Source organism: Cebidichthys violaceus, unplaced genomic scaffold (assembly GCF_023349555.1).
Source record: "Cebidichthys violaceus isolate CVI_PGR_0920_01 unplaced genomic scaffold, fCebVio1.0.p SCAF_54, whole genome shotgun sequence".
Classification (NCBI taxonomy): domain Eukaryota; kingdom Metazoa; phylum Chordata; class Actinopteri; order Perciformes; family Stichaeidae; genus Cebidichthys; species Cebidichthys violaceus.
In genome coordinates, this window is record NW_027176750.1 from 1,294,481 (window position 1) to 1,366,569 (window position 72,089).

At 41.3% G+C, this 72,089-nt stretch overlaps 4 protein-coding genes and 1 pseudogene across 5 annotated transcripts in view; 3 read left to right on the top strand and 2 right to left on the bottom strand.

Annotated features, from left to right (window-relative positions):
• pcgf5b (polycomb group ring finger 5b) overlaps nucleotides 1-6,144 on the bottom strand; it is a 16,680-nt gene extending 10,536 nt beyond the window's left edge. For both annotated transcript variants that reach the window (XM_068731860.1, XM_068731859.1), the window contains exons 1-4: nucleotides 5,940-6,144; nucleotides 1,684-2,480; nucleotides 1,193-1,289; nucleotides 505-560 (exon numbers count right to left, since the gene is read on the bottom strand). In XM_068731860.1, coding sequence (XP_068587961.1) covers nucleotides 505-560; nucleotides 1,193-1,289; nucleotides 1,684-1,798 — 268 coding nt within the window. In that variant the 5' untranslated portion in view covers nucleotides 1,799-2,480; nucleotides 5,940-6,144. The remainder of the gene's footprint in view (nucleotides 1-504; nucleotides 561-1,192; nucleotides 1,290-1,683; nucleotides 2,481-5,939) is intronic.
• A 17,957-nt stretch (nucleotides 6,145-24,101) lies between these two features.
• Nucleotides 24,102-30,482, top strand: ankrd1a (ankyrin repeat domain 1a (cardiac muscle)). Its single transcript, XM_068731858.1, has 9 exons — nucleotides 24,102-24,397; nucleotides 25,759-25,941; nucleotides 26,530-26,658; nucleotides 27,196-27,303; nucleotides 27,556-27,654; nucleotides 27,781-27,879; nucleotides 28,111-28,209; nucleotides 28,302-28,400; nucleotides 28,789-30,482. Exons 1-9 carry the CDS (start codon nucleotides 24,371-24,373, stop codon nucleotides 28,879-28,881), a joined length of 936 nt encoding a protein of 311 aa, XP_068587959.1. The 5' UTR covers nucleotides 24,102-24,370; the 3' UTR covers nucleotides 28,882-30,482.
• Nucleotides 30,483-37,008: 6,526 nt separating this feature from the next.
• LOC137888446 (high-affinity choline transporter 1-like) lies at nucleotides 37,009-38,803 on the top strand (annotated as a pseudogene).
• A 1,645-nt stretch (nucleotides 38,804-40,448) lies between these two features.
• Nucleotides 40,449-48,735, top strand: LOC137888460 (high-affinity choline transporter 1-like). Its single transcript, XM_068731864.1, has 8 exons — nucleotides 40,449-40,632; nucleotides 40,964-41,080; nucleotides 42,080-42,235; nucleotides 44,110-44,258; nucleotides 44,708-44,851; nucleotides 45,590-45,743; nucleotides 47,679-47,896; nucleotides 48,175-48,735. The coding sequence occupies exons 1-8, from the start codon at nucleotides 40,449-40,451 to the stop codon at nucleotides 48,733-48,735; spliced, it is 1,683 nt and encodes a 560-aa protein (XP_068587965.1).
• A 13,905-nt stretch (nucleotides 48,736-62,640) lies between these two features.
• On the bottom strand, nucleotides 62,641-71,053 carry LOC137888461 (high-affinity choline transporter 1-like). Its single transcript, XM_068731865.1, has 10 exons — nucleotides 71,031-71,053; nucleotides 69,612-69,728; nucleotides 69,208-69,390; nucleotides 68,765-68,881; nucleotides 67,463-67,618; nucleotides 66,522-66,670; nucleotides 65,870-66,013; nucleotides 65,173-65,326; nucleotides 64,071-64,288; nucleotides 62,641-63,790 (listed from the first exon to the last, which is right to left on the bottom strand). Exons 3-10 carry the CDS (start codon nucleotides 69,374-69,376, stop codon nucleotides 63,767-63,769), a joined length of 1,131 nt encoding a protein of 376 aa, XP_068587966.1. The 5' UTR covers nucleotides 69,377-69,390; nucleotides 69,612-69,728; nucleotides 71,031-71,053; the 3' UTR covers nucleotides 62,641-63,766.
• Between the last annotated feature and the right edge of the window lie 1,036 nt (nucleotides 71,054-72,089).

Here is a 72,089-nt window from a genome sequence, read left to right on the forward strand (position 1 = left end):
ACAGAATTCATATGATGCAGATATTTACACCACTTGGCCCCACTAAAATACAATACGTTTGCTCCATCAGTCGGCTGCCAGAGCGCTCCGTCACCGGAGGTGAAGTTATGGAGTGATAAAATTATAGCACCATCACAGCTTTAGTTAGATATTTTGACTTGGCTTCTTGGATCAAAACTGCAGAGCAGTGCCCAGGAGCTTGTAGGGATTCTGTTTTGCTCAAAAGCACTTCAACAGGGTGTGTGCTTTTCGGCCATGCAGGATTGAACCCAGTACCATTTGAGGCCATTGCGTCTGATTAATTACTAAGATGTTCTGGTGATTACTAGGTGGTTGCAACAGTGTATTTTGGATGCCTTGTAAAAAACGATGTGATCGAAGAGCTGTTGTTTACTAAAAAAAAGGTCCACCCCCCCCCCCCCCCCCCCCCCATGAATAGTCATATAATTAAACACGGACTGAAAACTGAGAAGACAGATTGATGAAGCCATCTGGCAAGCTCACTTTCTCTGAGTCCAGGCACCAGCTTGAAAATGATCTCCTCCAGGGTGTTGTCCAACCTGAGAATATGGAGAGGGAAGAGTGTGAGAAGGAGGTGGAGGGAGAGAACGATGACGAGGAGGTGAAGAGGAAGTTGCGTGATGATTTAAAGTGACAGGAGTTTAAGAGGGGGAGCAGTAGTGGAGGTAGAGGAGAGAGGGATCAGGTGGGCGAAAAGCAAAGAGAAGAAGTCAAGAAGGAATAAAAGATTAGAGGAAAAAGGAAGACATAGTAGAGAGGAGAATGAGTTGGTGCAACAGATGAGCAGTTTTGGTATAAGACAAATCAGAATGAAACATGAATGCAAAATAGGTAGTAAACACGATAAAGGGACAAACAGAAGGATAAGAAGACTGAGATATGTTAATAAGGGAAGGATGAGATGATCAAAAAGTAGAAAGACCAGAACATAGCAGGTGGCCCAAGGGGGCCACTAATCAAATGGAGATGAATGGAATACAATTTGTGGTACTTTAAGCGTTGAAAAACCCATTTTTAAAACTTAGCCACTGAATCTCTTTTAAGACGAAGAGAAAGAGCCTTAAGCATGAAGAAAGCGAAGGGTGACAAACTACCAATGGAAAAAAAGAAGAAATAAGCTCATTCAAATAAAAGACAGAATGAGGTAAGAAGAAGAAAAAGTACATCTTACCTGAGCATCTCCAGTGGGTTGGTCTCATGGACCTGAATGCCACATTTAGGACAGTCATTACTGTCCTCAAAGTGCTGCACAATACAGCTCTTACAGACTGCAGAAGAGACAACATAAACACGATTTATTGAGGTTAAATTAGTCTATCTAACAGCTACTCTTTGTCAAGACAGTTTGACGTCATTTTGTTTCAGGATTACAAAGAAATGAAAGAAAGAAACCTGCCTTTAGCACTCGACAGCCACATGCTAGTTAGCTTAATATCTCGCTCATTAGCAGGTTAGCTAACTTATAGTTTGCTCACTCACAAGCTTGTTTGCAGGTAGGTTAGCTTGCTAGGCAACAAGCTAATAATGTGTTCACACAATGCACTGTGGGACAATTCCAAACAAACCTTCATGATGTCAAACTGTCTTGATCTTCTGCCATTGATTTCCACTCATTGAAATGTGTAGTGTCACAAAGAAAAAGTGTCTGTTTGTTTCACTCACAGGTGTGCAGGCACTCGGTGACCGTGGTCGGTTTTATCAGGTAACCTCGACACAGGTAACAGGTGATGAAATGGTTAAAATCCCTCACCAAGTGCTTCCTTCCTGTGGCAGCCATGTTTGGAGTCTTTTTTTTAGCAAAGCTACGGCGAGATACTAACGAGGAGTCAGAGTTACAGTTTAAAGCTGAAGGGCAGCTTTAGAAGAGTCAGACGTCCATTCACAACAATAAGGAACGGAAAAGATTACAGTTACAGGTGAATATTGGGTGTCAAGGTTTGGTATCTTCACCAACACTGGCTAATGTTAGTCCAGGCTACTGCATACAAATGTTCGCTATCCACAATTTATGAGAGAAATGAGAGAGCCTACTGTGTAAAATCCTGCTCCATCCTTGACCCAATTTCTATTTTGTGATCAGTTTTTCTTGAGCAACATCTCCCACACAGAACTTATTCCATCTTCACTGAAACATGTTACTCCCATTGAAATAAAAAAATAAGACACCAGGTTTGTCCGGTCCGTGCAATCCTGTTTCAAACAACCACGTTTGTTAAAGTCCCAGAATTCCTGGAGAGTAAGACGTCGCGCTTCCCTCCCCGTCTCAGCCAAAGGGCCATTTTTAATCCATGAGGGGTCAGAGGTCTGCTGACGACAGTGAGGCCAAAGACCTCTGCGTAGTCGGCCTCATCCCAGTCAGTTCATTCATCATTATGGTGCCGCTGCTGTTGACGTCCTTCTAGTGGCACATGGTGACATGGGACTGTCTGATGACCCATTAACCCTCAAACTCAAGTTACCTAAAGACGATAAAAAACAAGCATAAGGGTGTGTGCTATGAGCAGAGTACAGATAAAACAAACTGGAATTGAAAAATTTAAGATATTCACCGACATATGGTGTAATGGAAGAATTTGGGAAGGTTCATCCTAATTATTGATGCATACAAGCTCCTTTGCATACAGTTCTAAATTAAGAGACCCCATTATAAAGACTAACGCAAGCTTGTAAAATAGCCTACAGTATGGATTCTCTCCAGACGATAGGCTGCCTTGCCAAAAGTGATTTATCGACAGTGGAATGTTGTCGTCTTATATGAGCTACCTTCACTCATTTGACAATTCAAAATATAAAGCACTGTCTGGGTAGCCGGAAGCGTATGGCTAATATCTTTTTTTATAACAGACCCATTTACAACTATAGTGCAACCTAGACAACCATTTGTGTTGTTGTTTCTGTCTCCTGTGGTATTTTTGTGAATACAATTAGTTTTATTTCACTCCCTGTATGAAGTATGTTCTAGCACAACTTTGCACAACTTAAGACACAATAAAAAAACATTCAAAGGGAACATTTAGAAATGTCTATAGAGTCCCTTATAACTGAACAACAAAAACAAAATTAAATATATCTTTACAGTGATTTTTGAGGAATGACTGTTTGCTCTCATAAATAGTTAAATCTAGACACTTTAAAGTCACCTTACTGACTTTCTGAGTCGTGAGGATTGGATCTCTTTGATAGATTTAATAACTCCTGGCTCACCCCTCACCACAAGAAGTTACATGTCGGTCAAACATAAACACAGGTTTTTTAAGTATTTGAACAAATGACCAATGTTGCAGTCTTTCTGGTCAGTCTCTTATAGTTCTCTATTATTATGACCCTTTAGTGCTGTGGTTTATAGACTATAATTTGTAGGTTTTTCAGACTATGTATCTCTATCTCTATATTTCTCTACACAATCATCATTTTACTATGATGCTTGTGCATCTTCATTCTTTCCCCTCACTTTTTGGTTTGTTCTCTCCTACCTGTTTTGTTGTGTAATTAATGTATTTATCATTAACCAACAATGTAAAGAACATTCACAGGATTGTTGCAGTTCTGACCTACATGCATCCGTCTCTGGATTACCATTACTATGAATAGCTAAAGTCTCCAACTTGGATCAACTCCATCCCCATTTTGATGGATTTGAATGAATTTTGGTTTGCCCTACTTCAAAATATATTAATATATAATATTAAGCTTCATAGCGGTGGCGGCAATTTCGTTCAGAAATGTCCTCTCTACTGTGCAAAGCCTTTTATTCAGATGGTATGGTGTCAGCGTTGCTATTACGGTAAATTAAGTGAGCAAGCCGGTAAATGTTTCTGGATGTGGGATTAGTCACTGTTCTCAGGTCTGATTCATTTTCTTTCGAAACACACAGCAGTCTATCCATTACCTGGTAATATCAAATACTAATCATCGTGCAGATTACTATAATAACAGTTACAGAATAAACAGTGTGGCAGGCAGGTTGTATTTATTGACTTTATCCAACACCAGCTTGGCTCTTCTTACTTGATTTTTACTATGAATGCAACCAATATGCTGAATGAGTTTTGGTGGGTTTACCTCTTTTTTTTATCAACGGTAGGGGGAACAACTCACCACTGCTCATCACTGACAAACTATACGTTACTGTTGGAACACCATCAAAATAAAGTGTGTGAATACTGTATGTATAGGGCTCAAATAGCTGATCTAAATACCATAGAACATTACGGTAACATAAACAATATATCTGCCAATGTCTGCTGTCTGCTTATTTGACAACTTTCTTTAGATATGTGTACACCATGAAGAGACCAAGCAATGAAGTCAATAAGTCACATGTTATGTTACTGTTATATTTCAAAATGAAATAACATACTTAACTCCAAACTAGAGAATTTCTTAACGTGAATTAAGTCACATGTTCAAGATACTTTTTCAATTGTATGTCTAATTGCGTAATTATTAAGTCTAGGATACAAAGTAGTATTTTGACTATATATGCAATGAGACTGTTTTATAATGTCAATTTATATGTATGGGAAATATGCACTCGAAATTGAAACATTGTGCCAACCTTTGAACAAAAAATGTCCATTAAGCTCAATTCTGGTAACTGCTTAAACTCTACCAAGACTTTAAATACTCAGAGTGATAGACAATTATGGGATACATGTGCCAAACTTAAACTGAAGAAATATTTGTAAAGTTCCGGCAACCCCAACAAAAACCACCACACCTGTCCCTGAATCCATGGTAAAACTTTATAAGAAACTAAAATAAATCAAAATCTGTCAAAACAAACAATGATTTCCATGTAGCCACAGCATGGCTACATAATTGACTTACTTATCATTATCATATATATAACTAAGTCATAATAAGGACTCACTGTCAGATTTATGATGTGTTGATGTTTTTACTCTTTAAACTTATTTTAATTTGACTAATCATCTTAAATGAATAAAAGTAAATGTTGAAGTAGGTGTTAATGTGTGGCATTAGTTTGTTGTTGTAAATTGTAGCTCACTTTATATCCACCTGATGTATGCTGCAAACATAATAGGTCCCAACAGTAACATTACCAGAACTAGCTACTTTAATTTGGGGTCTACTTTATTCTCATGTGCATACTTCCATCATTTAGAAACGACGTCACACAAAAGGTCAGGTGTGTAAACAGTGTTGAACACATGCACAGCAGCTTACTCACTGAAGAAACAAACTACAGACAGAGGAAATGTTGCGTACTCGACTCCAGACGCCTGCGTCTTTTTTTTAGCGTGTGTCGCTTTTTGCTAGAAAAATCTTCAAGTGCGCAGCTCTGAAATCCCCCCCCCCCCCCCCCCCCCCAGTATCCGTCAATGAGGCACAGTGGCGCGCGCACAGGCGTGCTATTTATTCACACGCAGCGGATCTGCTTATCTCATCGTTGAGGCGCGTCACGGTCTACGTCACCTGTGTCAAAACAACATCAATGGACGACACACGCACATTACAGTGACATACGCCGATACATACTAGCCAACGCGTTCAAACGCGCGCAAGCATACGCGCGTGTCGCAGCTCTGCCCATCTATCTACACACTAGAGCACACACGTAGACACGCGCGCACGCAGGCACGTATCGACAGTAAAAGTTGCAAAGCTTCGTTCCACGGCCTTATAACGCCACCAACGGGAAGCGCACTGTACGCGGGTTATTCGCCGTTTGCGTGAACATACCGTAATCCCGCATGTGAGTGTGCACGGCGACGCACTTTGCGTTTCAGGAGAGGGAGAGAAAGCGAGAGGGGGAGGGAGGGGTAGAGAGAGAGAGAGAGAGAGGAGGTCCAGCCAGCAGCGTCAAAGTTTGGCTGTAACGTATCGCGACCGACGTCGACTGATGAATTCGTCATCCGCGCAGAAATAATAAGAAATAATAACACATTCCTCACCTCCGTCCACACTTTCCCTCTGCCCCCGGAGTTATGGATGCCGCGGCTGGGCAGGAATGTCCACCATGACACTGCCCGGTTCTCCTGTTCACTCCGGTCCGTGCACTGGGTGAGGAGAGAACGCGGAACTGGTCGGCTCGGATCTGCCCCAGTCCGCCCAGCAGCAAGGCAGTCGGGTAGGCAGGCAAGCAAGCAGGCAGCAGAGAGCAGCGGTGGGCGGGGAGCCACTAGGCAGGCAGGCAGGGCTCGGAAACTGAAAGCGGTTGTGTAACTGAGTGACTATTGGCCTACAACACGCACACACACACACACACTCTCTCTCATGTGTGTAGTGATGAACAGGGATGGAGTGAAGGCAGCTCAAACAAGTTTGGTTTGGTTTCATTTTCATGCGATATACAAAGTACAAATACAATAGCAGAGCAAGTCAAGAAACAACATTTTAAATGTACTACAATACAGTGGAGGTACCATACAATACACATCACTCACATACATAAAATGCATATACAAGTGTCATTTCTGCCACTTGTCCTCATGTGTTATAACACATCAGCAGATCAATCATATTTACGCCATATAGCATGAGCAGTTTATGAGAAAAGTATTAATGCTCCCCAAAAAAAATGTATTAAGTACAGTTAAGACATTTCAACACAATTTCATAGCAAGATACTGAGCATGAGAAAGTATCAAATACAGACCTTAAAATGGTTTTCCATCATATAAAACCGCATTCACCCGCCTCGATCAACTAAGATTACTGTCATCCAAAATGCAAAAATACCGGCATCTGAGGCGATTAAGACTGAGAGAGATTAAGTGCATTGTTGTAATTGTTTTGTCATATTGTCATGTTTACTATTTATTTTGTCATATAGCTTTTGCAGATTTCAGTGTAGTCTTTTTGTAATCTTTGTGGTTCTTCCATTGGATTACTTTTTCTGTCTTTTAAAAGACTTAAGACTTAAAAATATTGATCACACATTTCCTTGTTCTCATGTTGCATACTCTCTGCTATAGTCTGATGTAACTTGGTAAAGTCCTCTCTTTGCTTCAGCTGACATACGGTGGAGAAAGATCCGATGGAAAATAAAAAAAAAGAAAGAAGGACGTTGATGTGGCAGGAAAGTGAGACACAGGCTAAGAGATGCAGAATCTAGTTTGATTTACAGGTTTAATTAGAAAGACAGAGGCAGTGAATGATTCGACTGTCGTCCCACTCTGTGATCCCACTGTGGGACCCTTAAGTGTTCCACATGTTAATGCAGGCACATATACGTTATATATATATGTTCCACAGGATTCATCAGGACGGGGGACAATTATTACTACCAAGCACACCTCTCAACAGGTGGACAACGCCTCAGCAGACAAAAAGTGATGTTTTGTCTCTCAAAATCCACCAAAACGAAGTTCATTTGAAAACTTTATAATAACACCAGTAAACACAATGATTGCATTGGTGTAATACACCATGTATACTGAATGTCCGATACCTTTTAAATCTAAACACAAGGTATTTGTCAGTGCACGTACTCTTGCTGTGTGTGTGTTCAGAATGCAACATTTTCATTGCCGGGTACTTTACGAAGGAATGAGTTAGCCTCTTGGAGCGCTTTAGAAAAATATGACTTTCTCTTCGGCATGAAAGCTAACCGTTAGCGTACTGACAGGTTCTGTCACAAAGAGCTTCAAGCGTCATAGCAAAAGCCTTGAAAACGACACATTGACTGACTGACAGACAAAAGACCTAACCCTGTTGTCACCTAACAGGGAACATGATAAACATTTAAGTAAGCGCTGACAACAAGCATATTATTAATATTATTATCTCTATTCGTATTTCTATTATTATAATGGAATTGGGATGCCCAGCTTAAAAACCAGGACAAGACATAGAGTCTGCTGCCATATCGGCTCTGTGAGGCTGTGCTTACACTCAGCAGTGCTTTAAGCTAAATGCCAATGTCAGCATAACATACTCACAATGACAATGCTAGCAAGCTGATACTAAGCAGGTTTATTGTTGATGTTAGCATGTAGCTCAAAGCACTGCTGGTCACAGAGCTGGTGTGTGGCTGTAGATTATTATTTTGCATCTGAGGAGTCTCGTCCAGCTTTGTGTCAATCTGCAGGCCTTTCCTCTGTACGTCAGGACCGTTAGCCATGGCTACATGTACCTGATGCCACTTCTTGTTGGCCTGGAATCAAGAGCGCAAACCTCTACTCCTCCTTCTTGTGTGCGTTTGAATCAAAAGAATTTTAGAAATGCCTGAAGTTTTTTAGCAGAGTTGTTGGAGCAGCACTGACACACATACAGTGAGGGGCCACTGGAGGGATAACAAAGTCTTCAGTGACATCACCCTGTGGGACATGACCTCTTGTTTTGGGAAGCGGAATGTATCACCACGGCAACACAGTTCCCAGTCACACAGTTGGGCAGTTCTTTAGATTGCAAATTCCAAAATGACGTTTTTGCCCTGCAACATCTTCAGTGAAGAAATGTGTCTTTTTCTCTTGAGGGGCAACGATCCGTATTGTTTAATGAATCCGTTCCCACCGTCTCCTGAGGTGCTGATAGTTCTCATTAAATTTGGCCCAGACGTCATGCATTATTTCCTACCTGCCAGATGAGTTGACAAAATGGCTGTTTTCAGCAAAAAGAGGGACTCACAAGTCGTCCCCATATGAATGATGCTGAATGATAGTTTGGTCATGAATATGAGACTGGGAGTGTGACAGTTTTGTGGGTTTTAAAGTTTTAAATGTTAATTGCAGTGCTTCCACTTGTTACGGACTCAGGTCGGACCCAAACGTAGGACACGGACAGTGGTGGTGGTAAGAGGAGAGTTTTTATTTTTTGCGGATGATGGAGACCGGTCTGCATGGTGAGCAGGGGTAGCTTAGAAGCTTGGTGGTTACTGGCAGGCAAGCAGGGAGTCAGTCAGGTATATATGTATATATAGTGATACAGACCTTTTTCCAAATTGACAACATAAACATTCTAAATGGGCCCCCATTTGTATTTCCTGTTTGCAGTAGCTGACAGGAAGTAAACTTGGACCAAAGCTGTTGTTGCCCTCACAACAACATGGCAATGAAAAGGTCCTCAAATGCAGGTTGAAGAACTGATGAGGGACAGGTGAGGATATGATGAGCAGAGGCGGGAGCAAGGAGCACAAGACCACGGAGAGAGAGAGAGAGAGAGAGAGAGAGAGAGACAGGGAAAATGAAACACAAGGATACATAAGGGATCTTCAGGGGACTCAGCCAGAGCTGTAACACCACTGGCACACAATAGCAACACATTGTTTTGGGGGTCTTTCTGCAAGGTAAAATAGCAATGTAAAAATGGTGGCATAAAAGCTATCTTGTGTAAACAGATGCACAACAGAAGGTTAAAAAAAATACAATGATACAAAACAAATGTTAATTTAGGGCAATGGGTTTCACTAGGAAGTGTATGTAAATGTCAAAATTGTATTTACATGTGTGTTCCTGTTTGCAGTGTGACCACAGTACAATAAAAAACAGAATAATAATAGCAAAACTAGTTGTAGTAATAATAATTTAATAAATTAGCTTAATGCATAATTTATTGTTTAGTAATGTTGGTGCTCTCATTAGACCAATTAGTGCCAACTGCAAGGATTGGTGTAGCGAGGCTCATGTCCGTCCGCATTAGGAGTAAATATAGAAGACAGCGAGAAAATAGAGAGACAAGAGGTTACAACTGAAAGAGCAAGACAGGAGGGACTTCACAGGTCAATTAGGAGTGGGAAAAGACACATAGCGAAACATACAGCTATAGATGAATCGAAGAGACAAAGCAGGGAATGAGAGAGGTGGAAAGGGAACAGAGAGACAGTGAAAGTGAAAGAGACAGGAGAGAAATGTTATGCTGTATATTCAAGATAACGAGACAGAGGAGGAGGAATATGGTGAAAGAATCAAGGGCAGAACCGAGATGAAGAGGGAAAAATACGACGAGGTAGAGGGACAAATAGAGAGAGAGCTAAAGAAAGACAGACAGTGACAGGACACAGATACAGTAGGTGGATATCACAGGAGAACAGAAGACAGCTGCAAAGAAAGAGAAGATTCAGAAAGACCGACAGAGAAGAGGAGAGAGAATGTGTGTGTGTGTGTGTGTGTGTGTGTGTGTGTGTGTGTGTGTGTGTGTGTGTGTGTGTGTGTGTGTGTGCGAGAGAGAGAGAGCCTCAGCTGACTACTTAGGATGCTTCATAACATGGCAACAGTTTCACCAGTTTGTTATTTTTATCGGTTTATTTAAATCACACAGCGTCATACTTTATTGTGCAATGTGCACGCTAGTCTACATAGATACAGAAGCTAAATACGCGTTGTTGTTTTTTATAGCGGCGTGAGAGTATTTTCTATATTCAGTTCTACTAATGAAGAGGTATCAAGTACGAATCTGCAGCCACGCTAATGGCTCTGTGAGGTTTTCCTTTGGCACAACGTTGTCAGCCTGCTAACATGCTCACAATGACAACACTAAGGCTAATTGTGTTCACAAAATGCTAACAAACATTTGCGAAGTCGCGGTCAACACAAAGTACTATTTCAATTTACAATTTGGACCCGGGTATGGCGCTTCAGTAACATTTAGGGCATCAACAAAGTAATCAAAACCCTCTGGGCAACATCAATATGTCTTTCAACCAATGCAATAGTTGACGAGAAATTTTACCTAGCCACGGTGAAATTTTACGTGAAATTTTTTAAGTGGAGAGCAGGGCCGCCTTTCAATCAGAGGGTCGGCGGTTCGATCCCCGGCTCCTGCTCTACTAGTCTCATGTCACTGTGTCCTTGAGCAAGACACTTAACCCCAAAATGGCTCCCGTAGCTGCGTCTACGGTGTGTAGATAGATACTGAATTGTAAGTCGCTTTGGATAAAAGTGTCTGCTAAATGACTGTAATATAATATAATAATACCATAAATGTCAACCTCACGGTGGCGCTAGAGCAAAAGTCTGGGATCACCAACGACTGTGGGATTCATTGTACGGGGATCATAAATATTTGTATATAATTTATTGACAATCCATCTCATAACTGTTGAGATATTTCAGTCTGAACGAAATGAGTGGGCCGAGCTTCCAACAGACCCACATTGCCATCTTTAGAGACACGTCACTGACACGACGAAAATAATAACGCAGTTTGACTTTTCATTGTTTAATTTAGTTTAATTTGTGAGGATGAGTGAGGATAAAAGAAGGCTGATTACTGATAGATTTAGGAAAAGATGGACATACTGTTGCATACCAGTGTTCCTTAGAGCAAATGTAAACGATAAGAAAAGGTTACTAAAGGGAGAAGCATCAGTCCTCCTCGTCTTGAACAGGATCTCAGGGTGTCTCTGGTGTGCCCTACATACACTGCTGGCAGCCATTGCTCTATATCCTCACTCTACAGGAATGTGGATCGACTTCTGAACCCCCCAATTACTGACCACTGCTTCGTGAATTCCCCTCTCCTTTCTTTCTTTTCCTCCATTCTGATGTGCCCTGTTCTCCTCATTTTTCTCTTTTTAGCCCATTCAGCCCTCAGCTCTTTATTTCTTCTCATTCTCTCTGCTATCTTTTCATCTCTCGTCTCTCAGTCCTAATGCTTCTTTTCCATTATTTCCCTCTTCATCTCAAATCTAAACCTCTAATTTGAAATAATTCCCCTCTGTTCTTTTCCTTGTCTTTAATCACTTCTCTTTATCCATCCTCCTCTCCGCTCAACTTTATTTTCTGTCTCTTGATCAGCAGGTTCCCGAATGACTGACTGGCTGACTGACTCATCATCATTACACTTTGAATGACTCATTCTTCTCTGTGCATGATTTACACCAGTCACACACAGAAACACTTCCAAATTTACAAGCAATGCGTTAAACACAAGCTAATTTCACAGCAGATTGCTGCAGAGCTGCAGTTACAATACGGGCATTGGTTCAGACTCAAAACCACATGTTCCATTGGAACTCATTTACTTCTATACCTCGTATAATTTGAGTTTAAAAGAATAATTCCAGTTGTTTTTGACTAAGTTCCTCTATAAGCTGCAGTATGACTTGGATGAATGGCATCCTTCAGATGTATTTCTCTTATTTATTCAATTGAATGTGATTGTCATCTGTGCATTTAACACAAATGTAGCTTTACAATATGTTCACCCTAGTCGAGAGTGAAGACTGGAAACAGCCACTTGAAGACAACACAATGAAGACATTGTATGCTGGGACGTATAGGATCAAACCAACGACTTTTACATCTTCAACCTAACTCTCTCCCAACTGATATATTTCATCATAAAGTAGTGCTAATGCACGATTAAACCCTGAACAGTTGAGAAAGTGGATGGATGAGTATTGACAGTACTGCTGTCAAGACCTGGACTTTTTAACGTACCTTGTAGGTTCTGATTAATGATATCGGCCTCATCAAACCAAACCATACAAACATTACATTCCTAGCTTTTTGCTCTTCTTCATGGTCCGCTGAGCAGCAGGTTTTCTGACAAACATTTGCCAGTGAATATTTGATTTACTTCGGGAAGCCCAAGGACACAGCTGGGACACATCAAAGTCTGTGGTTTCCCGCTGTGGCCGATAGCATCAAACTTGTGAGACATTTCTTTATTAGCTATTTGGCAGAATCCATGATTTGCCTAACTTTTCTCATAGTCATTTCAGTTCAGTCCAGCTGAGCTTTGGAGTTGACATACACCAGCACATTTCTGCTCTCAATACAGAAATATATGGAAGCCCATTTCCTCCATAAAAAAAAAGAATAATATTTTTATAATAATAAAAATAATATTTTTTTTTGTTTTGTATTTATTTATTTATTTTTCGCCAGCAAAAAAAAAAAAAGAACCAACGCTTTTGGTGCATCCATCTGTAACCATAACACTGATCAGATGTTTCCAGTACTCACAAAATTATGAGATACTTTGACACAACAGCCATAGAAGCAGCTCTTCACAGGTTTCTCTACATTTGACATACACTGCCTGGCCAAAAAAAAAGTCGCCACCTGGATCATCATGCCTAGTGCCTACTGTACAAGCCTGTGGGGGCAGTGATATGATCTGGGGTTGCTGCAGTTGGTCAGGTCTAGGTTTAGCAACAGTATGTGCTCAAAGAATGAGGTCAGCTGACTACCTGAATATACTGAATGACCAGGTTATTCCATCAATGGATTTTTTCTTCCCTGATGGCACGGGCATATTCCAAAATGACAATGCCAGGATTCATCGGGCTCAAATTGTCAAAGAGTGGTTCAGGGAGCATGAGACATCATTTTCACACATGGATTGGCCGCCACAGAGTCCAGACCTTAACCCCATTGAGAATCTTTGGGATGTGCTGGAGAAGGCTTTGCGCAGCGGTCAGACTCTACCGTCATCAATACAAGATCTTGGTGAGAAATTAATGCAACACTGGATGGAAATAAATCTTGTGACATTGCAGAAGCTTATCGAAACAATGCCACAGCGAATGCGTGCCGTAATCAAAGTTAAAGGCGGTCCAACGAAATATTACAGTGTGTGACCTTTTTTTTTGGTGGCGACTTTTTTTTTGGCCAGGCAGTGTATAAATGGATTGTGAGTACATTGAAGACTACTTTAAATGTGGCTTTAGAACAGATGACATACTTCATTTGCTTGCTGTTTCACATGGGATTGTACTGAGCAGACGCACTGAACAGAATTCATTTTAAGCAAGAAGCAGGTCTGGAGTAGAAAGAATAAAACCGATGTGGTTGAGGTGGCAACCTTCATTGAACAGCAACTGGAAACATCTGGTCAGTGTTACGGTTACAGGTGGATGCACCAAAAGTGTTGGTGCATATTTGTTTTGGGCAGAAAAAAGTATGCCCCCCCATATTTTTTTTTTATAGCGGAAACGGGCTTCCATAGATACAGGATTGAAAGGTCCTTAATAAAAAATAGTAACAGAGGTAAGCACAGAGAAGTTCTACATTTACTAACAACTTTTTAAGTCACTCCTGTTGCCCCACAAATTTATTGTGGTCAATTTGTTCCAAGCCCATTTAAATCAAACCCTGCTTTGTATCCAATATTGCCAAATATTCAGGTCGAGTGCCCAACCCTTTAAATGAAGCGAGCGGCAGCTGAACAGCAGCTGAGTCAGAAAATAAAAAAAACTGGGATTACCGTCAGGGTGTGATGGGCACCAGTGCATGGAGTTCCCTCAACACTGCAGCTCTGACCACAGATATGCTCCTGGGTTGAATACTCCCATCATCCTTGATGATTTCACTGTGTAACTTTTGTAAGAAGAAACAATTCAATCATGCGAATACAAATCGCACATTGAACTCCTTAATGATAAAACATACCTCTGTTCACTTGAATATAGAAAACTGTTTTTGCAGCTACATTCTTATATGATTTGGTATGACTGGTGGCTTATGATGACTAATGTTAGCAGACTTCAGAAGGATAACGGACATTACTGAGTCATTTTTCGGACTTTATGAACATCCTCTATTTTTTTACACTACTTTTTTGCATCACATATACACTGTTCAATAAAACCTTGCCTCACTCTCAGTCACGACGCATATTGCCTTCAGAGCAACTGCCTCAAGAGGATTTGGGGAAAATTGAAGGTCCTCTGCATGGAGTTTTCTCATAAACAAACAAAAGTTATGTTTACATGCAGTGTATTCTCACCGTGTGGATCCTTGAGGCCGAACAATATACTGAGTGCATTTTCTTCCTCATGAATTATTTGCTTAGCCGATATTTAGAAAAGTTTGAAAACTGAATTGTTCACAACTTCATTTTTTTCTGTTGAACAAATGAATACAGAACAATGTAAATAAACCAAAGTGTGAGTAGACCAGAATTATTCCTGACCTGGTATGGCACTAACCCCGCTGCAGAGGCGTGTCACATGACACTGTGGCAGTGTATTACATTATTAATCTGATCATTAGCTGTCCCCTCCCTCTCTCTTGTCTTTAACCTTGAACCTGGGGATCAGCGCTGATCCCTCTGAAGCTGCCGTTCGGTGGTGGCGAGCCTTTCTTCACCACACGGCCTCTGACGCCGCGTTACTGCGCCCGTTCCACCTGTTCATGGCGAGCAGTTGGCATTCTATGAAAACACACACACAATTTCATGCCACATGATTGTTGCCTCTTTGTCTGGTTTAGCATTGGCGTCTGTTCACAGCATGTAGAGCTGCAACTTCTGTGTTTGTGGACCAGCTGCTAAAAAATGATTACGTTTTTTTAAAGAGAGCTTCACATTCTATCATATATATCTTAATACAATCCTCACATGCCCAAATGTAGATTGAAATAGTCCACAGTCCTCATTGTGTGTAAAAAATACATACAAGCTTAACACAAAAATCTGATATGTAGCCATTACCTGTGTGGGTAAGGGGGCTACTGATCCTCTCAGTGCTAGCCTGATGTTTCTGGTACCTTCTTCTTTTATTAAATTCTCAATTTATACAGTGAATAAAAGATACTAGATTAGATTAAAACTAAGCAATTTCACATAATTTTTAACCATTTTTATTTCTATAGATAACGCCCTGAAAGCTTTAAGACAAAATTTGCTCAATACAAACCTCAGAGAATATCTATTGCCTCCACATGGCCCTTAATAACATGGCGACGGCTGAGCCGGCGGCTTGCAGCTAACGGTGCAAACAACGGCAGCAGTGCTGACAGAGCTAACTGTGTGAACCTAAGGGGGAACCTGAGTGTGGGTACTACACCTCTGCTGCGACGCCGTCGGTCTTAAAGCGTTATCTGCCCAAACCGCCGTATTAGAGCAGTGAAGAGCTTCGGCCGTAAACAAGCCAGTAGGGCACGCTCACGTGCACTAAAAGCATGCGGGGGCCGGCCCGGCTATGTCAACAAAGCACAGAGGGAGAGCGACCTCATTCTCTGCTCAGGTAGACATTACTCCACTATATCTTTACACAGCAAAGAGTTAATACTCTGAATATTGTAGGAACAACTTGAAGCAGTTTGGCCATAAATTAGTTAATTAGCAACCACAAAACACTATTGCAAACTGCTATTTCTGTCCACAGCTGGACTTCCCTTTGTTAATAATCTGCTCTGTGTTGTTGCAGAGTGGAACTTTGTTTGAGGAGTGAAGGAGATTAGAGGAGGATTATGGATTGTTTCTCATCAGAGGTGTCCAACAGAAATAACTTGTATAGAGTGTTGTGTAGCAGTGTGTGTGTGTGTGTGTGTGTGTGTGTGTGTGTGTGTGTGAATGTGTGTCTGGTTACAGCAGGTGCTGGGTCGCTGCACTTGACTTTTGCCCCCACTTTTATGAGGATGATCACATGTACACACGTGAAACCAAACACACACAAACACACACACACACACACACACACACACACACACACACACACACACACAGTTACCCTGTGACCTTGAGCAGTGAATCTCTCTGATAGCAAATTTCGTGAGTGTCCATATATGCTGATGTGTGCACGTGTACGTGTGTGTGTGTGTGTGTGTGTGTGTGTGTGTGTGTGTGTGTGTGTGTGTGTGTAGAGTAGGTATGATCTCAACACATCATTACTGCCATCAAGCTCCCTGTGTCTATTATTACACACCAATATGCTCCACTCTAAAGCTCTTTTTGTGTTTTGTTTTGTTTTGTTTTGGGGGGGGGGGGTATCACCCGTTTCGGACTTGTGTCACGACATCTAAGCTGACCTCATTCTCACACTCGTGAATTGTAGCATCAATACAGAGTCCCTGTCAGACACACAGTCTACCCAGGATACAGTACAGAGATGTTTCTACTGCCTAGTCTTAGTTTTTTTACTGCATTAATTAAATCTTTCAGATGAAGCCTGAACACAGATTGCCGCACATGTTCTCAATGATTCACAAATGGCAGAATAATATAGTGCCTTATGGAATGGCTAACACATAATGATACGGAGAAGAACACGGAGTAATGAAGCAGATGATGTTTACTATACCGCATCTGTTATTTTGTACGTCAGGGTGCCTCGCATTACAAGGGGAAAAATGGAAGCTGTGTTCAAGTTTTGATTAATTCCAAAGGGTGTTTGTCAGCAGAAAAGAAACCTTAACCATACCAAAGCATTCAAATGGGAAAACAGTTGCACACTTTCAATCGGTCTCTCCTCATTCATGATGTCGCGCTCGGCTGTGAACACTGAAAGTGACAGAAGTTGCTGTGTGAAGAGTGAAAAAGAGAAAGAGAAAGAGAGAGAGAGAGAGAGAGAGAGAGAGAGAGAGAGAGGGAAGTTAAAAAAGGTTCACACCTCTGCACAACTGGCCGGTCGCTGAGCAAAATAGGCGTAAATAACAGACCATTTTGTTGGACGCAGACCCTCTCGGTTCCACTGTCGCCAAAGACCATCATGCATGTGTAATACATTATTGTTTCACTCCAGTGATGTCTCTCCCGATTGAAACAGTCCGAGTAGCAACTTGAGATGCACAAATTGGATTTGAGAGACGACTTCTACAACCAGATTGTTTCACAAGTAGCCAGTTTACAAGCAAATGTAAAGCCAATTAAAAAGTGAATAAAAAGCCAAATCATAGTTAGCATTAGCCGATGGGTTTCGGCCAATGCATTCGTATTCAGAATCTGTTTTTGGACATTACCGTTTAAGTTGATATGGCAAACGTATTAGCAAACAGTTGTTTATTTAAACATCCAGCAGATACAGAGCAACTTTCATTTAAAATCAGATCTGCGGCCACCTGATGAATTTAAATCCAAGAATCTTTTTTAGCTCTGTGTCTTTTTCGCTCCACCAACTCCTGGGGGACGTTTCTTGATCTTTAGCTGCTAAATGCTCCTCTATGCAGTTCACCACAGTTATTTTTTTTTCTCCGTTTTTTTCTTAAAAGCCAGCTACCTGCTGCGGCCAAAAGCAACAGAAGTATAACATAAAGTAAAACATAAATTTTTTTCTACTCTCTGACGCTGCAGCTCTTCTGTGGCACAATGAACCCTCTGATGAATATGTTAATAAGCATGAGTCATCCAGGTCGAGAGAGAGAGGAGGAACAGTGTTGTGAGGTGTGTACAGGTGTGAATGTTTCAACAACGTTGATACATTATCAAATCATTCTTCGCATTGTGGTTACGAGTTTGTGACTATTTTCCTTTGCACCAATAAGCATTAATCACAGATTGAACCAGTTACAGAGTTTTAATCCCCCACACTAAAGACTTCAGTATTTCCCACATCACATCACACATCCAATGAGATAATGTTGCTTGGCAACAAATAAGTTATTTTCCAGTAAACCAAGTATTGTCCAGTGCTGCTTGGCAACAAACTTTGTTTCCTAGAGAGTATTGTCCTGAGGGAGCACCTGAACCAACAGGCCCTGCAGCATCATCACTGTTTGTAGTTTAAAGACAAATGCTGCTCTCTAAAGTGTTTGGCGGGGTTCGTTCAAGACAGCTAAAAACTGAAATATTAAATAGGGATATTTATTTAGACACATGGAGTGAACCACAGAACATACCAGAGCGTAGGGTTGTGTTCTAATGTCCGGGAGAGCAGTGCCTGACGGCTACCTCGCTGCTGAGGCTCGACCTCGTGTGGTCTCCACAAAGACAACGTTGCTGCTGTACTGCGCTGCTACTGCCTCCTATATGACGTATACTTTTAATAATGGCCATTTAATTATGAATGTAAGTCAAGAAGTCGACATGCAGCCGAGCCGTGCTGCTCACGCAGCTTGTTTGGTAAGACATTTCAAGTTACACGACTTGCAATAGACAGACGACTACGACAGTCTTTGCTCACGTGGCCAACAGATAAACACCCAAAACAAACACTTGTGAAAGTTCTTCTCAATTTCTAGGCACAACTCCAATCACACAGCGGACAAGATATCTTTGTTGGCTTGTCAGGTAAGTTTTCCTCATTTCACATTTGCACTAGCAGCTGCTACAATGGTGGCCAGACTGCTTCCTTCTCCCGTGATGTGAACATGTGACACTTTGTTTCCACTTTTATATTTTGGTGGTGAGATAGATGTGTCCTGAATGTTTCCAAAGAGTGGCTTATAACAATAGACACAATGGAAGTGACTGACTGCTTGATGGCGTGTGCTTCTCCTGCATCTCAGTGCTAAACTGTTTTTCACCACTTTCCCTCTGTTTAGGCTGGAGCAGCCAGCTCATGAGCATGTTTTACCACCAACATTATAAACGCTGTCACCTGGACCAATATCATCAATGACCAAAGATATGTTTGCCGCAGTATCCACTCTACCGCTTTTTTGTATTATTTATTTGTTGCTGTGGATTCAGGTTTCAAACCATTCATGTTTTGTTTTTTTTCCATTTCATTCTTAGGGGTAAATGCTTTTTTTTTTTTTAAATAGAAGCGACCCACAGTCTCAGACACTCAGCTTTAAAAACGTGCATATGAACTCAGGTGTGCAGATGAAGTAGCAACAGCACACAACAAAGCTAAGTCGTTTTGTTGCCTTAACCAGTTCAGTAGTTCCGTTTAAAGCTACGACCGCAGCGACAGACGATACTGTCGTTTAGGTACGAGGACGTGTTGCACCGAACGGTGGCATTGGGCGTAAATCATGAGGAGTGAAATTGTCCAATTCAAACATTGTTCCTTGGAATACTAGGCTATTTAAATGTAATCGCTGCCTGACACATATGCTACAACACTGTATGCAAAGCGCCTTACAGGAAGACTGAGCACTATCTTTCTACCAACATAAGTTTCATGTCACATTTTTTTTTTTTTTTTTTTATCTCATCTCGTTTCCCCTGTCATTCACCCTCATGTATGCTCTGAAAAACACGGCAGCAGTGTGACAAATTACCTTTAGATTTCATCCCTGTCAGAGTTACAGCTCTTTCAGACAGATGGATAGAGGACGGTCGGGGGGGGGGGGGCTGCCTGCGGGCGCTTGTCAGAAAGCAAACAGCGGCGTGAATTACGACCGGACGGTTTGTCTCTCTGAGTGAAGGATTATCTTCATACGATGACACAGTCATAAACAGTGCTGAGGTGCTGCCATCGGTCCCACGGATGCAGTGCCTCCTCAAATGAGGATGCTGGGTGAGAGGAGGATTTACACTGCTAATAATAGAGCAAACTAAATATATATCCAGATGGACTATTTATAATTACAGAACCCTATGATGTATCTCTCGTGGGTCAAAGCCAAACCAGTCTTGGACTACCGGCACGCCGCTGACCAGGCTGCAAGAGAAACTCATCACACACACACACACACACACACACACACACACGCACACACACGCACACACATATAAAGATAGCGTCATCTTTACACTCTCCTTTAGACTGCTGACAAACATGAGAGAAGGATATGAGGTGTGTGTGTGTGTGTGTGTGTGTGTGTGTGTGTGTGTGTGTGTGTGTGTGTGTTCAAGAAGAAGTGGCAGCTGAAATAAGCACAAGGGACTTTAATTTGATGACCTGCACCTTTTTTATTTAGTCTCCCTGTTGGTGCCAAGCGCTCGTTGCAACAACCTGATATTTCTGTTTCATTATCGAGCTGTGAAGCTGTCAGCAAAGGGATCACAGACTTCATGACTGCACTCAAATCATGGACTAAAAAGGTGTTGCTTTTCATGACCAGTTCATAACTTCAGGGTCAGTGCTACTGCTGGCAGAGAATAGTGAAGTTGCTGTGATGTTGTGTTCGAATCACATGAAACTGGATAATTTGCACACGCACGCTATGTTTTAAGGTCGAACATGTTTTTCAATGTGAAAATACTGTGAACTATCAGGTTGATACGTAGTGCAGGTAGAAAGAGAGGGTCTCAGCACGTCAAAACTACTCCCAAACTATTTAATGCAGTCATATTCACAACGTTGTTCTCATTTACACATTTTCCGTCTCTTTTGTCAGACCACAGAAGAAGTTTGAAATTTGGTCACAGCGTGTTACCAAGCTGCTGCGCTGTGAATCCAATTATTTTCTATGATCACAATATCATCAGATAAGACAGAAAAAAAAACTGACAGCGATCACTTCAAATAAGCGATCACGGAGAACGTGAGCGTAAGGTTTTCATTTTAAAGTACATTTAAGAGGTTTACTAAACGGCTGCTGAAGAACAGAAGCCCCCACGTGTAAAACGTTTCCTGCGGATTGGAACTGCGACAAAGCCAAAATGCATCCGGATGAACATGTATGAGCCAGCAGGCCGAATCTGAAAACGCTGTTCTTGTGTGTGTGTGTGTGTGTGTGTGTGTGTGTGTGTGTGTGTGTGTGTGTGTGTGTGTGTGTGTGTATGTGAGTTCTTTTTCTACACTAAAACACATACACAGGAAAAAAACTGTTTACATTTTTTCCTCTTTTTTCCTCTTTTTCCTCTTTCGGTTGACAAACAACAACACTTTACGAGTCAGCCAACATTACATTACAGTCATTTAGCAGACGCTTTTATCCAAAGCGACTTACAATAAGTGCATTCAACATTGGTAATCAAAAGAACTACTAGTCACCAGAAGTCATAAGTACATTTCCTTTCCCAAACAAGCTTCTAAGAGCATGACATCTACTGAGCAGTGGGACAGACGGTCTGTTACTCTGCTGAGCAGGTTACGCCTCAGTTCTGTCTCATCCTGCTCTCAATCAACACATATATTTGTTTTAATACACCCGTAACCATGAGTCCCATGATGTGTGGACCGGTTTATGTCATATTTTTCTCAGATTTCAAGTTACAGGCCGACAATTTCAGATTTATTCTCTTTGGACACAGCTTAGGAAAAGTTCTGTTTTTTAATGTGAAAAAAACCCCCCTGATTCTTAATGCAACCCTTTTCCCCTAGATATTACATTTATAGTTTACTAATTTGTTTTACCAAAAACATTTGACAAAAATGTAATTTCTTTTTGTATTTTTTTGTAATTAGAAGCAGAGGTGGGCAGCTGGCTACAGAGGTCTGGTTAGCTCACTTCTTCCTAAATCCACACCTCCAGATATTTCTACTTCTTTAAACTTGTAGTCTTTAGACTCAACCGACGCTGACTCAAGTGACGTCACTTGAGGGATATCAGACTTCACACAGCTCACCCTGGAGACACTAAAGGCTTCACTTTACACATATTCACATCTGCAGTCCCTGAGGGGGCGTTTTTTCCTGACATGAGATGTTGACCTTGATGAACAAAAATCCCACGCACAGTAATTGTTGCCTTACAAACTGCTTACCTGAATACCTTAACTATAACTCGCTGTCTCAATTTATAAACAACGACAGCTGTGACGGCATCTGCTGTCCCCATTAATTCCTTTAATTGTGTCACAGCTGCAGGTTCAAATCCAGACACCCTGTCCCTCCTGCTCTAGTGCACTTGAGCAGGACACTGGCGATACGTTTACAGTATACAGCTTGATGTGAAAGTATTGTGCAATAACTTTCAAGGTCTCCATCCAGAACAGTTTCCCCTTTTACCATCTATTTCAGTCACAAGGTCAGTTTCAAAAATAGCTCGCAGTCATGAATTCACTTTCAGACAACACGGCTGCTAACATCTGAGTGGCGGCACAGTTTTGAAGAAAAGCCAACCACTGTTATATTCTATTTCTTTGTTCTTAATTCTTTTTTATAGTATACACTGATACTCTGAATAGGCTTTGATTCTTCTTGACTAGCAAATTTACTTTTGTCAAAATAATTGTGTGTCTGTGTCTAGTTTAAGACTCTTTTCAATGGGTTGTTTTAAATAGTTTTGTTTTTTTTAGGTGAAACGCATGTTCGTGAAGTAGAATTTGTTTTTTTATTACACCTGACATCGTCACTCTCGGGCTCCTGATTGGTGAACGGTGAGCTCACGCAGCGTGTGACCGTCACATACCATCAGGTGTCATCACTGTCACAATGTGTGTACATCAGATATGTGCAATATGCATTTCGACCACATTTAACAGCAGGACAAAGAGCATCTGACATGACGTTACCCGCTGCCAGCTGTCAATCAAACTCTCAGGCGTCCTGCTGACCTCTGAACTTGATCTGTGATTGGCTGCAGTGCAGTGAGAGGATGTTTTGGAAGGGTGACTATCTATTTCTCAACCACCATGAACCTGTCTCCTCACGGTGATATCACTGCATTTCTGTGGCCACATGCCCGGCGTGACGAGACGCTGCAGAGCACTGATATGTTTATGAGAAGATGAATCACTCGGCAGCAGTTCATAGAAAACTAAAAAAAAAACGGTTTACTTAAAAAGGACATTAACCTTAATCCACATGCTATCCTTCTACAACTGGATCGCTTTACTTCTCTAATATTACATGAATATTTCTATCCTTTCTTTCAGAATTCATGCACCCTGCTCAGAGTTTACTAAAGGTTTATAGAAAAAGAACATTATATTGTAGCTCTATAAATTAGGGAGGCTGGAGCTTCGACCAAAGTTGTTTAGGAAACGGAACATTCGCCACATTTGACTCTTGTCTTTTGTTATTAAATGCCTCAGTTAGGTGTGCAGCTTCTCTCTTCTGGTTTACAATGTTCAAGCCTAAGCCAACAAGGTGTGCTTTTTTTAAATTTCCTTCAGTGTCAAATAAAGTTTTCTCCTCTACTCAGCGTCTCTGTGATTTAATTTGGTGGCGTCATTTGCAGCTGGACTGGATCAAATGAACAAACGGAGTAAACATTGTGCTTTTTTTACCACTACTAAACTACTCTGCACATTATTCTAATTACAGCAAAAAACAACAAACAGCAGACAATCTGAAACAAATTCTCACTTTAACAAAACTATCCAAACTGTCCATTGGTATTGAACAGTTGCCTGTGTGGATTAGTGTTGCAGGTTTAAGTTAAATGTGAACCAGATGAAGCTTTGCAAAAATATCTTGCATCACAGAGTTTCAGTGATACTTTGAAAGTTTACTTTCATTTCCACTTCCAAATAAGTGACTTAGAGATTTTTTTTTAAAACATGTCTGCTTGCTCATCTCATTGTCTCAACAGCCCACAAATGTGAGGCAGAGTGACCCCTCTTACCTCTCCTTTTTCTGTCTCTGCATGGTGACATAGAGAAGCCAGCGGCAGCCCAAACTGGGCAGAGCTGGTGGTGGGAGGGACCGGGTACAGAGAGATGGAGATGGGGGTGTGTGATGTTGGTCGCACTGAGCATGCCAAATGAGCACATGAAGACAGTAATGTGATCTGAGTTGAGTGACAGGACCCCTATTTTTTTTTTTTTTTTGTACAGAGGTTTGACAGAGCTATATAAGAGGCCGAGGCTCCGGCTGCAGGCAGAAGAGACAGACAGAGAGAGACACTGACCATCACAGCCAGCAGAAGACCAGTGGACTTAACTCTACATACAGTTACCCACAGCGCTATTAAACTACTGCATATCAAGGAGAAGAATGGGACTGCACAGTGTTGAGGAACTGGTAAGATCAGTTGTGTAAATGTAAATGATTGCAACTATGAGAGGAACCAGGAAGCAGATTGGTACCAAAACGAATGTGTAGTATTTCTACTCCAGGAGATGTGCAATTATTTAAAATAAGGGGTAATACGTATGAAAACTAGAAGTTAAAGATTAGTTAATTATAAATATAAATATAAAGTTAATGATTTTTTTTCTGGTTACAACCAATTTCAACTAAGAAAATATTTTTTAAGAAAAGCAGCTCTTTACATTCTATGACATTTTGTTTGAGAGTGACGCTCTTCTAGAAAGAGATTATGCTCAGAGTAAGTCGGCTACTCGTCTCTTAGACAGATTTTTCTTTTAGTCGTTTTGCCATTTACATTTAAAGTTTGTGTCTTTTCCCTTGATTTTTTTGATTTGTCTTTCTATCACTTAACATGGGACATCATGGAAAACAAATACGTGTTGCATATGATATGAGGTAAAACAAGAAGAAGACAACCTACTTGTGTAAGCAAAGGACAGAAAAGAAAACAAACATCATTTCAGCACTGGTGTTTAAAATGATTTGACATCAGAACACCTGAAAACGAAAACCAGCCAATCAGGACCAACAATCCTTAAAAGCGACAAAGAATTACCTAAATTATCTCTTCTTATCTAAACTCAGGGTTCTTTAAATCACCTCATTTCATTGCTTAATTACCTCTTACTTTGAAAGCTTAGGGGATGGGCTGCTTAATTACAACTTAACTTAGATAAAGGAAAGAATCTCATTAAAGTCCTTTACCCATCACTGTTGTTACTGCACATTTTATCTTAATATGCATCTCCTCCCTAATGACAAAGCGTTAAATAGAAAGAGTCACAGACCATAAGCAGTTTGAATGATTACATGAGCACTTCAATAACTGGACATACAAACAGTTGTAACTCATCAAAGAGTTGAAGAGTGTGTGTGTGTGTGTGTGTGTGTGTGTGTGTGTGTGTGTGTGTGTGTGTGTGTGTGTGTGTGTTAGAGATGTGTTGTCAGCCGCTGAATGTGAAAGCTGCTCATGTGTTTAACTCTGGAACAACACAAAACTAAAATTGAGTTTAGATTAAGACATTAGTATGGGAACCTTTTTTCTCCAACAAATCTTTGAATTGTGTTGACTTTCCCGACTCAAAATGCAAAGAAGTTTACTGAACTTTCAAATAAGCTATGCTCAGTTTTGTAAATCTATGGAGAGAGATTTAGATTTTTAGAATTTTCCATAAAAAACACATGACATCAGTGTAACACATTTTATATCTGGTTTCATTTAAGTCTCCTGTCTGCCTGTGTCATGACTCAGGCTCGGAGTGTACAACATCTCCATCTCTTCTCTCCCTCAGGTGTCCGGTAAGAGGTCAGAGGGCAAAGAGGCGGACGACTTCCAAGGGGGCGTGTACGAGGCGGCTGTCAATCAAGAGAAGCAGGATGACCGCAGGTCCCACAGGGAGCAGGTGGACGGAGGTCTGTCAGAGGAGAGTGACAGTGGCAACGAACAGGAGCAAGTCAGCGTTGCAGCTCTCCATGTAAGAACACACACACAAATATATAGTACCTTTTATAAAGTTGTTTCTTCTTTTCTGGGAACCACAGTAAGAGTTCACACAAATAAAGAGTCTAAAAACAAGTTTTGAATTGACAATTGTACCGAGTAAGTTACATTAAAGAAGTATTATCAGCTTAATGTACTCACAGTAGAAAATATAAGGACACATATTGTTATACTGTTGGATCCATAGTATTTAATACATTAGCAGGTAAGAAGTAGTACTGCTTTACTTTACAAAGTATTTTCCGCTGTAGAGGGAGGAGGAAGAGTTGTAGCTTTAAATAACATTCAGTGAAGATTCTGAAGTAAAGTACTTAAAAATGTTGCATACATGTACTTAGTGACATTTCACCACTTGTAGTTAGTCAGTTACATTGCATGGAACGCCCGGCCCACATGGACTAATAGGCTGACGTTAGTCTTAGACAGTCTGTGGTTACCTCTTATGAGTTTGTCTCTTGGTCCATGCTGCCACCTGAAGGCGATGGCAGTGTAACACATCTTGATAGCAGTCAGGAGTACATAGGTTATAAACCTCATCATCAAAACCTCTGTGTTGTCTCAGACGGATAAAAGCGGCAGGCTGAAGTTGGAGACAGTGGATGACCTGTTCAACATCCTGCAGCTGAGGAAGAGGAGGAGGGAGAGGAAGGCTCCCGTCCACAAGAAACAGCAGCCAGAGCCTGAGATTGTGGTAAGATCATATTCTTCATGTCTCTGTTATCATGATCAGTGTCTTACTTTCCCGACTCAACAAACCAACATTTGACTTTGCTCTCCATAAGAAGAACATACTTATATGCCTATCATGACATTATTACTTTGTTTAGTCTTTCCTGATTTTCTTTCTTTTATCCCTCAACTGATACAGTTTTATACTGTAACTCTGAGGATGACATCAGATGAATGAAGAGAAAGTTAGAGCTGAGGTGTTTCGGAACTGGCAAAATCATAAATTTAACAGCTACATGTAAATGTCGTACAAATGTTCTTTTTCGGGCTTGTAGTGCATTTGTTTTCATAAAAAAAACCACGAAAAATATGTATTTAAATGTTCTGACAAAAACATCTAGTAATTTAATCCTGTATCTGAAGCTTCACACGACCAGAGAGCGAACTCTCTGTGTGAATGATCCCTGAGGTTTTAACTGACCCAGGTACTCTGTCCCTTTACCTTCAGTTTATATGACTCATACATACATGATTTATATGATTGTTTTTGATTTTCTAGCCAGAGATTGTGGATGATCAGCTGTTTCTGACAGCAGCCATGGAGAACAAACTGCCTGTGGTGGAGAAGTACCTGACTGATGGAGGAAACCCCGATGCAGCCGACCACGTGAGTGTCACACAGTGATGTCTGCAACCTGTCAGAATTTCATCAAAACATGCTAATCAACAAAAGAAATGTTCACATGTTATCAAACTTTCATGATAAAAATACTTGAGGCAGCTGAGGCTAATGATGATAGTAGCAGGCTGTAAAATACTACTATTATTATGAAGCATGAAGCTCTTTTAAATAGAGTATTAATTCAATACACTTTCTGTTTTGTTATCTGAACTTAATCTTAATCAATTTAATGTCCAGTTCCAGAGAACAGCTCTGCACAAAGCCTCGTTCAAAGGACACGTGGACGTCATGAAAAGACTCCTGGAGGCCGGCGCTGCCATCGAGAAAAAAGACAAGGTAAGAGATTTAAAACGCTCAAATGCTGCACAGACGGAAACACACACACACACACACACACACACACACACACACACAGACACACACAGCGTCAGTCTAACAGTTCTCTGTGTGTATGTGTGTCAGCTGGAGGCCACAGCAATCCACTGGGCCTGCAGAGGAGGCAGCCTGCCGGCCCTGCAGCTCCTCCTCGACCAGGGAGCCAAGTTCACCTGCAGAGACAAGGTTGGTAGCAACACACTGGTTTGGCGATCTGTGCAGAATACGGAAACCCCTTCCTTTGGCACCATCACCTGGTGGAAATAAAATAAGACAACTGTTTCTTTGAGGATTTCTCTACATACCTCCAGTAGTGACCACAAATTGTACATATTGGGCCTTTAATCTTTTACTGACATTTTTTGGAGTATTTTCCTCGCATTAATCGATAACACTGAAACTCTTTCCTCTCCTCAGTTGCACAGCACTCCTCTTCATGTCGCAGTGCGGACAGGACACTGCGAGTGTGCTGAGCATCTCATTCACTGTGGAGCGGACGTCAACGCCAAAGACAGAGTAAGGACTTAACGCAGAGATGATCAGTCGTCTCACAGCTACATTAAATGCTGAAACGATGCTGAATACTCTGCTTTCCTCCCCTGCTGAAGGACGGAGACACGCCCATGCACGATGCTGTGAGAATAAACAGATTCAAGATGATCAAGCTGTTGATGATGTATGGGGCCAGTCTCAACACCAAGAACTGTGTAAGTTCAGAACAACTTGGCACATCTTTCTGAATCCTCTGAAAGTAGTCAGAGGTAGTATTTTCAAATTCTGGCATAAAAGGCAACCAATTCAGGCACTTACTTTAGTGCAAACTAAGCTTTTTAGACTTATAGTTTTCCATTCAACGCGCTGTCGTCATGCGTGCTGTTTGTTAAGGTATTCTGTACAGTGCACCAACGTCTGCAATTAGAAAAACAGGTCTGACAATTGGCACAAAGCCAACAATGCAGTCTCTATGGGGAAACAACTACTGAGTCTATAGACCTACCTGTGCCTCCCTTATCTACACGTGTGAATCTTAAGTGTACATGCTCCAGTTTTTCCAGTTTTCATTTTGAGTCCTGTGTGTTTGTTTCTCCTGTTCAGGATGGAAAAACTCCACTGGAGACACTGTCTTCATGGCAGAACGGAGCCAAGAGCCTCCTGTGCAACTTCAGCCAGGAGAAGCCCAACCAGTAGACCCCAACACATTCCACTAAAGGCAGGAATTCAACATGAGACTCCAAAGGAGAAGTGTTTATCCAGCGAGGCTGTGGCAAGTGTTCACCTCACATTCAAACAGTCCCATGTTTTGACTGACAGATGTTGACGCCCTCAGGAAATATCTGTAGTATTAAATCTGAAGTTGTCACAGGAGTGCTGGCAAACATCTTAACTAAGTCATTCAATACTTAACGCCTGGTTCAGCATTTTGAAGGTTACCGGCAGAGTTACATTTCTCATGTCACATGTTCATGCATCCTACTTTCAGATGAACAGCAGGAACCTGAAGAAGACTTTGATCAACAATGTGAAATCTAATCAGCTTGTTAATAATGTGATAATTAGCAGCGATAGATTAACTATCGCCAAATATTGCTGGACAATGTCTCGGCTGACAACATGAAGATGTTTTCTTCTTCTTGTCTTAATTTTTAATTTAAGCTGAGTTGAAGTCAGCGATACTGCATCGAGAAGATGGTGTATTTATAGATTAATGACAACTGTCAGCAATCAACCTGTTGGGTTTGATTGATTGATATCAATACAATACACTTAATAACCAAGTGACTGTCTAGAGTTATACTGTAGTTAGATGTTTTGAAAATGTATCATGGTTAAACTTTATACTTTATTTATTGATTTTCATTCACTAACTAATGGAAACTGTTTTTTATCCAGATGTACAACACCTGGTTAACATGTTCCTCACAGTTCCATTGGATCAACAGTCTGTGGATCGATCCAAGTGTAAAACTGAAGTTATTTATTTGTGTAAAATGACTCCAGCTCAGAGTAAAATGTTAAAAAAGGGAGGAACTGAGCCTCACCTTGCTGACAGATTTTGTGTGTTATACTTAAACATTCAGAAGAGTTTAACTAAGTTCTTTGGTGTTATGCATTTTAAGATTGAGAGATGTGACAGGATGAAGAAAGTTTTTGGATCAGGATGAGAAGAACCTCTCCACTTACACTTGCTTTATTGATGTTGGTGATCTGCAGTTTTACAATTCTTTGTTTTGTTTCTCGAGACACACCTTTTCTTCTGCAGCAACATCATAAGTAAGCTGTAAGTTAAATACACTTACTGCTTGATATTCACACTTTTCCACATAAAGTCAAGTTATTTTGACTCATCTTAATCTTGGCTGATTGATTTGGCATTTGTTTGGAGGTTTAGTCTAGACAACCTTCAGACAAAAGTTGATCTTTTTCAGATTTTCCCAGTTTCTCCTACTGGAGCTAATTTTGAGCATCTGGGGCCCATACACCTTATCAAAGGTCACCTCAGTGATACAAATGCTTCAAATTGCCCTAGCTGACATCCCAGCTGCTGGCCCATTTTGTCACACACATACACACACACACACACACACACACACACACACACACACACACACACACACACACACACACACACAGAGAGTGCGGGAGGAAAGAAGCTGAAAAGTCCGTGTTGGTTCAGAGGATGTTTGACAAGTGTTTATGAGGATGAAACAGGTCTTGGTATATGACTGGAAATAAGATTTACTTTTTATTGTCAAAGATGTATGTGCATTTTGCCTTGTATTTATGGAGTGTTTAAATAAAACAGATTTCAAATTTGAGCTTTCTTTATTAAGAGAGAGAGAGAGAGAGAGAGAGAGAGAGAGAGAGAGAGAGAGAGAGAGAGAGAGAGAGAGAGAGAACTGAACACAACCTTCATGAAACACAAAGACAAAGACAAACATGGCTACCAACACAAGCTTTGTTCTCACTGAGAAACAATGCAAGTTGTTGAGACAGACCTCCACTTACTCACCAAGTGCACCAAGTATTCTGAATAAAGAGGTCTTGTTTTCCTCTTGATCGAAATAAAAAGACAATTCACGTTCATGTACACAAAACCAATATATTTGCCATTTTATGATTATTTCGCAACCTGCCGTGATACTCGGCTGGAAACAATGGAGTTTCTGTCTTACAGTTTTTCTCAGGTGCTAACTTATGCACAGATACAGCCGCTGGCTTTTAACCAGATCCAGTTTTCCAGCTTTAGGTCTCATGCTGTCTCAAGATAGAGGCCAGATGGGAGGAGAATGAACTTTGTCCCTCCTTTTTTTCCTTTAGGTGATCTCAATCAGACGTCACAATCAGTCTCCATGTGTTTATAACAAATTATATATTCATCCAGTATCTCTGGTTTCACCACAGCAACTCATAGAATCCAGATCTTGCATGAATGTATACATTATTCATACTGATCGTGTAGAAGATCATTTTCTTGATAATATTGGTTCAGCAGATTGATTTAAAAATAGCTCTTTCAATTGATCTAGTTGTTTAGTCTGCACCAGACGCTTTGATGTACAGCTGAAACTGAACAAAAGCCAACCGACAAACCACACTTAACAAATTACAGGAGTAAGCACGTTCAAATTCTAGAGGGAGGAGTGAGACAGGCGACAAAAAGGCAATGATAACCCACTGGTACTATCATTATACTCTGTTAACACACAACCTCACTCTGTCAAACAACCCTCAGGTTCAGGATGGCTGTCAGTATCCCAGGAGTAATAGCAATGGTTTTCTTCTACCTGCTGATCCTTGGAGTCGGCATCTGGGGTTCGTTCAAGTCCAAAAAGGAAAGGAACAATTTTCCGGGTGATAATATGGAGACGGCCTGTAATGGGAAAAAATATATTCTTATATCATGAAATGTTTTAAAAGATGTAAAACTGAAAGGTAAGGTGAGGAACACAAATACTGACATAACACAGCAGTCCTATAGAAGTAGTTAATCAGTTTTAATGAACACAGTGTCTTGTTTCTCACGGCTGGTCACACACTCCCACTTCGGACAAAGGAAGTGAAGACACAGTGTCTGACAAGTTTGAGACAGACCATAAAACCATCACTGATTCCCATTAAACACACTTGGCGTGTGGTTAGATAAGAACGATAGCCAGGGTACGAGAACATCTACTCCCTGTCTATGATTTATCCCAGGGCGTGAACTCATGTGTGCATAAAATGGTTTGGTATCTTGTATGATGTTGAACTTTTCACCACAGACACTGACTGAGGTGGCTGTGGTGCATCTTTCCCTTGCAAGCAAAATAAAATAGAGGGGGACAACTCTGAATCATTTGAAGACTTATTATTTTCTTTGAATCTGTGAACAAAACTCTTCTCCCGATTTATAATTAGAACTTTTTCCAAAACAACTTGGTGTCAGAAGTGGGATCGTTTGAAGCTCCATCAGGACTCCGAGGACGTCCGGGTATGTGCACTTCAGGATCCATCAAGAGAGATTCTGCCCCATACCTCGTCAGACAAAGAGAGAGGGGACCGGCGGCCAAAAGGAGGACTGATTGACTTTACAACAATCCAGACAAAGAAATAATTTCTTCATATCGGGTAAGAAGTTGAAATTCCAAATTTCCAAATTTAATTTTTAGAAGGAGTCAGATGTCACTCTAGAATTACGTAATATAATACAACAGAGATTTAAACCTTGGTGTTTAATATTCTGGTCTTCTTGGATGATAGTTTGTCTTGTTCTACTTTTATGGGTTTTATTTGATTAAGGTTATTACAAATTAACAAAACATGTTTCTGTTCATGACGCCATTATGAATCTTTGCATAGGAAGACAGGAATGATTAATACAGTATAACGATTGTACTCGGATAAAACTAATTTATTTTCGAGATTGTATTTTTCACGCCCTTGACCAAAAGGAAGATAGGAATGAAAATATGATATTTTTCACTAAAAAAGTGTTATATTTTTCATGCCCTTGACCTAAAGGAAGACAGGAATGAAAATATATTTCTTTTTCACGCCCTTGACCGAAAGAAAAAAAGGAAGATAGGAATGAAAATATGATATTTTTTACTAAAAAAGTGTTATATTTTTCACGCCCTTGACCTAAAGGAAGACAGGAATGAAAATATATTTCTTTTTCACGCCCTTGACCGAAAAAAGAGGAAGACAGGAATGAAAATATATTTCTTTTTCACGCCCTTGACCTCAATAATTGGTACTTTGTACTGATTGGTTTTCACTTGGATTTTTCCTAGTAAAGAAATCTGAGACTTACAGTGACGACTGTATTTACTGAATAATAAGTACTTACCACGCCTGAAAGATGGGTGGAAAACAGGATAAATGTAAAGACGAAGGTCCCTCGGGACCCATAGTGGACGTTATGAAACAAAAATATGGAGAAAGTTCCGTGGAATTGTTATCCATGTGGACTAAGGATTTTGGTTTTCCAGAAAATGGGTCTTTCAGTAAAATAAAAATTGCTGAACTAAGGGGTAAATTAAAGGAAAAAGAGAGCGAGATGAAGGAAAAAAAAATGGTAAAAGACAAAGATTTAGAAAAAATAGAGAAAAACAAGAAATGTTTGGTTCAATGGGAAATGGAATGTGAATGTAGGGAAAGAAAACAATTGCAGAAACAGATGACATGTGTAAAGAAAGATGTGACAGAGAAAGAAAAAGATCCGAACACCACACTCAGTCCACATAACCCATTCTCTCCTTCTTTGTATCCGAGTCTAACAGGAGCTGGCGGCCCTCTCCTCAACACGTGCCCGCCACTACCACCGCCACTACCACCACCACCATACCTACCACTAGTAGCGGATCCTGCACAGCAACAACAGCAGCAGCAGCAACAACAACAACAGCCAGTGGAGACAGTACAGCCACCACCTCATACACCAGCACGGGACCAGGGTGCTCACGGTGGCCAAATAACACCTTCCTCTTCACCCATGGAAGGGTGGCCATCCACCCCTCCCTCTCTTGCCCTCCTCCCCCAATCACTCCTCTCCTCTCTCCTCCCTGACTCGCCAGTGTTCCCTTCCTCGTCACACAACGGTCGTTCGCCATATCTCCTCCGCAGTAAAGAAGACATAGGCAATGACAATAAAACCTTCCAAGGTCCCATGGTTCAAGTGCCAGGAGCCGTGGCACCACAGCTTGTCTACAGACCATGGACGGATGCGGACATCCGTGCTGCCATGGCTCACTTGCCACCTGTTCCCAACTCAGGTATGGCATTCTCTGCCGAATTCACAATATTCTGTCAACAGTTCCACCCAACAGGTCATGAAATGAGACGACTCCTGCTGCATCACATGGGTCCCACTCACTATGCCACCATCAAGGAACTCCTTGTCAACGACGCCAGACTCGTTAACGTCACATGGGAACACGACAATAACGACCCGTACAGAGACTATCTCACTGCCCTGTGTGTGGGCATTGAACGCGCTTTTCCGGACAGAGTAGACATGTCACAGATAAACAACACCAAGCAAACATCAGGTGAAAGTGTACATGATTACTATCAACGACTGCTGACAGTGTTCAATCGTAACAGTGGCATTGAAGAGCCACTAGTAAGAGGCGAGAATCCGGGTCTCTGGGAGACCCACTTTAAAAATGCTTTTGTGAATGGACTGTTGCCTGACATCAAATTTGACACAGAGCGCTCTGTCATAGGCATGGAAAACGCCAGACTCACCGAAGTCAGGAAACATGCGATACATGTTCAAAAGACTTGCAAAGAACAACAAGATAAAGATGAGAAAAAGAAGAAACAAAAGACTGAGGACGTTCAACTGTCCATGCTCCAAGCAGTCACTCAGTTGTCCCTCGAACAAGGACACCAGCAGAGGCGAGGCCAAGGCAGTTTCCAGCCTTGGTCTGGCCAACGCGGACGCTTCAGAGGAGGAGGGCGGGGGATGACCAGAGGACGATCTTCTTGGAACCAAGGGGGACCACAAAGCGACCCACCCACCGGAAACAATGTTTGTTTCCACTGTGGACAACAAGGACACTGGTACAGAGACTGTCCACAATGGAGCCCACAGAGGAGCGAATGGGGACGTGATCGTGCCAGGAACAGAGACCGGACCGATGGTCACACCCAGTCTGATTGACGCGATGGGAATGATGGTGAACGTGCATGTGAGGAGGAGACAGCCACCCGTCCTGTGAAACCTCATGAAAAGGGAAGTAACACACACACACACACACACACACACACCGCGCCTGCAATGAAGAAAAGCTTTCTGCACTAACCGCACAAACATACACTCTCACACAAGAGCAACAGACTGCTCTTACTGACATCATTGCTCACCTTGAACAACAGAACATGCCACAAACACTCAACACGCACACTTATGCTAAATTCTCTGATGACTCATTTAAAGTAATGCCTACCACAGAGGTTGTAATAAATGGTAAAAAATTATCATTTCTTGTTGATTCTGGGGCTACTCATTCGGTAATACAACAAAAGTATTTTCCAAATCAGAGTATGAGTGGTAGATATGTATATTCACAAGGTGCATCGGGTTTAACTGTAACTGAGAAATTTACTGTTCCCATGACTAGTGTGCACACTGACGTGACTGATCCTGATCCTGACATTAAAGTGAAACATTCATTTTTGTTATCATCTTTCTGCCCAATAAATCTAATGGGGAGAGACTTGATGTGCTCCTTTGGCATCTGTTTGATGTCCACACTTGATGGCTTAAAAGTAGTTAGACGAAGAGTAGTACAACAAATGATGCAGTACACTCCCGTCAGCTCACTTTATGTCTACCAGTGGAAAATATCCACTATCCAAGCACTGACAATGACACGTGCTGTAGACACTTGTGTGTCTCCACATGCAGTTTGCATGAATCCTGATCATCTTCACTGCACTTCTTACATCACACCGGGTCCAGATGACCAATATGCAGATGAATTCTTTGAAGATTTAAATGACAATTTGCATTGTTCCACTAAAACCCTATCTCCTAAGCGCATTGGATCAATAGTGACGCTTCCAAAACCAACAACTAAGAAACAAATGATGTCTTTCTTAGGGATGTGTTCGTATTGTCGTTCGTTCATTCCTAACTACTCTCAAATGGAGCAACCTCTGTCTGAGTTAATTCATGGCAAAAACCTAACTGCGTATGACAAAATCATTTGGACAGAACCAGCCTCTCAGGCCTTCACCAAAATGAAATGAGCGTTACAAACTCCGCCTACACTGGGGTTACCAGACCCACACAAACCGTTCACTCAAACAGTCGATGAACGCTCAGGTTGTATGACATCTGTGTTATTACAATCTCATGGTGACAAATTGCGTCCGGTAGCATATTTCTCCGCAAAACTCGATCCTGTTGCTGCAGGCCTACCACAGTGTCTCTGTGCAGTGGCCGCGGCTGAAAAAGCACTAGCCGCCTCTCGTGATATTGTGGGTTATGCGCCGTTGACCCTTTTAGTCCCTCATTCTGTGTCTTTGATCCTTCTCGAACAGAAGTCATCACATCTTTCTGCAGCGCGATATTTGCGTTATCACACATGTCTCTTGGACATGCCAAACGTAACTGTTAAACGCTGTACTAATCTTAACCCGGCATCATTACTTCCTACTCCTGGTGACGGTGAGGAGCATAACTGTTTGGCTGAGCTCCAAGCTCAGTGCACTCCTCGACCTGACCTTCTGGACACTCCCCTGACCAACTGTGACCTGGTAATGTATGTTGATGGATCTGCCTCTCGCGATCCACAGACTGGTAATAATCTTGTTGGTTTTGCTGTTGTTTCTGACTCAGCTGTGCTCTGTTCTGGTCCTCTTCCATGTCACCTCTCACCACTGCAGGTGAGTTCACCTTATATTGCAACCCAGTATCATGACAGTGATAACGGACACAAATTGAAAACAAGGCAAAGGCAAAGTCAAAAAGGATCCTTTGGTAACACTTTATAATAACTACACACTATGAAGCATTAGTTAAGTATGAGTAAACACTTCAGTCATCATTTATAAAGCATTGTTCTTACATTAACACGCATTAGTACACAATTCATAACAGTTCTAAATGTTTTATTCTTGATTAATAAGCTTGTCTATTATGTGTTTGGTGATTGTGTTTTCATACTTTATAAATTATGGATTCCCCATTTGTAAATGGGGAATCCATAATTGAGTATGTCAAGCAGTCAAAATTGCAGATCACAGGTGGTAAGATGGTACAGTGGTTACCACTGCTGCCTCTAATTAAGTGGGTTCTGCATGTTCTCTGTGTGGGTTACTTAAAAACTGTCCTTGTCTCATTAATTAGGTGGTCTTTTCTTTGCTGGGCCAATGAGAGAAAAAAAAAATGTGACCATGATGGATCCTTTCCAGATCAAGTATGGAAAAGTACCAATGGCTCTTTTTGCTCTGGCCGCACTGATGACTGACATTTTGTGGGTGACAACAACACTGATTAGTTTAGGTATGTAAGCCATTACAGTTTGAATAAGATAACTGATTAATACATGAAAAAACATTTTATGTATACATGTTTTGCATATATGATCTAATCCCTACCTGAAGGGTCTAGCACTGCTGTTTCTTGCGTATGGAAGGATACACTTACACACACACACACACACACACACACACACACACACACACACACACACACACACACACACACACACACACACACATACACACACACACACACGCCACCCAGTAATTACACACAATCTAAACTTGCTCCCCAAAACAGGCTCTTTAAAAACTGCATTCTGTAAAAAGACATACTGTTACTTTACTTTTATGCCAATTTTGTGAATGAATCAGTTTTTGTCCCTTTTACAGATACATAGAAATGACACTACATTAATACAGCTGGGTATATAAGGGAAGAGGTTCTATCGATGTAGCCTTGTTGGCAAGATTTATAACTTTTGCCAGACACCTCCAAAGAAAAGATTTCTCTTGTTTTGGGCATCTAATGTTTTCACATTTATATAAATAGAAAGGTATGTCTAATACATTACAGATAAATGAGCAACACATAGTAAGGATCGTTGCAAATAATGTAATTTGTACAACAATTAATGATTGCCACCTGTGTTTCTACAGGTGCAACCATGAGTGTGATTCTGGATTTACCATTCACCATATGCATCTGGATCTCTGCTGCTGTGGCTGTTATCTACACACTAATGGGAGGTCTCTACTCTGTAGCCTACACAGATGTCATACAGCTTGTCCTCATGTTTATTAGCTTGGTAAGTTTTCTCACGTCCTGGTGTTTTAGAGCAGGTTTGTAGTTACTACTCTCAGAAAACAAGCATGCGATAGTCACACACAGAGTGAGGGGCGTTGACTAACAAACAGGTATCAGCATGCGAGAGGATTGCTGCTTCTTTGGCTACAGAAGCTAGAATGTCTGTCTCCTACAAATTATGTTCATATATTACTAACTTGTTTTGCTAATTATGTGTTATGGGTGTTTGGTGGCCATATGTTTAGTTTATGCAACAAAAGCACAGGTTCAAGTTGGAGAAAGATCAGATTTTTTAAATTGACATTGCATTTCTTTGAAGACTCTGGGTTGCCTAGGCTATCAGGCGTTCCATCAGAGGACTTTGTCTGCCTGTTCCTCAGCCACAGCTAAAATCAACTGTTTTGTTGCTGCTGCAATTATTCTTATTTTTGCAATTCCTCCTGTCCTGATTGGTGCAGTGGCCGCATCAACAGGTAATTTATTCCGAATCAAAACTCTGTTAAGGAATGAAACTTCCCTTTAAACCACTTAATGTGTCTCAAAATGTGTACTGTGTATGTATCTATCCATGCCTTAGATTGGAATCTGACTTCTTATGGTTCTCCATCTCCATTTGAACGTGGGGAGGCAACTCTTGTAATGCCCATTGTCTTGCACCACCTCACTCCAACCTATGTCTCCATCGTTGGCATTGGATGTATCGCTGCCGCCGTGATGTCGTCGACTGATTCTGGCATGCTCGCTGCAGCTTCCGTCTTCACCTCTAGCATCTACAAGAGCATCCTGAGGACCCAGGTCACAACCTTGAAGTTGTTTTCATACTCATAAGCCCTGACTTGCTTGGGCAAGAGTTAGATTGACAGATGGTGGAAACCAGAGTCAAATTCCATGTATGCATACGCACATATGGCCAATAACGCTGATTCTGTTTCTGATTCTGATCAAACGACTACCGCTCTGTGGCATTCACCCCCATTTTGATGAGGTGCTTTGAGAAACTGGTTCTCCAGCATATCGAAAACATTCCCAGCAAAGGTGCACCCTTCACCAGTTTGCAAAGAGAGACAACAGATCCACACAGGATGTCTTCTTCACTGCCCTCCACTCAGCCTTGCACACACCTTGAAAATAACAACACCGTACATCAGAATGTTGTTTGGTGATTTCAGCAAAGTATTCAACCCAATCTCCACCATGAAACTGTGTTGTTAAATTAGCACTCTGGGCTTCAGTAGTACAATCTGTAACTGGTTATTTGAATTCCTCTCAAACAAACCCCAGGCAGTTTGGATTGGCAGCCACACCTCCTCCACTCTTGTGTTGAACCCTGGGCGCCCCGCAGGGCTGTGTTCCATCTACTGCTCAATGTCGGTGAACCGAGCTGATTGTTGAGTTAAGAATCACAGTATCACAATCAAGAAAGATGGAATCATCCTTAATTTTTTTTAGTCAACCTGGTTTCTTTTAGAGATGAAAAATCTTTATTTTTTTCTTGGATCCAGATTTGAATCGTCCAGACCAGTTTTTCTACCAAGCTTCCCAGATTAATTTGGACAAATACAAGACCAAGAGAAATATCTAAAGTAGGATCAGGAATTTGATTATAACTCACCAATTTAAATAATACAGGCTTAAAATTGTGCATTAAGGGTGTGGACGCTTTGACTGAGAGGTGCTGTCACTCTCGAAGTTGCTAATAATACATAGTGTGTGATTCAATAAAATCAACAATTTAGCAAGTGAATGATCACCCAGCCATTAGCATTTTGAATGTGATTCAGAAACATTTACGCAGAGTTAATCCCAGTTGACTCTTGATCAATTGAAATGTTTTGTGGAATTTATGGCAGTTGACAAGCTGTTACTTCGTGTACTAACAGGATACAATGGGTGTTGGGAGATTTTTGTATTTAGGTCAATGGGTGATGCATTTTATGGTTATGTCTCCATCCAGCTTTGCAGATATTTTTGTCATGCATCCAGCATAGCAGAGAATGTCTAAAAACATTTCTTGACACTGTTCAGCAGACTTGCACAACAAGGTATCTACAAACCCACCCTTCCTCACTTCATTGGTGCCTCTGAACTGTCTTGTGTCAACGCCTCTCGGTTTAGATCAAACACAGTGGCCCCTCTTAATGTAATCCTACTTTTTGGATACTTCTCTCGTTGCAGCACCAAAATTCTATCAGACCTCAGGTAACAGTCTACAACCTGGTATTTTTATGTTAAAAAATGTAATATCTTAAAATCAGACTTAGTGACAACTTTGTGTTTTACTTATTATGAGAGAGCACTTTTGATTTAAACCTACAATCTCATTTTAAAATCCATACTTTGATGGCAGAAATTAGTTTTCTACTAACTTCAAGGGAAAATAGAACACAATTTATTTTGCTTTATCGTTCATCTTAAAGAATTTATTTTTCCCTGTCAAACAGTTATACTGTTTTCACCAGTCTTCAGGTTCAGCATGGCTGTCAACATTCCTGGACTGATAGCAATGCTGTTCTTCTACCTGCTGGTTCTCGGAGTCGGCATCTGGGCTTCTATCAAGTCCAAAAAGGAGGAGAACAAAAGTGCGGCTGACAAAATGGAGATGGCTCTGTTGGGAAACCGAAGCATAAAAAAGGTCGTGGGGATCTTCACAATGACAGGTGAAGCATTACATTGTAGACCGGTAGAGGAGGTGGCAGTTTAACAGGATTTAACCTGCAAGCGGTGTTGCCAATTCCTTTCACTGGAAAGTAGCTAAAGCCTGCTTAAACATGTGTGAACATACTCCAACTTGCCAACTGCTACCTAAACATAAATGGGAAAACAATTTAGTTTTATATAAACGGAAATTTTAGAAGACAGGTTTGGTGACTAACTGAATTCTCTACAGCGTCAAAATAAATATTTGCTTTTGTATGCATGTACTTTTCTCAATACTGGTTTCTCTTGTCAACAAATTTCTGTGTTTGTATACGTCTGTCCATCCTGTAGCCACGTGGGTTGGAGGCTGCTTCATCATGGGCATAACTGAGATGACATACACCCCCTCTATGGGACTAATGTCTGCAGTAATGCTCATAACAGCTTATTCTTTTTCGTTAATTTTGGGTAAGTATTAAAGAATTACAATCAAGAGAAGTTTGTTCATGTTTGCATATTTCATCCAACGAAAACTGACATTGCTATAATCAAAAGAAATAGTTCGGGCCCATTCATTACGATAAAAGATGCTCACACTGAAAAACGTTTTTCAGGCTTTTTTGTTTATGCTGGGCCCACTCTGTTGATTGGCCAGCTTGAAATGACTGACCTGCACAGGTGGAAATTAATTACCTGATTGGCACCTGAAGAGGAAACAAGGGAAGGAGAGAGAGAGAGAGAAAGAAAGGCAGGAGGGGATAAAGCACATAACACGCACACAGAGGCCTTCTCTGAATTAATTAGTTGACTTCCTCTTGTCTGGTGCTTCAAGATTTGAATGAAATTCTAATCATAGTAAATTAGCAGTGTTTTTGACATTCATTCATCTTATAATTATCACTGTAAAGCCATCTCTTTTGTAATGACTGTATGTATAGGGAGAAAAAGTATTTTCGGGCCCGTGTGCATCATGTGATCCTGTGGGCTTGGTTTGGGTATATTAAGAGAGCTGGACACAGCACTGCCACAGAAATGAGTACAACCAGCATTGCTTCAGGAGACTTTCAAAGGAAAGAACCAGGGTTAATAGACCAACAGGGATAGCAGAGTTAGCATGACTTCCTCTGTAAGTAAGGTTAGCCTAGTTAGCATGGCTGAAGGTAACCAAAGAAGGTAACCTTCTGCTGTCCATCACATTGTGCCTTGAGTCCCACATAGCTTCACTTGACTTGAGACTTGAGACCATGTTTGATGAAGTCTGCCTGATCTGCCAATAATTGAAAGCAGGTGCGAATGCAAGGCTCATGATCAGATGTTCATGAAATGTTCAAATAGATCAGATGTTCATATAACGTATCCAGACGACACACTGCATGCAAATACCAGGGAGGTGATGTTTCTGTTGTTTTTCTTTTGACTGTATGCATCTTGCATTTGTTAAATCTATCCGTCTGTTTCATTATTCAGGTGGCCTTGTGTTTATCAAGCCAATGAGAGACAACAAATATGTGACTGTGTTGGACCCTTTCCTGATCAAGTATGGAAAAGCATTCACAGCCATGCAGTCACTGGGTGCACTTCTAACCGATATTTTGTGGTTGGCTGGAACACTAATCAGCTTAGGTACAGTATATAAACACTATACCTACAACTTCTTTATAGTTTCTATTTTGACAATCAGAGTTGTAGTCAAGACCAGCTGACCTGAGTCCATAATGAAGCACAGCTAAGTCCAAGTGAAGAATGATTCTAAAACCAGGATTGCAATGAAAAGCCTTAGCTACATTAAAGGGATGGTCAAGGTGTTTTGAAGTGGGTTTGTATGAGGTACTTATTCTCCTGTAGATGGCGGTCGGCACGCCTCCAGTTTAGGGAAACAGGGAGGATTACCGACACAAGAGCAAAGCAATCTACAGCTGTGGACAGGGGCACAAAAACATATTTAAGCCACCAAAGAGAAAGGCCCCCCATAAATAATAAAAAATGTGTTTAAGTTGTTATGTAGAATATTTGTACCACTTTATCTTGCCGTCAGACAGCCCTGACGACAAGACAGGAACTGATAGGGAACTGAACTGAAAGGGAAACGTATCTCTGCAATCTTCAAAGCCACGAGACTCTGTGGACAAAAAAAGTATAGATATGTTTCACTTTTTATTCAGTTCCATGTCGGAAAATACTCAAGCGTACAATTAAACAGATATAGATTTTTTTAGGTGGGTCTTCCTTTTAGGTGGCTTGAGTACGTTATGCTGCTGCTGGTACTCCTGTCTGCTTATGGGGATGCACCAACCACCTTTTACTGTTGGTAAAACACTGACTATGGACCTTGTAACTTTTCACCTAATTACATAAACCGAAAAAGGGAAAAGTACAAATGCTAAAATTTAGGGCACGGGTGGATCTGAATTGGTAGGTTTACAGAGTCTATTTCTACCTGAATAACATGGTGGAAGACACACCGAATATGATCTCCCTATTATTCTCTATAAGGCTAGACCACACCAGACATCAAAGAAACCACACTGCCAGGTAAATGTAAAACAATAAATAACTATAACTCAAAATTCACTCGGCATACAAATAACAAAAACAAAGTAACCGTGAGGCTCCCGCCGTACTTCGGCACAATAAACTAAACATTTACAAACGATCACCCAATCCCCGAGTCCCATTAGTTCACAAAGTTCCTGAAACAAAAAACAGTCCGATGACAAAAACAATCCCCGAGGCAAAGTCAATAACCGCCGGAGGCGTGGCGAGACGCTGCGGTCCCTGTGTCCACCGAACCTGTGCTACCTCACCACAGCTTGTTCCGATGGTGGCCCTCTGTGCCGTTCCCAGTGAAGACTCCAGCCTAATAATCCATTGAAACGCTTGCTTCGGATCCGTGGCTGAGCAATCGTCGGCAAACCAGCAAGACCTGAGTCCACTGAACGTAGCTCGCTTCCTCCAGTCTGCACGCACAATCTTCCCTCGCGTCACTTCCCCCTAACACAATTTATACCAAAAACGGGTCAACCCAACTACAACAATAACAATAACAGATCCTATTAATAACCTGTGTTATAAATACAGGCAACTAATAACATTCCAGTACTTTATAGGTGAAGGAATGTAACCCACAGGTTCCCCATTTACACTTTCTGTACATACAGGCAGACTTCTGGCAATCATTACAACCTCATACAACCCCACTTCAAAATACCCATACTATTCATTCATACTTTCTTGTTTAAGCACAATCACATTATGGGGACTTAGTAAAAAATTGTTGGCTGTACTTGTGGGGTAGAGTGGGTCGTCCTGTAACCACAACTTTTGATCCCTGGCTCCTACTTTATGCATGTCAAATGTCATGTATGTGTATGATGAGTTTTGAGCTGTTCCCAATATTGTGAACCATGCTATTTTACAGCAAGGATATGTTTTTTCACTTAAGTTTAAAAACATTAAGATTATTATGTTTCTACAACAGGTGCATGTGTGTGTTTCAGGTGCCACCATGAATGTGATTTTGGATTTGCCCTACTCTGTGAGCGTCTGGATCTCTACTGCTGTGGTGATTGTCTACACACTGCTAGGCGGCCTCTACTCTGTGGCATACACAGACATCATACAGGTCATCCTCATTTTCATCACCATGGTGAGGATTGTTTAAAAAATGTGTTTGGAACAACCTGTCAAGAAGACTTCATTATTGCAGAACAAAGTGTAATGAAAACAAACTGTTCTAATGAAATCCGATACAGTAGTTGTGGAATTAATTAATGGTCCTACATTTTGTGGTGATCTATTTGGTTGATTTATATTGTTCTTTAATGATGCTGATAACATATTCTAATAAAACTTCAAAAATGATTTATTACATTGTGAGCTTCGCAAAGGTCTTTTCTGGGCCTGTTACTGGATTGCATTGGAATGCAGGTGTACCTATTATACGAATAATACAAGTTTTTGTTTGTCTTAAGAAGGAATTTGTTTGTCATATTGAAATGTACATACACACATTTTCTGTAGCTTACCTTGCCTTATTTTGCTGTTTAAATGTTTATTTTTGCTTCAGTTGCTGTCATGTGTTCTTTGTCTTTGCAGAGTGTCTGTTTACCGTTTGTCCTGATAAACCCCACCCATGTGGACATTACTCAGACGGCCCTGAACAACACTTTTCAGGCGCCTTGGATTGGTAAACTGGAGAGAAAGTTTGCTTGGACCTCTATCGATACCTTCTTATATCTGGTGAGCTCAAGATTAAGGATGGTTTGCTCCAGTGTAAATACATCAGCCTCTATATATTGTTGCAGCTGGTTACATACAATAAATGGCTATATAGATTTGTATAATGTTGGCATAACATTTTCATAGGTTTTTCATGAAAACTCACAGGAATATGATTAAAATTGTATCATTGTCATTTGATTCAAATTGTCACTTTCAAGTTGCAGTCAATTCGCTGACGGAATATTTAGCAATAGAAGGTTTACTGGAAATGTCCCACAATGGTCTAAGTGTTTCTTCAGACCTTCTCCACCCTGAAAAACAACGAAGTAGGCCAAAAAAACATCTTTCAGGGAACTTGTTGTGAAATAAACCTACACAGTGCTAGATTGGTTGATTGGAAGTCCTGCGTCGGTACAGTTTTTGGGGCTGATGCACCTGGATTGATAAAACGACATTGGTAGATGTTATTTAAATTTCTTCTTTCTCCTGTTTACTCAACCCGCAGCTCACCTAGATTTGATCAATTTCTAACCATACCCATGTACACACATTAAGAAATCCATATTTGTTACCCATTACAAGAACGTTTTGTGCGTTGCAGACCCTGGTTACCATGTGAAGGACCCTAAAAGATTGCCAGTGCTGATAAATGATGAGCACTCAGTTCAATTGTCTTAATTAATTAAACTGCTTAAATGTTTAAACTTTCACAGATTCAATAGGAATTACAAATAATATGACTGTATTACTTCCAAGTCACTGGGATGCCTGGGATTCCAAGCCTTCCACCAGAGGACCTTGTCTGCTACTTCCACATCGGCGGCTAGGACCACATGCTTTGTTGCAGCTTTCACTGTCATCATATTAGGAATACCTTCTATACTGATCGGGGCAGTGGCTGCATCCACAGGTAATAAGAACTTCTAAAGACATGAACAGCTTTTTATTGAAAACATGCAAAGATGGTAACTAAAGTAAAAGTACATACAATGTGTCTGAGTTAATGACTGCATTAAACCAAATCCCCCAGAAGTTATTACATTTAATGTTGTGCTTCTCAATGTTTGGGTAAGAATCCCTAGCATAGTCAATTGAAGATTGCATTGATTGGATCAGAGGAGATGTTTAAGACAAAAAAATATATATTTAAAAACTGCTGAGTCATTTGAGTTCCCAAAGATAGCTGAAACAAGTAACTGTGTGTTAAGACAGAATAGGAAATCATTTAAATCGGCAGAGACAAGTGAATGGAGAAAAGATAGTATAACAGTTGATGTGTGAGTTGTGTGAGATAAGTCTTGATTGACAGCCCAAAACAATGACTGCATGGAGATTTATAGTGAGCATGTCTGAACTGTGTGAGAAATAAACTACAGGCCTAAGCATGCAAAAGGGAAGTCTTCCTGACTGGACTTAGTCTAGTGCACGGGTCTTCAACGTTTTTCAGGCCAAGGACCCCCAAACTGATAGAGAGATGGAGCAGGGACCCCTACTATATATATTGTATAAAATTGTGTTTTATATTAAACTGGGCCTAGTGCCATGTATAAACATAATTTGTTATTGTGCATTCAATACTAAGCTATTCAATACTCAGGTTCATATATTCATGTTTGTATTTTAAAGGTACAGTGAGTAGGGTGGCCGAGCCACTGCCATTTATTAACATACCTTGTCAACTGATACCAATGCCAATATCAACACTGTCTGTCAATTGCATGATAATCATGCATACAAGCTATTCAAATTGACGTTTTTTTATTTTAAACATAAATGTGGAAACAAAAAATGAGTGATGGCCTATTAGAGCCACTGCTATGCATAAACATACCTGTTATCTTGCATACAATACTGAACTATTAAAATAATGGACAGATTCATGTTTTTTGGTTGAGTTACAAAACAATCCTTTTTCGCTCATAACAATGTCCATACACTTGGCACAATAATATACTGGCCTCAGTAGTTGGCTGTTGTGGATAGGAGCTGCAGTGTTTTAGCCAGCATAATCTTTCCAAAATTATTGCACAAGGATTCGTTGGTGAAGTAAATGTTGTTGTTTTTCATTTTACTTTACAACGGTATCTTCTCTTCAAATAATATTGCAGCTTGTGTCCTTATGTCTGGGATCTTAGTCAGCTGTGGACTGAATAGGCTCTCTGTCAATCACGGAGAACCTGACAGAGCCAGCATGTAACTTGCGGCCTTGTGATTGGCACATCAGCAATAGGGGCAGGTCCTCCTCTTTTTGTGCAGGAGGCATGGAGGGACAGGTCCAGGCTAGTCTCATGCTGTGAGTGAACCTGTACCCAGCTTGTGAGACCTCCTGTGCGTCGCTGAACGTGTGCATTTCTGACTGAAAGAAAACATCTTCAATATATTGGATTCATGTTAATGTATATTTAAAGACATTTGAATTTGTAAAATTGTCTAATCAACCAAAAAATTTTGCGGACCCCCTGTTGAAGACCTGTGGTCTAGTGCTTCATTTGGCGGACAATATTATATACAAAGTTAATAGAAAGAAAGGATTAGGTGCAAATTCGCCCAGGCAAATTGCACAATTGCAAATTGAAGCACATAGTTGAAAATTGCAAGATTTGAGCAGCCAATTCGTGCAAATTCCGAGGCTTTGTGAATCTGCTTCATTAGTGCACAGAGATTAGTGGAAGAGGGAGAGAGACATGGACACAAATAAGAGAAGGAAGCGGAGCTCCTGGTGAGATCATTTAGGCTGAACTGAACTCAAACACAAAAATGGTCAAGCTGTTAAATTCCTGTGAACATAGCTGGTCAAAAATATGCTTCATTCTCTCTTTGTTTATCATATCTGTCTACATGCCAGACTGGAACCTCACTTCTTATGGTTCTCCGTCTCCGTTGGAACGTGGGGAGGGAGCTATGGTCCTGCCTATCGCCCTGAACTACCTCACCCCAACCTTCGTCGCTATCATCGGCACCGGAGCCATTTCTGCCGCTGCTATGTCATCAGCCGACTCTGCTTTGCTCTCTACAGCCTCCATTTTCACTTGCAACATCTACAAGACTATCCTGAGGCCTCAGGTGTGAACAACTAAGAATGTTTCTTAAATTGCTACATCACAAAAAAAAGAGGCAAAACGTCCTATTCCCTTTTCAAAGATGTGAAAGACCTGAATGAGAAACTAAAAAAGAGTTGGAAGGGAATGCGAGTGAAATAAAAGTAATTAATGGGCATTGTGGAGAAAAAGGGCAGTATATAAAGTAGAAGTGTAGAATGAAAAAAGATTGAGAGAATGTGAAACCTTAGCTCCTTTACTTCTCTGAAACAAATTTGTCCTTTCTATTTCCTTTTTATTTAGGCATCACAGAGAGAAATCCAGTGGATGATCCGTGCTACTGTGGTTGTGGCAGGCTTGATCGGTGCATCACTCACCACCTTTAAAAATAGTATCAATTGGCTGGTGTTCCTTGGTTGTGAAGTGTCTTACATATTGATCTTCTCTCAGCTCGTCTGTGTCCTCTTCTTCAACATATCCAACTTCTACGGGGCTGTTATGGGCTGGTTGACAGGGCTGGTGTTAAGACTGCTCAGTGGAGAGCCATCACTAGGGGTATCACCAGTCATACACTTCCCAGGATGCACTCTCGAGGATGGCATTTACGTTCAGTACTCCCCAGTGAGGACCATTGCCATGCTGTCTGCCATCGCTGCCACCTTGTTGTTCTCCTACGTGGCTTCTGTGCTTTTCAACAAAGGGTTGCTTCCTGAGAAGTGGGATATGTTCAAAGTGAAAGCCCAGCACTCAGCACAACCACCGACACCAAGCGATGACGGCAAAAGATACAATGAGAAGGAGAAGCTTGATGAAGATGAATCTCACCAAGATACATCAGAGCCAATGATTACCACCACATGTTAAAGATTTTCTGTGCAGTACTTTAATGTAATAATAATACTAATTATTATTATCAACATGCAAGCGGTTTCTTTTGGAGTATTTAAGCTACTGTATTTGGGTTTTTCATAAACGGGGGCTTATCCTCTGAGGAGGAAGACTGGAACAAAGAACTTGACCAGGGATGATCACATTGCTTGTGATATGGATGAGGTGATGTAGCCAGACCCTGAGAGAAGGCAGGATCCATTGTCAAATTGTCAACATTTTTAGTTTATTGGTTTTTCTTTTTGACGAGAGATTTTCAAATTTGATAATAATGCCACTTAATCAAAAAAATGTATTTATTTAGTCTACAGCAATATTTACACTAGTAGTATTATGAGGAAATGTTTTATAAAGAAATCCATCAATTAAATATTGACTTTTTTTAATTTCCTATTGGTAGCTCTCCATGCTGTCTGACTCATTTAGCCACCAGATAATCACACTTCAGGCGATCCTTTGTTCCCATTGTCATCAGACTATAACAACAGTGGAAACCACAGACTCATCACTCTCCATCTTTTTTGACTCTCTGTTGGGCTGATTTATTAATATACTTTGATATATTTATATCCTCCTATGACAAATTCCTTGTAGGTGCAAACTTCCTTCCAATAAATGGTTCTAATTCTGATAATTGATTTGTCTTTCTATATTATAGGATTATTTCTTTATTGTATACTATACTGCATCATACATTGCCATAGTTCATTTGATGTTCTGTTACACTGCTACATTCTGTAAGACTGCTATGTTATAGTGCCGACATCATATACTTCATTGTATTTCTTTGTGTTTTTAAATAGATATTTTTAATTCATCTTAATGGACAGTATACAAAAGAATATGTATTTCATTCTGAACTCTAAGTAACGGTAGGCAAGGCAAGTTTATTTGTATAGCACATTTCAACAACAAGGCAATTCAAAGTGCTTCACATAAAACCATTAAAAGCATCAAGACATAATGCAAAAGAAAAGTAGATTTAAAAACAATTAAGAACATTCATTGAAACATTAAAAACAGTCATTAAAACACTAAAAAGCTAAAAACAGAATAATAGTTGCAGTGCAGTTTAAGAATTCAAATACAGTAGTAAAATGCAGAAATTGATTAATATCCTTGAATCTGGTTCAATCAAAGGCAGCAGCAATGGTAGCAGCTAGTCAGTTACTTTTAACATGAAACACTTAAAGGTAAAATTTGCCAATTTTTATTTGGATGTTCAATCAGTGCTGATGGTAAATGCAGGCAAGTGATTTCAGTTGGAATGAATTAACTAGTAATATTGCTGGGCAAGTTAACACGTTATTATCGTGTTAACGCATTCATTAATTAACAGCGACAATTATTTTATTGCACATTAACGCAGTTTTAAAAAAAATGAGGACATGACACTGCAAGTGTGCTGAGCATCTCATTCACTGTGGAGCGGACGTCAACGCCAAAGACAGAGTAAGGACTTAACACAACGCAGATATCATCAGTCGTCTCACAGCTACATTAAATGCTGAAACGATGCTGAATACTCTGTTTTCCTCCCCTGCTGAAGGAGTCCATTTACACCAATGGTGGACTGACACGTGTAAAGTCTTCAGGACACTCCACTTTCCCAGCTGATGTGTATCTACTTTTCCATCATTGTTAGAGAAATTCACTCGAAGCCGATGTAAAAGTAATTACCACAGGACATTTATTCTTGCAAGAAGGAGACAGAGTTGAAACACATACAAGTCATGTATCAAGGCTGCTCAGAGGTCTGTCTCTGATATATATACTTCGGATAACACACAAGTGCGTTTGCTCAGAATCATTTGCATAAAGCTATGTAGCATGTCTTGAACTCGTCCCTTCCGCACAATCAAACGTCATCTTGATGTTTAGTAAGATATACAATCGTCCCTTACAGAAGGTCACAGTGACTGCTAAACGAGGAACATCTGAGATAACGAGTGTGGAGAGATTTCACACAGTAGTCACAGACTTCATGGAGCCTTGTATGTTAAACAATAAGAACTGATCATTCTAAAAGTTATTTTTCTCCAACAATCATGTGAAATGTTGTGACACGCCACACTTAGGAAGGACTCATCGTCATGTGTGCTGTTTGTTAAGGTATTCTGTACAGTCCACAGCATGAATCCGTATTTTACAAGACATTGATACTGACATGAAAAGTACCAGTCGAGTACAAAGCACCAACGTCTGCAATTAGAAAAACAGGTCTGACAATTGGCACAAAGCCAACAAGCAGACTCTATGGGGACAACTACTGAGGCTATAGACCTACCTGTGCCTCCCTTATCTACACGTGTGAATCTTAAGTGTACATGCTCCAGTTTTTCCAGTTTTGATTTTGAGTCCTGTGTGTTTGTTTGTCCTGTTAAGGAGGGAAAAACTCCACTGGAGACACTGTCTTCGTGGCAGAACGGAGCCAAGAGCCTCCTGTGCAACTTCAGCCAGGAGAATCCCAACCAGTAGACCCCAACACATTCCACTAAAGGCAGGAATTCAACATGAGACTCCAAAGGAGAAGTGTTTATCCAGCGAGGCTGTGGCAAGTGTTCACCTCACATTCAAACAGTCCCACGTTTTGACTGACAGATGTTGACGCCCTCAGGAAATATCTGTAGTATTAAATCTGAAGTTGTCACAGGAGTGCTGGCAAACATCTTAACTAAGTCATTCAATACTTAACGCCTGGTTCAACATTTTGAAGGTTACCGGCAGAGTTACATTTCTCATGTCACATGTTCATGCATCCTACTTTCAGATGAACAGCAGAACCTGAAGAAGACTTTGATCTTGAGCTGGTTAATAATGTGATAATTAGCAGCGATAGATTAACTGTTCGCCAAATATTGCTGGACAATGTCTCGGCTGACAACATGAAGATGTTTTCTTCTTCTTTTCTTAATTTTTAATTTAAGCTGAGTTGAAGTCAGCGATACTGCATCGAGAAGATGGTGTATTTATTGATTAATGACAACTGTCAGCAATCAACCTATTGGGTTTGATTGATTGATATCAATACAATACACTTAATAACCAAGTGACTGTCTAGAGTTATACTGTAGTTAGATGTTTTGAAAATGTATCATGGTTAGACTTTATACTTTATTTATTGATTTTCATTCACTAACTAATGGAAACTGTTTTTTATCCAGATGTACAACACCTGGTTAACATGTTCCTCACAGTTCCATTGGATCAACAGTCTGTGGATCGATCCAAGTGTAAAACTGAAGTTATTTATTTGTGTAAAATGACTCCAGCTCAGAGTAAAATGTTAAAAAAGGGAGGAACTGGGCCTCACCTTGCTGACAGATTTTGTGTGTTATACTTAAACATTCAGAAGAGTTTAACCAAATTCTTTGGTGTTATGCATTTTAAGATTGAGAGATGAAGAAAGTTTTTGGATCAGGATGAGAAGAACCTCTCCACTTACACTTGCTTTATTGATGTTGGTGATCTGCAGTTTTACAATTCTTTGTTTTGTTTCTCGAGACACACCTTTTCTTCTGCAGCAACATCATAAGTAAGCTGTAAGTTAAATACACTTACTGCTTGATATTCACACTTTTCCACATAAAGTCAAGTTATTTTGACTCATCTTAATCTTGGCTGTAATTTTGTTACTTTTTTCTCCTTTCAAACACCACTAATCATTGTGAAAATGAGTTTCATTTCATCATTTGCGTTCCCAAAAACAATCCTACAACCCTCTTACTCAATCCATAACATTGATTAGGCATTTGTTTGGAGGTTTAGTCTAGACAACCTTCAGACAAAAGTTGATCTTTTTCAGATTTTCCCAGTTTCTCCTACTGGAGCTAATTTTGAGCATCTGGGGCCCATACACCTTATCAAAGGTCACCTCAGTGATACAAATGCTTCAAATTGCCCTAGCTGACATCCCAGCTGCTGGCCCATTTTGTCACACACACACACACACACACACACACACACACACACACACACACACACACACACACACACACACACACACACACACACAGAGTGCGGGAGGGAAGAAGCTGAAAAGTCTGTGTTGGTTCAGAGGATGTTTGACAAGTGTTTATGTGGATGAAACAGGTCTTGGTATATGACTGGAAATAAGATTTATTTTTTATTGTGAAAGATGTGTGTGCATTTTGCCTTGTATTTATGGAGTGTTTAAATAAAACAGATTTCGAATTTGAGCTTTCTTTATTGAGAGACAGAGAGAGAGAGAGAGAGAGAGAGAGAGCACTGAACACAACCTTCATGAAACACAAAGACAAAGACAAACATGGCTACCAACACAAGCTTTGTTCTCACTGAGAAACAATGCAAGCTGTTGAGACAGACCTCCACTTACTCACCAAGTGCACCAAGTATTCTGAATAAAGAGGTCTTGTTTTCCTCTTGATCGAAAAAAAAGACAATTCACGTTCATGTACACAAAACCAATATATTTGCCATTTTATGATTATTTCGCAACCTGCCGTGATACTCGGCTGGAAACAATGGAGTTTCTGTCTTACAGTTTTTCTCAGGTGATAACTTATGCACAGATACAGCTGCTGGCTTTTAACCAGATCCAGTTTTCCAGCTTTAGGTCTCATGCTGTCTCAAGATAGAGGCCAGATGGGAGGAGAATGAACTTTCTCCCTCCTTTTTTTCCTTTAAGTGATCTCAATCAGACGTCACAATCAGTCTCCATGTGTTTATAACAAATTATATATTCATCCAGTATCTCTGGTTTCACCACAGCAACTCATAGAACCCAGATTTTGCATGAATGTATACATTATTCATACTGATCGTGTAGAAGATCATTTTCTTGATAATATTGGTTCAGCAGATTGATTTAAAAATAGCTCTTTCAATTGATCTAGTTGTTTAGTCTGCACCAGACACTTTGATGTACAGCTGAAACTGAACAAAAGCCAACCGACAAACCACACTTAACAAATTACAGGAGTAAGCACGTTCAAATTCTAGAGGGAGGAGTGAGACAGCCGACAAAAAGGCAATGATAACCCACTGGTACTATCATAATACTCTGTTAACAAACAACCTCACTCTGTCAAACAACCCTCAGGTTCAGGATGGCTGTCAGTATCCCAGGAGTAATAGCAATGGTTTTCTTCTACCTGCTGATCCTTGGAGTCGGCATCTGGGGTTCGTTCAAGTCCAAAAAGGAAAGGAACAATGGAGAGGTTCTTCTCATCCTGATCCAAAAACTTTCTTCATCTCTCAATCTTAAAATGCATAACACCAAAGAACTTGGTTAAACTCTTCTGAATGTTTAAGTATAACACACAAAACCTGTCAGCAAGGTGAGGCCCAGTTCCTCCCTTTTTTAACATTTTACTCTGAGCTGGAGTCATTTTACATAAATAAATAACTTCAGTTTTACACTTGGATCGATCCACAGACTGTTGAGCCAATGGAACTGTGAGGAAAATGTTAACCAGGTGTTGTACATCTGGATAAAAAACAGTTTCCATTAGTTAGTGAATGAAAATCAATAAATAAAGTATAAAGTCTAACCATGATACATTTTCAAAACATCTAACTACAGAATAAATCTAGACAGTCACTTGGTTATCAAGTGTATTGTATTGATATCAATCAATCAAACCCAACAGGTTGATTGCTGACAGTTGTCATTAATCAATAAATACACCATCTTCTCGATGCAGTATCGCTGACTTCAACTCGTGTAGATAAGTGAGGCATAGGTAGCTCTATAGCCTCAGTAGTTGTCCCCATAGAGGCTGCGTTGTTGGCTTTGTGCCAATTGTCACACCTGTTTTTCTAATTGCAGACGTTGGTGCTTTGTACTCGACTGGTACTTTTCATGTCAGTATCAATGTCTTGTAAAATACGGATTCATGCTGTGGACTGTACAGAATACCTTAACAAACAGCACACATGACGATGAGTCCTTCCTAAGTGTGGCGTGTCACAACATTTCACATGATGGAAAAGTAGATACACATCAGCTGGGAAAGTGGAGTGTCCTGAAGACTTTACACGTGTCAGTCCACCATTGGTGTAAAGCAGGGGTGCCCACACTTTTCCGGCTTGCGAGCTACTTTTAATGACCAAGTCAAAATGATCAACCTACATTCAAAATGCTAAATATCTATTTATTTATGAATATATATATATATATATATATATATATATATATATATATATATATATATATATATATATATATATATATATATATAATAGATAATTAGCATTTATATATATAGATATATATATGCACATTTCCTCATGTTTGGGTACTTTTCCTCTGTGAGTAAGTTCCAAAACTGTCCATGAGCCCTGGACTTCAGTTGAATGTCAGCCTGTAGTGTCAAAACATCGTCCTCCACTCCAGACGAGTTCAGGTGAAACAGCGTTGTAATTTTTGAATCAACCTCAATATCTTCCCGAAACGTGTAGCACATAAATGTAGCGACTGGCTCGAGTAAAGCAAAGTATTGAAAGAGTTTGTCAAACTCTGGCAGACACTTGTCAACCTGCTCTGTGTAGCGCGCACTGTCAAGTTGCGCACACGGCTTCCGTTGCCTCTCCAGCTCTGACGCGAGGTTTTGGAAGTTCCCCAAATCATGGCGCTGCAACTTTAGCTTCTGTAGTAGAAATGAATTGGGAGGCTAACTAATTAGCTCACCGGAGTTTTGCGGTTGACCGCGCATACGTGGTGACCCGTCTGTTAGAAAAGACGTGATCTCAGACTGGCTGCCATGTACGTCAATCAAGTGGCAAATGCCATGAGGACCTCTAGTCTTTTTTGAATGGCATGCGATCTACCCGCACTACCTCGGCCGATCGCGATCAACGTATTGGGCACCCCTGGTGTAAAGTAACTTAGTAAATTCACTCAAATATAATTTTTAGGTATTTGAGTATTTACATTTGATGCTGCTTTATATTTCTACTCCTCTATATGTCACACAAGAATATTGTACTGTGTATTGTGTTCTTTTGCACCCAGTGATGATCGACATCTTTTTTTAACAAACGGCAGATCAGATTTCTCATGAACTGCTGGAAGACCTTTAACCGTCAGGATTCATCCTCATTGAGCATCCACAGCACGTTGAATGGCAAACGATAAGAGTCTAAAAAGCTAATGGACTTAGTTTGCGCTAAAGTAAGTGCCTGAATTGGTTGCCTTTCATGCCAGAATTTTGAAAATACTACCTCTGACTAATTTCAGAGGATTCAGAAAGATGTGCCAAGTTGTTCTGAACTTACACAGTTCTTGGTGTTGAGACTGGCCCCATACATCATCAACAGCTTGATCATCTTGAATCTGTTTATTCTCACAGCATCGTGCATGGGCGTGTCTCCGTCCTTCAGCGGGGGAGGAAAACAGAGTATTCAGCATCGTTTCAGCATTTAATGTAGCTGTGAGACGACTGATGATCTCTGCGTTGTGTTAAGTCCTTACTCTGTCTTTGGCGTTGACGTCCGCTCCACAGTGAATGAGATGCTCAGCACACTCGCAGTGTCCTGTCCGCATTTTTTTTAAAATTGCGTTAATGTGCAATAAAATAATTTGCGTTAACGCGATAATAACGTGTTAACTTGCCCAGCAATATTACTAGTTTATTCATTCCAACTGAAATCACTTGCCTGCATTTACCATCAGCACTGATTGAACATCCAAATAAAAATTGGGAAATTTTACCTTTATGTGTTTCATGTTATAAGTAACTGACTAGCTGCTACCGTTGCTGCTGCCTTTGATTGAACCAGATTCAAGGATATTAATCAATTTCTGCATTTTACTACTGTATTTGTGAGGATTTATGTCTACCCAGGTGTGTTTCCCTCTGTTTTCCCCGATCACCTCTCCTCATGTGGGCTGTCGTTCCCCTGTCTGTTTGTTATTGTTTTGCCACGTGCTTGTGTTTTGTTCCGTGTCCCTCAGTAGTGTCCTCCTTAGAGTCCCGCCTACTGCCGCGCCTCTCTCCGTAGGCACAGCTGTGCCTCCTGTGATCATCTCCAGCCGACATAAATTCTCCGGTCATTCTCGTCCCAGCTGTCGGCCCGTCCGTTACCCTACCTGGTATTCCGCCCCGTAAATCTGATCGTTTTCACTCTGTGAAGTTCCGGAGCTAACTCTCCGTTTTGTCTGCAAGTTACCTGCCGTCCAGTGTCGAGCCTCGGGTTTCACCTGGTCGAAGAAGAACTCCAGTTCGTTCCACGGAGATCAACTGTGATGTCTTGCCTATTCCTGTGTCGAGCCTCAGGTGTCACACAGTCAATCCTGCCTGCCTGCCAGCAAGCCACGTACGCGGCATAGCCACTTTCCGGATTGGACATAGACGGAGTGCGCAGAAGCGCCTGCGTTTCTTCCCAGGACTGAATCCTGCCCGCCTGCCTGCAAGCCGCGAACGCGGCATAGACACTTTCCGGCTCGGACCTAAGCGGAGCGCGCGGACGCGCCTCTGCTTTCACGTGACTGTATCCTGCCGGTTTGTTTTCCCTGTCACTCAGAGAACTCAGAACTTTCTCTTTTATTTTGTTTCCTGTGTTTTGACCTGCCTGAGTTAATTAAAACACCCTGTTTTGAGAAAGAACTCTGCTGTCCTGTGTCTGCATTTGGGTCTGCATACACACCATATCATAACAGAACGGACCGAGATTATGGACCCAACAGCCGCAGCTGGATCTCCTCCTACAGATTCCCTGCAGGAGGTGATCACCAACCAAGGCATTCTTCTCAAACAGCAACATCATCTGCTGCACGATCTACGGGGATCGCAGCGAGCCATCGGATGTCAGGTGGCCGAGATCGGCAGCATGGTGCAGGGACCCCCTGCTCCCAAGAACTGTCGGAGAGGGACGTGCAACCGGTCCGTGAGTCGTTTGTTCCGTCTCCTAAACCCTTCCACGGGGACGAGGGGATGTAGAGGTTTCCTACTCCAGACAACGTTTGTGTTCAACCAACAGCCCTGTACATACGTATCGGACAGTTCTAAGATAGCCTATCTGACCGGGTTGTTACATGGTCAGGCTCTCGACTGGGCCCAGTCCTGGTTCACTCATAACCCGGTGGACACAGTTTCTTTTCAACAATTCCTGGAGGCGTTTAAGAGAGCTTTCGACCACCCTATGTACTCCCAGGATGCTGTTGAGCACCTCCTCTGCCGTCAGGGCTCTGCTAGTGCTGCTGAACATTCTATTGACTTTCGAATCCTGGCCGCAGAGTCCGGTTGGGAGGAGAGGGCGCTCAAGAGGGTTTTTCTCAACAGCCTTTCGGAGGGATTAAAGGACGAGCTTGCCATTCTGGAGGAGTCCAGGACACTGGAGGATCTGATCGCCCTCACCATCCGATTGAATACTCAGAGGCGGGAACGTCAGAGAGAGCAGAACTACAGGTCCCCGGAACCGGTTCGTCAGCCCATAACCACTTCTGGTCGCCGGTCTCCAGTTCCACCTCGCCACCGCAGCCCAGGCCACCAGCACTCGCTCGCTCCAGTCTCTCCTCCCGAGGATTGGGATGAACCCATGCAGTTGGGACGGTTCCACCTGTCTCAGGGAGAGAGGGAGCGACGAATCCGTTCCGGAGCCTGCCTCTATTGCGGCGAGCTGGGGCACCGTATCCCTGTCTGCCCGGTCCGACCAAAAGAGAGGGCTCGCCAGTAAGAGTGGGAATACTGGCGAGCAACTGTAGAAGCGAAAATGAAAAGAAGAGACGGAGTTCTTGGAGTAGCAACCAGCGGGAAGTGTTTTAATGAGCACAAGGCAACATTCAACGAAATCCAACGTGTCAGTTATTACAGCTTATACTTATAGTCTAATTCACCCCCCTTAAGTCACTTTCCACCAATCAGATCAGTTGGCCGAATTGCATAAACAAAGCATTCCTGGCATCCCTTGCCTAATACCTGGTTTGATCAAGTTCTTTCGAGACCATTATACCAAAATATGTTGACAGGACGTTCTGCTCGTTAGCCGGGAAATATTTGGGAGTTCCCGGACGCCACGACCTATCACTCTCAGGCCACTGGCACTCATACTTCCTAAGAAACATTTGTTTATTCAACTGGATTGAGATATCAGAATCAGACCGTGGTTTTAGTTTAATTCTAAGTTATATGATGATTTTCTTCAACACAACTCCACCCGATTCCCCTGTCCCAAGCCCCGTCTCACACTTCCCGCTCCGTTATACTTGCCGTCTGGTCCTCTACCGGTCTTGGCACTCATTGACTCCGGAGCAGAACAGAGCTTTTTGGACTCCTCCTTGGCCTTCGCTCCTCTCGTTGGAGGAGTTGGAATGCCCCCTTCGGGCGAACGCTCTGGATGGAAGTCCCTTGACCAATATCACTCACCGGACTCACCCTATTCCCCTGCTCGTGTCAGGAAACCACCGACACGAGATCGTTTATACATCTTCCCAATGCCCCAGACACCTCTGGTTCTGGGCCATCCCTGGCTCCGGGACCACAACCCACAGATCGACTGGGCAAGAAACTGAATAATTGGTTGGAGCCCTACATGTCTCTCGAGGTGTCTCAAGTCCGCCGTTCCCCGGCAGACCTCTCCTCTTTGCACCCCGACTACCGGAACCGATCTCACCTCGGTCCCCTTGGAATATGCAGATCTCAGCGAGGCATTCAGCAAGGAACGAGCCCTATCCTTGCCACCCCACCGACCCTACGATTGCGCCATCGAACTATTCCCCGGCGCCACCCTGCCCTCCAGTCGACTATATAACCTTTCCCGACTGGAACGCGAGGTAATGGAGACCTATATCACTGACTCCCTCGCTGCCGGAATTATCCGCCCATCATCCTCCCCGGTGGGAGCGGGGTTCTTCTTCGTGGCCAAGAAGGACAAGAGTCTCCGTACTTGCATCAACTATCGAGGGTTAAATCAGATCACCACCAGGAACAAGTACCCACTACCCCTGCTCAGCTCTGCTTTTGAATCTCTATCCGGTGCCAAGATTTTCACCAAGCTAGACCTCCGCAATGCTTACCACTTGGTTCGGATACGAGAGGGGGACAAGTGGAAGACCGCTTTTAACACTCCCCTGGGATATTTCAAGTACCTGGTTATGCCATTCGGACTTACCAATGCACCAGCCGTTTTCCAGGCTTTGGTGAATGACGTGCTCAGGGATTTTCTCAACCGGTTTGTGTTCGTCTACATTGACGACATTCTGATTTACTCCACCATGTCCGTCAGGTCCTTCAGCGCTTACTGGAGAACCAACTCAAGGCCGAGAAGTGTGAATTTCATGTCCCCTCCGTACAGTTTCTGGGTTTCATCATTGAGGAGGGTCAGATTCGCAAGGACACTGCAAAGGTTAAAGCGGTCACGAAGTGGCCGGTCCCCTCTAACCGGAAGAAGCTCCAGCAGTTCCTAGGGTTTGCGAACTTCTACCGCCGGTTCATTTGGAACTTCAGCCAGACGGCGTCACCCCTAACCAAACTCACTTCCTCTAAGGTGGTGTTTTCCTGGTCCCCTGAGGCCAACCGGGCGTTTAACGCCCTCAAGGAACGATTCACATCAGCCCCCATCCTAGTCCAGCCAGACGAAAGCCGCCAGTTTGTGGTCGAGGTGGATGCCTCCGGCACCGGAGTTGGAGCAGTGTTATCACAACGCTCAACCACTGACTCCAAGCTCCGCCCGTGCGCTTTTTTCTCCCGCCGCCTTTCCCCGCCTGAGCGAAACTATGATGTGGCAAACCGGGAGTTACTGGCCGTCGAGCTGGCTCTGGAGGAGTGGAGGCATTGGTTGGAGGGGTCAGTCCACCCGTTCATCGTGTGGACTGACCACCGTAATCTCGAGTACATCCATTCTGCCCGGCGACTGAACTCCTGCCAAGCTCGTTTGGACTCTGTTTTTTGCCCGTTTCAACTTTACAATCACCTATCTCCCAGGAAGCAAGAACATCAAACCCGATGTCCTCTCTCGTCTGTTTTCCCCAGACGAGGTGGACCCAGCCCTAGACACGATTGTTCCACCCGCCTGTGTCCTAGGAGCTCTCACCTGGGAGATAGAGTCTGCAGTGCGGGGGGCTCAGCAGACCCAGCCGGACCCAGGAAATGGCCCTCCTGGGCGCCTGTTCGTTCCCCCTTCCGTCCGTTCCCATGTCCTACAATGGGCCCATGACTCCCGACTCTCCGGCCACCCTGGCATAAGACGTACTATTAACTGGCTCCAGCGCTCCTTCTGGTGGCCATCTCTGGACAATGACACCCGAGCTTACGTCCTATCCTGTACCACCTGTGCGCGTATCAAGGCCTCACACAGACCCCCTGTCGGACTATTACGACCTCTGCCTGTTCCCCACAGTTCCTTGGTCGCATATGGCATTGGACTTCGTCACCGGATTTCCCCCCTCCGAGAACAATACGGTCATCCTGACAATCGTGGACCGGTTCTCCAAGGCGACTCACTTTATTCCCCTCCTTAAGCTCCCGTCTGCCCGTGAGACCGCGGACTTGTTGGTCCAACATGTTTTTAGACTCCACGGCATCCCTGTGGCCATTGTTTCTGAAAGGGGTCCCCAGTTCTCCTCCCAAGTTTGGAAGGCGTTCTGCCGCACCCTCGGTGCCACCGCTAGCCTCTCCTCCGGCTTTCATCCCCAAACCAATGGGCAGACCGAGAGGCTTAACCAGGAGCTAGAAGCTATGCTCCGATGTGTAACGGCAGCAAATCCGTCCTCCTGGAGTTGTCACCTGGCCTGGATAGAATACGCACACAACAGCCATACCTCCACGGCAACAGGTTTTTCACCTTTTGAGGCTTCCATTGGCTACCAACCTCCCCTTCTACCCAGCCAAGAGGCTGAGATTTCCGCCCCGTCTGTCCAGAGCAACCATCGCCGATGCAAGAGAGTCTGGAGAGAGACTTGTGCCGCTCTACTTCGGTCTTCCAAACAGAACAAGCGTCTGGCTGATCGTCGCCGCACACCCGCCCCCACCTATCTCCCCGGCCAACAGGGGAGATAGGTTGCTTTCCATCAAGGACATACCACTACGCACAGAATCCAAGAAACTCTCCCCCAGATACATTGGCCCGTTCCCCATCATTTCCATTATTAACCCAGTCACGGTCAAGCTCAAGCTCCCGCAATCCATGATTATTCTGCCGGTTTGTTTTCCCTGTCACTCAGAGCGGGAGCGGCACTCTCTCACTCTGGGATTCGGAGGTGAGAGAGAGGAGGAACAATTCGTCGCTATAGGAACCTGTCCGCCTCAGAACTTCCTCTTTTATTTTGTTTCCTGTGTTTTGACCTGCCTGAGTTAATTAAAACACCCTGTTTTGAGAAAGAACTCCTGTGTCTGCATTTGGGTCAGCATACACACCATATAATAACATTATTTTATTTCTTAAACTGCACTGCAACTATTATTCTGTTTTTAGCTTTTAGTGTTTTAATGACTGTTTTTAATGTTTCAATGAATGTTCTTAATTGTTTTTAAATCTACTTTTCTTTTGCATTATGTCTTGATGCTTTTAATGGTTTTATGTGAAGCACTTTAAATTGCCTTGTTGTTGAAATGTGCTATACAAATAAGCTTGCCTTGCCTTGCCTACCGTTACTTAGAGTTCAGAATGAAATACATATTCTTTTGTATACTGTCCATTAAGATGAATTAAGAATATCTATTTAAAAACACATAGAAATACAATGAAGTATATGATGTCAACACTATAACATAGCAGTCTTACAGAATGTAGCAGTGTAACAGAACATCAAATGAACTATGGAAATGTATGGTGCAGTATAGTATACAATAAAAAAATAATCTATAATATAGAAAGACAAATCAATTATCAGAATCAGAACCATTTATTGGAAGGAAGTTTGCACCTACAAGGAATTTGTCATAGCAGGATATAAATATAGCGAAGTATATTAATAAATCAGCCCAACAGAGTCCAAAAAGATGGAGAGTGATGAGTCTGTGGTTTCCACTGTTGTTATAGTCTGATGGCAATGGGAACAAAGGATCGCCTGAAGTGTGGTTATCCGGTGGCTAAATGAGTCAGACAGCATGGAAAGCTACCAAAAGTAAATTTAAAAAAGTAAATATTTAATTGATGGATTTCTTTATGAAACATTTCCTCATAATACTACTAGTGTAAATATTGCTGTAGACTAAATAAACACTTTTTTAATTAAATGGAATTATTATCAAATTTGAAAATCTCTCGTCAAAAACCAAAACAAAAAGACTATTTTTAAAAATGTTGACAATTTGACAATGGATCCCGCCTTCTCTCAGGGTCTGGCTACATCACCTTATCCATATATTATCCAAGCATTGTGATCATCCCTGGTCAAGTTCTTTGTTCCAGTCCTCCTCCTCAGAGGATAAGCCCCCGTTTATGAAAAACCCAAATACAGTAGCTTACATACTCCAAAAGAAACCGCTTGCATGTTGATAATAATAATTAGTATTATTATTATATTAAAGTACTGCACAGAAAATCTTTAACATGTGGTGGTAATCATTGGCTCTGATGTATCTTGGTGAGATTCGTCTTCATCAAGCTTCTCCTTCTCATTGTATCTTTTGCCGTCATCGCTTGGTGTCGGTGGTTGTGCTGAGTGCTGGGCTTTCACTTTGAACACATCCCACTTCTCAGGAAGCAACCCTTTCTTGAAAAGCACAGAAGACAGGTAGGAGAACAACAAGTTGGCAAGGATGGCAGACAGCATGGCGATGGTCCTCACTGGGGAGTACTGAACGTAAATGCCATCCTCGAGAGTGCATCCTGGGAAGTGTATGACCGGTGCCACCCCTAGTGATGGCTCTCCGCTGAGCAGTCTTAACACCAACCCTGTCGACCAGCCAATAACAGCCCCGTAGAAGTTGGATATGTTGAAGAAGAGGACGCAGACAAGCTGAGAGAAGATCAATATGTAGCACACTTCAGTACCAAGGAACACCATCCAAATGATACTATTTTTTAGGATGGTGAGTGATGCACCGATCAAGCCTGCCACAACCACAGTAGCACGAATCACTCACTGGATTTCTCTCTGTGATGCCTAAATAAAAAGGAAATAGAAAGGACAAATTTGTTTCAGAGAAGTAAAGGAGCTAAGGTTTCACATTCTCTCAATCTTTTTTCATTCTACCCTTTTACTTTATATACTGCCCTTTTTCTCCACAATGCCCATTCATTACTTTTATTTCACTCACAGTCTCCTCCAACTGTTCTAGTTTGTCATTCAAAATTTTCAAATCTTTGAAAAAGGAAAAGGAAGTTTTGCCTCCTCTTTTTTTTTGAGATGTAGCAATTTAGGAAACATTCTTAGTTGTTCACACCTGAGGCCTCAGGATAGTCTTGTAGATGTTGCAAGTGAAAATGGAGGCTGCAGAGAGCAAAGCAGAGTCAGCTGATGACATAGCAGCGGCAGAAATGGCTCCGGTGCCGGTGATAGCGACGAAGGTTGGGGTGAGGTAGTTCAGGGCGATAGGCAGGACCATAGCTCCCTCCCCACGTTCCAACGGAGACGGAGAACCATATGAAGTGAGGTTCCAGTCTGGCATGTAGACAGATATGATAAAAAAGAGAGAATTAAGCATATTTTTGACCAGCCATGTTCACAGGAATTTAACAGCTTGACCATATTTGTGTTTGAGTTCAGTTCAGCCTAAATGATCTCACCAGGAGCTCCGCTTCCTTCTCTTATTTGTGTCCATGTCTCTCTCCCTCTTCCACTAATCTCTGTGCACTAATGAAGCAGATTCACAAAGCCTCGGAATTTGCACGAATTGGCTGCTCAAATCTTGCAATTTTCAACTATGTGCTTCAATTTGCAATTGTGCAATTTGCCTGGGCGAATTTGCACCTAATCCTGTCTTTCCATTAACTTTGCATATAATGTTGTCCACCAAATGAAGCGCTAGACTAAGTCCAGTCAGGAAGCCTTCTCTTTTGCATGCTTAGGCCTGTAGTTTATTTCTCATACTATCTGACACACAGTTCAGACATGCTCACTCTTAATCTCCATGCAGTCATTGTTTGGGGCTGTCAATCAAGACTTATCTCACACAACTCACATCTATTATACTAAACAATTATCTTTTCTCCATTCACTTGTCTCTGCTGATTTAAATGACTTCCAATTATGTCTTAACACAGTTACTTGTTTCAGCTATCTTTGGGAACTCAAATTTCTCAGCAGTTCTTAAACTATTATTTTTTTGTCTTAAACATCTCTTCTGATCCAATCTATGCAATCTTCAATTGACTATGCTAGGGATTCTTACCCAAACGTTGAGAAGCACAACATTACATGTAATAACTTCTGGGGGATTTGTTTTAATGCAGTCATTAACTCACACACATTGTACTTTTACTTTAGTTACCATCTTTGCATGTTTTCAATAAAAAGCTTTTCATGTCTTGAGAAGCTCTTATTACCTGTGGATACAGCCACTGCTCCAATCAGTATAGAAGGTATTCCAAATATGATGACAGTGAAAATCCCAACAAAGCATGTGGTCCTAGCCGCCGATGTGGAAGTAGCAGACAAGATCCTCTGGTGGAGGGCTTGGGTTCCAAGGCTTCCCAGTGACTTGGAAGTAATACAGTCATATTAATTGTTATTCCTATTTAATCTGTGAAAGTTGAGATAGTCAATCACAGATCATATTTAAGTAGTTTAATTAATTAAGACAACCATTAGATAACAATTGAACTGAGTGCTCATCATTTTTCAGCAATGGCAATCTTCTAGGGTCCTTCACATGGTAACAAGGGTCTGCAACGCACAAAACGTTCTTGTAATGGGTAACAAATATGGATTTCTTAATGTGCATGCATGGGTATGGTTAGAAATTGATCAAATCTAGGTGGGCTGAGGGTTGAATAAACAGGTGAAAAAAGAAATGAGTACATCTACCAATGTCGTTTTATCAATCCAGGTGATTCATTCTCCAAAGCAGGACCGAAGCAGGACTCCCAATCAAACAATATAGCACTATGTAGGTTTTGTTTTCACAAGTTCCTTGAATTATGATTTTTTGGCCTACTTCGTTTCCCTCTGAATGTTGTTTTTCAGGGTGGAGAAGGTCTGAAGAAACACTTGGAGAGACATCCTTAAATGTCTTGAGCTCACCAGATACAAGAAGGTATCGATATTGGTCCAAGCAAACTTCCTCTCCAGTTTACCAATCCAGGGCGCCTGAAAAGTGTTGTTCAGGGCCGTCTGAGTAATGTCCACATGGGTGGGGTTTATCAGGATAAATGGTAAACAGACACTCTGCAAAGACAAAGAACACATGACATCAACTGAAGCAAAAATAAATAATTTAAACAGCAAAATAAGGCAAGGTAAGCTACAGAACATGTGTGTGTGTACATTTCAATATGACAAACAAATTCCTTCTTAAGACAAACAAAACTTTTAATATTCGTATAATAGGTACACCTGCATTCCAATGCAATCCAGTACAACAGGCCCAGAAAAGACCTTTGCGAAGCTCATAATGTAATAAATCATTTTTGAGGACAGAATTAGTGTTTTATTAGAATATGTTATCAGCATCATTAAAGAACAATATGAATCAACCAAATAGATCACCACAAACTGTAGGACCATTCATTAATTGCACAACTACTGTATCGGATTTCATTAGAACAGTTTGTTTTCATTACTTTTTTTCTGCACTAATGAAGTATGATTAGTCACAGGTTGTTCCAAACACAGTCAAGAGACTATTGCTTCGTGTTTTCTTAAAACGTATAGCATAAAAGTATAGTATCCTCACCATGGTAATGAAAATGAGGATGACCTGTATGATGTCTGTGTATGCCACAGAGTAGAGGCCGCCCAGTAGTGTGTAGACAATCACCACAGCAGTAGAGATCCAGACGCTCACAGAGTAGGGCAAATCCAAAATCACATTCATGGTGGCACCTGAAACACACACATGCACCTGTTGTAGAAACTTGAGAAGATATCGCACTGACTTAATTTAATTCCCAACCTATATGCAGCCCTAACCCACATAATAATCTTAATGTTTTTAAACTTAAGGGAAAAAACGCATCCTTGCTGTAAAATGGCATGGTTCACAATATTGGGAACAGCTCAAAACTCATCATATACATACATGACATTTGACATGCATAAAGTAGGAGTCAGGGATCAAAACTTGTGGTTACAGGACGACCCACTTTACCCAACAAGTACAGCCAACAATTTTGTATTAAGTCCCCATAATGTGATTGTGCTTAAACAATATAAGTAGGTATGAATGAATAGTTTGGGTATTTTGAAGTGGGGTTGTATGAGGTACTTATCCATAGTCAGTGTATTACCAACAGTAGAAGGTGGTTGGTGCGTCACCATAAGCAGACAGGAGTACCAGCAGCAGCATAACGTATTTAAGCCACCTAAAAGGAAGACCCACCTAAAAAAATCTATATCAGTTTAAGTGTACGCTTGAGTTTCCCCAAACTGGAAGCATGCCGACCTCATGGTAACACAGTAAGTATGGATAAGTGCCGCATACAACCCCACTTCAAAACACCTGGACTATCCCTTTAATGCAGCTAAGGCTTTTCATTGCAACCCTGGTTTTAGACTCATTCTTCACTTGGACTTAACTGTGCTTCATCGTGGACTCATGTCAATTCTTGACTACAACTCTGATTGTCAAAATAGAAACTATAAAGAAGTTGTAGGTAAAGTGCTTTTATACCGTACCTAAGCTGATTAGTGTTGCAGCCAACCACAAAATATCGCTTAGAAGTGCACCAAGTGACTGAATGGCTGTGAATGCTTTTCCATACTTGATCAGGAAAGGGTCCAACACAGTCACATATTTGTTGTCTCTCATTGGCTTGATGAACACAAGGCCACCTGATTAATAAAACAGACGGATAGATTTAACAAATGCAAGATGTATAGTCAAAAGAAAAACAACAGAAACATCACCTCCCTGGTATTTGCATGCAGTGTGTCGTCTGGATACGTTACATGAACATCTGATATATTTGAACATTACATGAACATGTGATCATGAGCCTTGCATTCACACCTGCTTTCATTAAGTGGCAGATCAGGCAGACTTCATCAAACATGGTCTCAAGTCTCAAGTCAAGTGAAGCTAACTAGGCTAACCTTACTTACAGAGGAAGTCATGCTAACTCTGCTATCCCTGTTGGTCTAATAACCCTGGTTCTTTCCTTTGAAAGTCTCCTGAAGCAATGCTGGTTCTACTCATTTCTGTGGCAGTGCTGTGTCCAGCTCTCTTAATACACCCAAACCAAGCCCACAGGATCACATGATGCACTAAAATACTTGTTCTTCCTATACATACAGTCATTACAAAGGAGATGGCTTTACAGTGATAATTATAAGATGAATGAATGTCACAAACACCTCTAATTTACTATATATGATTACAATTTCATTTCATTTATGAGGTTTGAAAAAAATAAAAAAATCTTGAAACACCAGACAAGAGGAAGTCAACTAATTCATCCAGAGAAGCCCTCTGTGGGTCTGTTACGTGTTATGTGCTTTATCCCCCCTTGCCTTTCTTTCTTTCTCTCTCTCTCTCTCCTTCCTTTGTTTCCTCTTCAGGTGCCGATCAGTTGTGTTATATCGATTTCTATTTGTTTCGTAAGACCACATGTGTCCCACCCTCTCCCACTGTGTTTGCAAACCTTTTGTTTGAAAATACCTGAGTTTAAATAAATACTGTTAAATTGTTACTTCCACTTTTGACTATTTCACATTCTTTGGTTGTCGTATGTTTGTCCCTACTTATCCTCTAGACTACTAGAAAAGGGGACGAAACAGGGACCAAAAATGCAGAGGAACAAAAAAGCCTGAAAAACAATTTCAGTGTGAGCATCCTTTATCGTAACGAACTGGGTTCAAACTATTTTTTTAATTTACACACAGCTAATCTGTCTTTTGATTGAAGCAATGTCAGTTTTTATTGTATGAAATATTCAAACATGATCAAACTTCTCTTGATTGAAATACTTTAATACTTACCCAAAATAAACGAAAAAGAATAAGCTGTTAGGAGGATTACCACCGACATTAGTCCCATAGAGGGGGTGTATATCATCTCACTTATGCCCATGATGAAGTAGCCTCCAACCCACGTGGCTACAGGATGGACAGACGTATACAAACACAGAAATTGGTTCACAGGAGAAACCAGTATAGAGAAAAGTACATACATACAAAAGCAAATATTGTTTTCTGATGCTGTAGAGAATTCAGTTAGTCACCAAACCTGTCTTCTAGGATTTCTGTTTATATAATGCAAAATTGTTTTCCCATTTATGTTGTGTTAGCAAACGTGATGACAAGTTGGAATATGTTCACACATGTTTAAGCAGGCTTTAGCTACTTTGCAGTGAAAGGAATTGGCAACACCGCTTGCAGTTGAACTGCCACCTCCTCTACCTGTCTACAATGTAATGCTTCACCTGTCATTGTGAAGATCCCCACCACCTTTTTTATCCTTCGGTTTCCCAACAGAGCCATCTCAATTTTGTCAGCCGCACTTTTGTTCTCCTCCTTTTTGGACATGATAGAAGCCCAGATGCCGACTCCGAGAACCAGCATTGCTATCAGCCCGGGAATGTTGAAAGCCATGCTGAACTTGAAGACTGGTGAAAACAGTATAACTGTTTGACAGGGGAAATTAAATTCTTTAAGATGAATGATAAAACAAAATACTTTGTGGTCTTATTTCCCTTGAAGTCACAACAGTAGAAAACTAATTTCTGCCGTCAAAGTATGGATTTTAAATGAGATTGTAGGTTTAAATTAAAAGTGCTCTCCCCATATAAGTAAAACACAAAGTTTTGTTACTAACAAAATAAAATACCTGAGGTCTGATAGAAGTTTGGTGCTGCAACAAGACAAGTATCCAAAAAGCAGGATTACTTTAAGAGGTGCCACTGTTTGAAGTGGCCACTGCAGAGTTTTGATCTCAACCCGAGAGCTGTTGACACAAGACAGTTCAGAGGCACCAAATGAGCTGAAGAAGGGCGGGTTTGTAGATACCTTGTTGTGCAACTCTGATGAGCAGTGATAAGAAATGCTTTAAGTCATTCTCTGCTATGTTAGATGCCTAGCAAAAATATCTGCAAGGCTGAAACCAAACCTACATCCTCGGGGTAATTATACTGTTTTTCCTTCTTTCATTCAATTATCAGTTCAATATCCAGACATGGATGGATGGTGACATAACCATAAAATGCATCAGCCGTTGATGTAAATACAGAAATCTCCCAACACCCATAGTATCCTGTTATTACACGAAGTAACAGCTTGTCAACTGCCATAAATTCCACAAAACTTTACAAGTGATCAAGTGTCGACTGGATTAACAGCTTCGAGAGTGACGGCTCATCTCAGTCAAAGCGTCCACACCCTTAATATACAGCTTTAGGCTAAATAATATTTAAATTGGTGAGTTATAATCAAATTCCCCTCTGTACAGTTGTCATTTGCTTTTCAAGACAGTTTCAAGTGGACATTTTTTGGCACTTGTGTGTTGGCTTCATCTTTTAACACCGGAGATTGCTATGTATCTCATGTATCTGATTTGATCATCTCCAAGGTTGAATATATATATATATATATATATATATATATATTACTATTTAATTCATTTCAACTGAAATCACTTTTAGATGAGACTTTTTATTATTCAAATCCTACTGCTCCTGCCTCTAATTAAATTACAATTGCACTACAGACTACTGTCACTACTTCTGATCCTACTTTAGATACTTCTCTTGACTTACTAAACCGCTGAGGTCTTGTATTGTCAAAATTAATCTGGGAAGCTTGGTAGAAAAAATGTAATGGATTATTCAAATCTGGATCCAAGAAAACAATAAAGACTTTCAACTCTAAAATAAACCAGGTTGAGTAAAAAAAATGAAGGATGATTCCATCGCTCTTGATTGTGATACGGTGGACAGGGCCAAACATCTCTAAATCCTAGCTGACCTCACAAAGGGGCCTCGTTCTACTGGAATTAACTAATAATGTTATGCACTCAGTACTGGAAAAAACCACTGACCAGCTAATGTTTAAATCACCCCACCTCCCAGATGGAAATGTATCCTGTCCAAATGGGGTTTAATTGACTTTTAATTCAAATCAAATATTTCATTAGCCACATTTAAGGATTAAAAACAGCATGCAAAGCCAAATAACTATGTTATATAATTTTACGAGATAACTGTACAAATGAATTATATTTTGACAGCATGATTTACTGTTTGCTACTTACTGTGTTCGTGTAGTGAGTGTGAGAGGACAACACTCTTTCAAGGTGCTTGTCAGCGGCTGCAATGTTTAACTGTTCAACTGGTTTTGGCAGCAAGTCTGCTCTTTGACGTGCACTGTCTGTAGGTGGGCCACATCCTGTGCACATGGCTGATATGAGGGAGAAAGAACAGCTGCTACCCTTTGTCCTAAACTTGAGTCTGTTGAGTCGAGGGACAAACACAAAACAAGATTCTACCACTTATTATTTTTAAGAGAGACATTTTGTTGAGCGTGCTTTTTAATGATTAATTTCTCAGATGTTTTTAACCTTTTTTGCATAAAAGCATGCTCTCTTTAAGAAATATAGAGTAAACATCAAAGTTATCTTACTGACCGAACTCAAGCAACATGCTTGTTTTGTCTCCAGCTGTCAATGGAAGGAATACAAGGATACCGCAAGACAGACAGCTTGTGGCTGTGCTGGGTATTGACTATTAATATCCTCTGGGTTCTTCGTTGGCTCCAATATCACTGAAGCTCGGTAGATGGGTACCAATGGTGTTCTGGACTTTAATCATCTGCTGTGGAGCCCTCCTGTCCAGCTCGGTGCATGTTTAATGCCGGTTTGTAATGTTTCCAGTCTGGATGCTTTTTTGCTCCTCTGTATAAGTTAACAAGAAGTGGGCACAGGAACTTTGACTTCTTACAATTCCTATAGAAATATGCAGGGCTTTTTTTCACCTGGATGGAGATGTGTGATGACGACTTCAGGTTGTTTGTGATGCAAACACTGTTCACTTGCTCCACCTGAGCTCCATTGATGTAGACAGGGGAGTGTGTGTGTGTGTGTGCCTTATTTTTTTCTTATATCAACAATCAGCTCGGTTCACCTGGACTGCATGATGGCTGAGTAAAACAGGATCAGCAGCTCCTGAGGCAGGTTGTACTTCCTGAGCTGGCGCAGAAAGTACAACCTCTGCTGGGCCTTTTTCCTGATGGTGTTGATGTTTGGGGTCCACTTCAGGTCCTGGGAGATTGTGGAATCCAGAAACTTGAAGGTCTCCACAGCGGACACAGTGTT

Excerpts from the sequence above, each read along its gene's own strand:
- LOC137888461 (XM_068731865.1), bottom strand. The coding sequence starts at position 69,376 with ATGGCTTTCAACATTCCCGGGCTGATAGCAATGCTGGTTCTCGGAGTC. Across the intron at positions 66,014-66,521 it reads TCCTCATTTTCATTACCATG|AGTGTCTGTTTACCATTTAT; the intron begins GTGAGGATACTA and ends TTGTCTTTGCAG. Across the intron at positions 64,289-65,172 it reads AGCAGTGGCTGTATCCACAG|ACTGGAACCTCACTTCATAT; the intron begins GTAATAAGAGCT and ends TCTACATGCCAG.
- LOC137888460 (XM_068731864.1), top strand. The coding sequence starts at position 40,449 with ATGGCTGTCAACATTCCTGGACTGATAGCAATGCTGTTCTTCTACCTG. Across the intron at positions 44,852-45,589 it reads TCGATACCTTCTTATATCTG|TCACTGGGATGCCTGGGATT; the intron begins GTGAGCTCAAGA and ends ATTACTTCCAAG. Across the intron at positions 47,897-48,174 it reads AGACTATCCTGAGGCCTCAG|GCATCACAGAGAGAAATCCA; the intron begins GTGTGAACAACT and ends CTTTTTATTTAG.
- ankrd1a (XM_068731858.1), top strand. The coding sequence starts at position 24,371 with ATGGGACTGCACAGTGTTGAGGAACTG. Across the intron at positions 24,398-25,758 it reads TGCACAGTGTTGAGGAACTG|GTGTCCGGTAAGAGGTCAGA; the intron begins GTAAGATCAGTT and ends TCTCTCCCTCAG. Across the intron at positions 27,880-28,110 it reads AGTTCACCTGCAGAGACAAG|TTGCACAGCACTCCTCTTCA; the intron begins GTTGGTAGCAAC and ends TCCTCTCCTCAG.